At 44.0% G+C, this 72,089-nt stretch overlaps 2 protein-coding genes across 4 annotated transcripts in view; both read right to left on the reverse strand.

Annotated features, from left to right (window-relative positions):
* Positions 1–13,604: 13,604 nt before the first annotated feature.
* LOC141105630 (killer cell lectin-like receptor subfamily G member 1) lies at positions 13,605–52,178 on the reverse strand. 3 transcript variants are annotated; one of them, XM_073595589.1, is made up of 7 exons: positions 52,089–52,178; positions 49,286–49,387; positions 49,000–49,068; positions 38,821–38,886; positions 24,875–25,026; positions 16,067–16,188; positions 13,608–15,978 (listed from the first exon to the last, which is right to left on the reverse strand). In XM_073595589.1, exons 1-7 carry the CDS (start codon positions 52,099–52,101, stop codon positions 15,855–15,857), a joined length of 648 nt encoding a protein of 215 aa, XP_073451690.1. In that variant the 5' UTR covers positions 52,102–52,178; the 3' UTR covers positions 13,608–15,854. The 3 variants fall into 3 exon arrangements, with proteins under 3 accessions (XP_073451691.1, XP_073451690.1, XP_073451692.1); XM_073595590.1 differs by lacking the exon at positions 38,821–38,886 and having other exon boundaries at positions 13,605–15,978; XM_073595591.1 differs by lacking the exon at positions 49,000–49,068 and having other exon boundaries at positions 52,089–52,177.
* Positions 52,179–65,298: 13,120 nt separating this feature from the next.
* The window catches only part of LOC141105414 (killer cell lectin-like receptor subfamily G member 1), a 25,258-nt gene continuing 18,467 nt past the window's right edge, over positions 65,299–72,089 (reverse strand). Inside the window, exons 4-6 of the mRNA XM_073595277.1 lie at positions 71,580–71,636; positions 69,861–70,012; positions 65,299–65,508 (exon numbers count right to left, since the gene is read on the reverse strand). Of these exons, the coding sequence (XP_073451378.1) occupies positions 65,299–65,508; positions 69,861–70,012; positions 71,580–71,636 (419 nt within the window). The remainder of the gene's footprint in view (positions 65,509–69,860; positions 70,013–71,579; positions 71,637–72,089) is intronic.

The raw sequence follows: 72,089 nt of genomic DNA on the forward strand, positions 1-72,089 counted from the left end.
GCTGAACACTGTGAGCAGGACGCATCCCACTAGCTTGTAGGTTTAGCTGAACACTGTGAGCTGGACGCACCCCACTAACTTGTAGGTTTAGCTGAACACTGAGCAGGACACACCCCACTAACTTGTAGGTTTAGCAGAACACTGTGAGCAGTATGCACTGCACTAACTGTAAATAGTCTAGCTGCCTGACTGTGGTACTAATAGGATCAAAAGAACACCAGCAATTTTCTTCAGGTAGCTGTATATACTGTAACAAGACAAGCCTGCCTGTCAGTAAGAAGATAACAGGAACGGATCTAGCTGAACACTGTGAGCAGGACGCACCCCACTAGCTTGTAGGTTTAGCTGAACACTGTGAGCTGGACGCACCCCACTAACTTGTAGGTTTAGCTGAACACTGTGAGCAGGACACACCCCACTAACTTGTAGGTTTAGCAGAACACTGTGAGCAGGACGCACTGCACTAACTGTAAATAGTCTAGCTGCCTGACTGTGGTACTAATAGGATCAAAAGAACACCAGCAATTTTCTTCAGGTAGCTGTATTTACTGTAACAAGACAAGCCTGCCTGTCAGTAAGAAGATAACAGGAACGGATCTAGCTGAACACTGTGAGCAGGACGCACCGCACTAACTTGAAGGTTTAGCTGAACACTGAGCAGGACGCACCCCACTAACTTTTGTAGATTTAGCTGAACACTGTGAGCAGGACGCACTGCACTAACTGTAAATAGTCTAGCTGCCTGACTGTGGTACTAATAGGATCAAAAGAACACCAGTAATTTTCTTCAGGTAGCTGTATATACTGTAACAAGACAAGCCTGCCTGTCAGTAAGAAGATAACAGGAACGGATCTAGCTGAACACTGTGAGCAGGACGCACCGCACTAACTTGAAGGTTTAGCTGAACACTGAGCAGGACGCACCCCACTAACTTTTGTAGGTTTAGCTGAACACTGTGAGCAGGACGCACCCCACTAACTTGTAGGTTTAGCTGAACACTGTGAGCAGGACGCACTGCACTAACTTGTAGGTTTAGCTGAACACTGTGAGGTGGACGCACCACACTAACTTGTAGGTTTAGCTGAACACTGTGAGCAGGACGCACCCCACTAACTTGTAGGTTTAGCTGAACACTGTGAGCAGGACGCACTGTACTAACTGTAAATAGTCTAGCTGCCTGACTGTGGTACTAATAGGATCAAAAGAACACCAGTAATTTTCTTCAGGTAGCTGTATATACTGTAACAAGACAAGCCTGCCTGTCAGTAAGAAGATAACAGGAATGGATCTAGCTGAACACTGTGAGCAGGACGCACTGCACTAACTGTAAATAGTCTAGCTGCCTGACTGTGGTACTAATAGGATCAAAGTAACACCAGTAATTTTCTTCAGGTAGCTGTAAATACTGTAACAAGACAAGCCTGCCTGTCAGTAGGAATATAACAGGAACGGATCTAGCTGAACACTGTGAGCAGGACGCACTGCACTAAATGTAAATAGTCTAGAAGATAACAGGAACGGATCTAGCTAAACTGAATACAGTGTATATATATATATATGCAACACCTGGGATGCATATATATACACAATACACTGTAAGTGCAGCTAACTGACTGACTGTTCTCCCTAATCTATCTAACTCAAATCAAATGTTACTGTCTGTCTCTCTCTCTCTCTTAATGAACGCCGGAACACACACTACACAGGGCCGCCGTGCAGGCGGCCTTATATAGTGTGGGGCGTGTACTAAATCCCCTGAGCCATAATTGGCCAAAGCCTCCTTGGCTTTGGCCAATTACGGCTCTCTGTTAAGGCGGCGCTGTGATTGGCCAAGCATGCGGGTCATAGTGCATGCTTGGCCAATCATCAGCCAGCAATGCACTGCGATGCCGCAGTGAATTATGGGCCGTGACGCGCCACACGAATTTGGTGCGAACGGCCCATAAAGTTCGGAATTCGGCGAACGACCGAACAGCCAATGTTCGAGTCGAACATGGGTTCGACTCGAACACGAAGCTCATCCCTAGTCCCGACGTACGTGTTTTACGTCACTGCGTTTAGAACGATCAGATTTTCCGACAACTTTGTGTGACCGTGTGTATGCAAGACAAGTTTGAGCCAACATCCGTCGGAAAAAATCCTAGGATTTTGTTGTCGGAATGTCTGAACAAAGTCCGACCGTGTGTACGGGGCATTATAGTACAGTGTTGTGGCACCAGCACCACCACCACCACCAAAGGCCCAATTTTTCTGACCCTGTTCAACAGGGGCATGTAATTACAATTCTTGATCTAATATTTTACAGTAGGGCCCATTTCTGCGCCCACCAAGAGTAACTCTGAGGGCTTACAGTGTTGTGGCAACACCAACACCTAAGACCCCAATTTCTGCTGAGTATATAGGGCAGGCCCCTACTTTCAAACATCCAAATTACAAACGACTCCTACTTGCAAACGGAAGGAGACAAAAGGAAGTGAGATGAAATCTACCCCTAGGAAGGGAAATTCTCTCCTGTAAGAGTTAATATGGGTTAAAACATGTCTCCTCTCCACTGAAGCTTTATCACCAATCCTTGTTTTACTAAAAACCCCAAATTGTCAAAAAACCTTTGTCATTGGGACAGAAAGTGAGGTGAAATCTTCTGAAGATTTTCACAGACAGCAAAACAAATGTCACAGGGGTGATAACCCTTCCCTATGTTTTCCAAAAAGCTTAAAATAGATTTTTTGGCTGGAGCTACACTTTAAAAATGTACCAGTTCAAAATTACAAACAGATCCTACTTAACAACAAACCTACAGTCCCTGTCTTGTTTGCACCGCCTGTATACTGCTGTTCAGAGTATATAGGGCCTGGTGGCCCCACACCTTTCCTTATTTTAATTTGGGTGCGGGGTTCCCCTTAATATCCATACAAGACCCAAATGGCCTGGTAATGGACTGGGGGGGTACCCATGCCGTTTGTCTCACTGATTTTCATCCATATTGCCGGTACCAGACATTACGTTAAAGCCGCAAGCAGTTTTAAATTACTTTTATTCCTTTAAAAGTGTCATTTTGTGCAGGGACTGTTCTAAGCACGGGAAACAAGCGCCACTTTACAGGCATACTATAGACACCTCCCAGGTACGATGTTTAAAGGAATATTTCACTTGGGCACCCGGGGTCTGTCCCCTGGGGCAGACCCCGGGTGCCCAAACCCTTTTTAGGACAATACCATGCAAATTAGCTTTTAAAATTAGCACTTTTGATTTCGAATGTTCGAGTCCCAAAGAGTTCAATGGGGTTCTAAAGTTCGCGCAAATTTTCGGTCCGTTCGCAGGTTCTGGTGCGAACCGAACCGGGGGTTGTTCGGCTCATCCCTAGTACCTGTGTATTGTCTTGTTAAGAACCTGTGTATTGTATTGTTAAGTATCTGTGTATTGTATTGTTGAGTACCTGTGTATTGTATTGTTGAGTATTTGTGTATTGTATTGTTGAGTATTGGTGTCAGGAAGCTAGTTGTTAGTTAATTTGGACAGAGTATAACCCCAGTCCCTCCACACTAAAGGAGAGTTGGGATCATACCAGGCAGGTGCTTGCAGGGGCCAGCACAGAGGAGAGTGGAGACCAAAGCAGAGTAGATGGGTGACAGTCAGGAAGGGTAGAGGGGAAAGTGCCAGGGAGGCTGGTCCTGGGCTGGAACATCTCAATAAGTATGTCCCGTTGAGTGACATTGGTGAAACCAGTCAGGGACTAGCACTACTGGAGCTGAGTGACTCCCCTAGCTGCCATGGGAATGACTCCTCCAGTGAGGGTGGGAGTAAAGCCAAGGGAAAGGAAAGACAGATTTTGGTGGTAGGGGACTCAATTCTTAGAAGGACAGAGAGGCCAATCTGTCACAAAGACCTGAAGCGCCGAACTGTATGTTGTCTACCGGGCGCTCGGGTTCGGCACATCACGGATCTGGTGGACAGATTAGGGGGGGGGGGGCTGGGGAAGACCCAGCTGTCATGGTGCACATTGGCACCAATACAAAGATTGTAAACACATAGCAATAAAAAAAAATAAAAACTATTATAGCTTTCAATAGAAGCAAATAAACACAAACTGTTTAAGAATTTCTAAAATATACATCAAAATAATAGACAATAAAATGTATCTGTGTTCTTTACTGTGTGATCTTTTTACTCTATTGGTAAATCAAGTAGATAACAACAATAGGAAGGAGCTGGAAGAGTGCTGGCCATAAATTAGTAGATTTTTAGACATATAGTATGTTTGTATAAACATTCGTATGAAAAGTACGGTACATTTAATGACTTGATGAACGTCCTTCTAAACTACTTTAAAAATGTCTTTGCTTTTAACATTCGATTTTGGAATAAATGTAATTTCTCCCCCACTGACACGGTGCAACCCCAGGTTGGGGACATTTGCCCTAGTTTTGTTTGGAGGGTGGGGAAGCCAGATTAAAAGTGTCTGGTATGGAATTTTGGGGGGACCTCACACTTTAGTTTCTTATCTTTTACATAGGGATTCCCTTTAAAATCCAAGAAGCTCTTATATAGATTTTCAGGGGAACTTCATTCTTTTAATGTTGTTTTTTTTTTTTTTGCATGGGGTACCCCCTTAACCACTTGACGACCGCCTCACAACGATTTACGTCGGCAAGGTGGCACGGACCGGCAAAATCACATACATATACGTGATTTGCCTTCCGCGGGTGGGGGGTCCGATCGGTCCCCCCCCCGGTGCCCGAGGCGGTCGCCATTTCTTTCCGGGCGATGAGAGGTGAGGGGGAGGCCATCCATTGTTGGCCACCCCCTCCCGATCGCTCCCGGCGAATGAGAATGCTTCCTTTCCCTCTGTAATGTAAACAGAGAGAAAGGAAGTGATGTCATCCCTCCTCGAGTCGGTCTTTTTGATCCGGCGCCGAGGAGAGAAGACATCAAGTAAGTCTGCACAACACTACACTAACAGTAGAACACGCCAGGCACACTTGTCACCCCCCATCACCCCCCCGATCACCCCCCGATCACCCCCCTGTACCCCCTGTCACTCTGACACCAATAGCATTTTTTTTTTTTTGCATTGGTGTCAGTTTGTGTCAGTTACAAGTGTTAGGGCAGTTAGGTTAGCCCCCTTTAGGTCTAGGGTACCCCCCCTTAGGTCCAGGGTACCCCCCAAACCCCCCCTAATAAAAGTTAACCCCTTGATTACCCCCGTCACCAGTGTCGCTAAGCGATCGTTTTTCTGATCGCTGTATTAGTGACACAGTTGACGCTAGTTAGGGAGGTAAGTATATAGGTTTGCTGTCAGTGTTTTATAGCGACAGGGACCCCCATATACTACCTGCTAAAGGTTTTAACCCCCTGATTGCCCCCTAGTTAACCCTTTCACCAGCGATCACCGTATAAGTGTTACGGGTGACGCTGGTTAGCTAGTTTGTTTTTTGTAGTTTATTACAGTTTATTACAGTTTTAGGGCACCCGCCGTTTATTACCCTATAAAGGTTTAACCCCCTAATTGCCCGGCGGTGATATAAATTACATTTTTATGGTCAGATAAGGTCTGCGTCGCCCCAGGCAGTGTCAGGTTAGCGCCAGTACAGCTAAAACCCACGCACGCAGCATACACCTCCCTTAGTGCTATAGTATCTGAGCGGATCGATATCTGATCCGATCAGATCTATACTCCCCAGCAGTTTAGGGTTCCCTGAAACGCAGTGTTAGCGGTATCAGCCCAGATACCTGCTAGCACCTGCGTTTTGCTCCTCGGCCCAGCCCTGCCCAGCCCACCCAAGTGCAGTATCGATCGATAACTGTCACAAAACACTAAGCACACATAACTGCAGCGTTCGCAGAGTCAGGCCTGATCCCTGCGATCGCTAACAGTTTTTTGGTAGCGTTTTGATACAGTCGCTGACAGTCAGGAGCTTTTTTGCCTGTGAGTCTCACTAGGCGTTTCTGAGTATGACAGATAGTGAAGAGGAAGTCACTCATCTGTCAAGTTCAGGCTCAGAATACGAACCTGTAGAGGACAGCGGCTCCATGACAAATAGCTCTGACGACAGAGTTGTGGTCCCTGCTAAGGTCAGGCGTACCAGACCCCAATCTTCTTCTGTCCTTGAAGTGCAAGAACCGCAGGGCTCTCGTATGGAGCAGAGAAGTACTAGCGCCGCTATTCCTTCTGGTGAACTGGCAAGCACCAGCGGCCTAGTACACCCTGGTCGTACATCCAGCACTGCAGTATCACGTGGTGACGTGGCGAGTCCCATAAGTGCAGTTCAAGCTGGCGAGGTGGCAAGCACTAGTAGTGTCCCGCTGCCACCAAGAAGACAAAGACAGGCCCGTCGTGCCCATAGTGCCCTTCCTGCTGCATTGGCCAATCCGAATTGGGAACCCTCCACTTCTGCAGCACCCGTACTTCCCCCTTTCACTGGCCAACCCGGAATTCAGGTGGAAACAGTTGACTTTACGCCACTGGATTTTTATTCACTGTTTTTCACCGAAGATCTCTATAGATCTATTGTGGACCAAAGCAATTTATACGCTGGTCAACACATCGCCGCTAATCCCCAGTCCTCCCTTGCCAGAGATTGGAGACCAATTACGGTCTCTGAATTTAAGACCTTTCCGGGCCTTTCCCTCCTCATGGGGTTGAATAAAAAGAGTAAATTGCGGTCATATTGGTCCACTGACCAAATTTACCATTCACCCTTGTTCTCTGCTTCCATGGCCAGGGCACGATACGAGCAGATTTTGCGGTTCATGCACTTCAACGACAATGAACTCTGTCGTCCTCGTGGAGACCCTGCATACGATCGGCTCTACAAAATTCGGCCCCTCGTAAACCACTTCAACCAACGTTTTGCAGACTTGTTTACCCCCCATCAAGTTGTCTGCATTGATGAGTCCCTGATTAAATTTTCTGGCCGCTTGTCATTCAAACAGTACCTTCCCAGCAAGCATGCCAGATACGGGGTCAAGATGTATAAGCTCTGTGACAGGGCCACAGGCTATACATATAGTTTTATGGTTTACGAGGGCAAAGATAGTCACGTAGAGCCGACAAACTGCCCTGACTACATAGGAAGCGCTGGCAAGATAGTGTGGGACTTGGTGTCACCCTTATTCGGAAAGGGGTACCACTTGTACGTGGACAATTATTATACGAGCGTGCCACTTTTTAGTCACTTGTTTGATCAGCAGATTGGAGCATGTGGCACCGTGCGACCTAATCGCCGGGGCTTTCCCCAGCGGCTTGTAGATTCCCGTCTTAGGCTGGGGGAGAGAGCCTGCTTGAAGTATAATAATTTGCTCGCTATGAAGTGGAGGGATAAGAAGAATGTTTTCGTTCTCACCTCCCTTCATGCAGACACGACGACCCAAATTCCTACGGCGACTGGTGTTGTGGAGAAACCCCTCTGTGTCCACGAATACAACCTTAATATGGGAGGGGTGGACCTCAACGACCAGTTGTTGGCGCCGTACCTAGTTGCCCGTAAGGCCAGACGCTGGTACAAAAAAGTGTCTGTTTATTTATTTCAATTGGCTTTGCTGAACGCTCATGTGCTATACAGAGCTTCAGGACAGACTGGATCCTTCCTTAAATTCCAGGAAGAGATCGTCAGAGCCCTTCTGTTTCCAGACGGTGCTCTACCTCACCTTCCCCAACCAAATGCAGTAAGCCGGCTGCATGAGCGGCATTTTCTTTATGCCATCCCGAGTACCCCTACCCAACGAGCCCCCCAAAAAAGATGTCGTGTCTGTAGCAAGCACGGATTTAGGCGTGACACCCGGTCTTATTGTCCCTCCTGTCCTGGCAATCCTGGTCTTTGCATGGGTGAATGCTTTGAACGCTACCATACATTAGTTGAGTATTAGCGTAGGGTTCAGCACTGCACAGACTAGGCACACTAACACAGGGTCTCCCAAGATGCCATTGCATTTTGAGAGACCCAAACCTGGAACTAAAAAAAAAAATAAAAAAAAAAAATATAAAATAAAAAAACCAAAAATAGTTGTTGTTGTTTTATTGTTCTCTCTCTCTCTATTCTCTCTCTATTGTTCTGCTCTTTTTTACTCTATTCTATTCTGCAATGTTTTATTGTTATTATGTTTTACCATGTTTGCTTTTCAGATTTTTTATACTTTACCGTTTACTGTGTTTTGTTGGTAACCATTTTATTGTTTTCAGGTACGCCATTCAGTTGCAGCGCGGATTTATTTATCTTGACAGCAACAGCGTTTGCTCCCACGATATATAAAGCCGTGACTCCAGCGCTGTCGGAGGTGATTTCACCACCACAGTTACATACTTCAGCATATATGCCGAGGCGTGGGGGCAGCAGTGGGTGGAGGAGCAATTTGCTCCTGCCTTTTGCGGGAGGATGCCCCCATGCTTCGGCATATATATATTTTAGGCACAGGTTGCGTTAAATGTTTTATTTTTTACTATGTTTATTTTTTTTTTATTTGCTTTGCAGGTATGGTAAGTCTTACTGTTATACTGTAATGTTACTTTGTTTTATTGTTAACCATCATTTGCTTAGCAGGTACGCCATTCAGTTGCAGCGCGGATTTATTTATCTTGACAGCAACAGCGTTTGCTCCCACGATATATAAAGCCGTGACTCCAGCGCTGTCGCAGGTGATTTCACCACCACAGTTACATACTTCAGCATATATGCCGAAGCGTGGGGGCAGCAGTGGGTGGAGGAGCAATTTGCTCCTGCCTTTTGCGGGAGGATGCCCCCATGCTTCGGCATATATAAATGGTGCATGTATGCCCATCATTAGAAGTGGGTGGATGAAGGGAGGTATTCTAATGGTGGGCATATCCACCGATCAATATCTTTTTTTCGTTCAGCCCACAGGCTGCATGAAAAAAAAGTTTACAATATATGCCTAACAAGGACCAGCAACGTACTGGTATGTTGCTGGACTTTGAGTGGTTATACCAGAATGATGCCTGCAGGTTTAGGTATCATCTTGGTATCATTCTTTTCAGCCAGCGGTCGGCTTTCATGTAAAAGCAATCCTAGCGGCTAATTAGCCTCTAGACTGCTTTTGCAAGCAGTGGGAGGGAATGCCCCCCCCCCCACACCGTCTTCCATGTTTTTCTCTGGCTTTCCTGTCCCAACAGGGAACCTGAAAATGCAGCCGGTGATTCAGCCAGCTGACCATAGAGCTGATCAGAGACCAGAGTGGCTCCAAACATCTTTATGGCCTAAGAAACCGGAAGCTACGAGCATTTCATGACTTAGATTTCCCGAATGTAAACAGCGCCATTGGGAAATTGGGAAAGCATTTTATCACACCGATCTTGGTGTGGTCAGATGCTTTGAGGGCAGAGGAGAGATCTAGGGTCTAATAGAGCCCAATTTTTAAAAAAAAGAGTACCTGTCACTACCTATTGCTATCATAGGGGATATTTACATTCCCTGAGATAACAATAAAATTAATTAAAAAAAAATAAAAATGAGAGGAACAGTTTAAAAATAAGATAAAAAAGCAAAAAAAAAATAATAAAGAAAAAAAAAAAAAAAAAAAAAAAAAAGCACCCCTGTCCCCCCCTGCTCTCGCGCAAAGGCGAACGCAAGCGTTGGTCTGGCGTCAAATGTAAACAGCAATTGCACCATGCATGTGAGGTATCATCGCGAAGGACAGAACGAGGGCAGTAATTTTAGCAGTAGACCTCCTCTGTAAATCTAAAGTGGTAACCTGTAAAGGCTTTTAAAGGCTTTTAAAAATGTATTTATTTTGTCGCCGCTGCGCGTTTGTGCGCAATTTTAAAGCATGTCATGTTTGGTATCCATGTACTCGGCCTAAGATCATCTTTTTTATTTCATCAAACATTTGGGCAATATAGTGTGTTTTAGTGCATTAAAATTTAAAAAAGTGTGTTTTTTCCCCAAAAAATGCATTTGAAAAATCGCTGCGCAAATACTGTGTGAAAAAAAAATATGAAACACCCACCATTTCAATCTGTAGGGCATTTGCTTTAAAAAAATACATAATGTTTGGGGGTTCAAAGTAATTTTCTTGCAAAAAAAAATTATTTTTTCATGTAATCAAAAAGTGTCAGAAAGGGCTTTGTCTTCAATTGGTTAGAAGAGTGGGTGATGTGTGACATAAGCTTCTAAATGTTGTGTATAAAATGCCAGGACAGTTCAAACCCCCCCAAATGACCCCATTTTGGAAAGTAGACACCCCAAGCTATTTGCTGAGAGGCATGTCGAGTCCATGGAATATTTTATATTGTGACACAAGTTGCGGGAAAGAGACAAATCTTTTGTTTTTTTTGTTTTTTTGCACAAAGTTGTCACTAAATGATATATTGCTCAAACATGCCATGGGAATATGTGAAATTACACCCCAAAATACATTCTGTTGCTTCTCCTAAGTATGGGGATACCACATGTGTGGGACTTTTTGGGAGCCTAGCCGCACACGGGACCCCGAAAACCAAGCACCGCCTTCAGGCTTTCTAAGGGCGTAAATTTTTGATTTCACTCTTCACTGCCTAGCACAGTTTCGGATGACCCCGAAATGACCCCATTTTGGAAAGTAGACACCCCAAGCTATTTGCTGAGAGGTATAGTGAGTATTTTGCAGACCTCACTTTTTGTCACAAACTTTCGAAAATTGAAAAAAGAAAAAAAAAATACATTTTTCTTGTCTTTCTTCATTTTCAAAAACAAATGAGAGCTGCAAAATACTCACCATGCCTCTCAGCAAATAGCTTGGGGTGTCTACTTTCCAAAATGGGGTCATTTGGGGGGGGTTTGTGCCATCTTGGCATTTTATGGCCTTCAAAACTGTGATAGGTAGTGAGGAGTGGAATCACAACTTAACGCCCTTAGAAATCCTGAAGCCGGTGCTTGGTTTTCGGGGCCCCGTATGCGGCTAGGCTCCCAAAAAGTCCTAAACATGTGGTATCCCCGTACTCAGGAGAAGCAGCAGAATATATTTTGGGGTGTAATTCCACATATGCCCATGGCATGTTTGAGCAATATATCATTTAGTGACAACTTTGTGCAAAAAAAAAAAATTGTCACTTTCCCGCAACTTGTGTCAAAATATAAAATATTCCATGGACTCAACATGCCTCTCAGCAAATAGCTTGGGGTGTCTACTTTCCAAAATGGGGTCATTTGGGGGGGGGTTTGTGCCATCTGGGCTTTTTATGGCCTTCAAAACTGTGATAGGCAGTGAGGAGTGAAATCACAACCTTACGCCCTTAGAAATCCTGAAGGCGGTGTTTGGTTTTCGGGGCCCCGTATGCGGCTAGGCTCCCAAAAAGTCCCACACATGTGGTATCCCCATACTCAGGAGAAGCAGCTAAATGTATTTTGGGGTGCAATTCCACATATGCCCATGGCCTGTGTGAGAAATATATAATTTAGTGACAACTTTGTGCAAAAAAAAAAAAAAATTGTCACTTTCCTGCAACTTGTGTCAAAAAATAAAATATTCCATGGACTCAACATGCCTCTCAGCAAATAGCTTGGGGTGTCTACTTTCCAAAATGGGGTCATTTGGGGGGGTTTTGTGCCATCTTGGCATTTTATGGCCTTCAAAACTGTGATAGGAAGTGAGGAGTGAAATCAAAAATTTATGCCCTTAGAAATCCTGAAGGCGGTGCTTGGTTTTCGGGGCCCCGTACGCGGCTAGGCTCCCAAAAAGTCCTAAACATGTGGTATCCCCGTACTCAGGAGAAGCAGCAGAATGTATTTTGGGGTGTAATTCCACATATGCCCATGGCATGTTTGAGCAATATATCATTTAGTGACAACTTTGTGCAAAAAAAAAAAAAAAAAAAGTGTTACTTTCCCGCAACTTGTGTCAAAATATAAAATATTCCATGGACTCAACATGCCTCTCAGCAAATAGTTTGGGGTGTCTACTTTCCAAAATGGGGTCATTTGGGGGGGTTTTGTGCCATCTTGGCATTTTATGGCCTTCAAAACTGTGATAGGTAGTGAGGAGTGAAATCACAACATTACGCCCTTAGAAATCCTGAAGGCGGTGCTTGGTTTTCGGGGCCCCGTACGCGGCTAGGCTCCCAAAAATTCCCACACATGTGGTATCCCCATACTCAGGAGAAGCAGCTAAATGTATTTTGGGGTGCAATTCCACATATGCCCATGGCCTGTGTGAGAAATATATCATTTAGTGACAACTTTGTGCAAAAAAAAAAAAAATTGTCACTTTCCCGCAACTTGTGTCAAAAAAGAAAGTATTCCATGGACTCAACATGACTCTCAGCAAATAGCTTGGGGTGTCTACTTTCCAAAATGGGGTCATTTGGGGGGGGTTGTGCCATCTGGGCATTTTATGGGCTTCAAAACTGTGATAGGTAGTGAGGAGTGAAATCAAAAATTTATGCCCTTAGAAATCCTGAAGGCGGTGATTGGTTTTCGGGGCCCCGTACGCGGCTAGGCTCCCAAAAAGTCCCACACATGTGGTATCCCCATACTCAGGAGAAGCAGCTGAATGTATTTTGGGGTGCAATTCCACATAGGCCCATGGCCTGTGTGAGCAATATATCATTTAGTGACAACTTTTTGTAAATATTTTTTTTTTTTTTGTCATTATTCAATCACTTGGGACAAAAAAAATAAATATTCAATGGGTTCAACATGCCTCTCAGCAATTTCCTTTGGGTGTCTACTTTCCAAAATGAGGTCATTTGGGGGGGTTTTGTACTGCCCTGCCATTTTAGCACCTCAAGAAATGACATAGGCAGTCATAAACTAAAAGCTATGTAAATTCCAGAAAATGTACCCTAGTTTGTAGACGCTATAACTTTTGCGCAAACCAATAAATATACGCTTATTGACATTTTTTTTACCAAAGACATGTGGCCGAATAAATTTTGGCCTAAATGTATGACTAAAATTGAGTTTTTTTGGATTTTTTTTATAACAAAAAGTAGAAAATATCATTTTTTTTCCAAATTTTCGATCTTTTTCCGTTTATAGCGCAAAAAATAAAAACCGCAGAGGTGATCAAATGCCATCAAAAGAAAGCTCTATTTGTGGGAAGAAAAGGACGCAAATTTCGTTTGGGTACAGCATTGCATGACCGCGCAATTAAAAGTTAAAGCGACGCAGTGCCAAATTGGAAAAAGACCTCTGGTCCTTAGGCAGCATAATGGTCCGGGGCTCAAGTGGTTAAAGTGGTGTTCCGGACGAAATTATACTTTTTAAATAAAAATATCCCTATAATACACAAGCTTAATGTATTCTAGTAAAGTTAGTTTGTAAACTAAGGTCTGTTTTGTTAGTTTATAGCAGTAGTTTGTTATTTTATAAACTTACAGCAGGCCGTGGCCATCTTAAGTGTGGGCATCTGAAGCCAGACTGCATTTCTTCCTGGATCTCATCCTTGCAGATCTCGCACATGCTCAGTGCAGCACAAGCAGTGTAATAGGTTTTAGGTCAGGTCTCCATAGCAACGGCAGTTTCAGAGGAAGTTGCCGCCCCTTCCCAGAAGGCATTGCAAACAGGAAATGATGCGATGGGCCGCGGCCAGGGAGGAGGAAGTGAAAAATTAATACAGCAGATATACAGTAAGTGCAGAGAAAAAAAAATAAAAAAATATCCAATTTGTTTACAGTGCACAGTTTAGTGAGGGATGCTGAAGAGTTGTAAAAGTGGGTGGAACTCCACTTTAATATCCATACCACACTAAAAAAAAGCATCTGGTATGCATTTTCAAGGTGGGGGTGCAATTATTTTTTTCATTTCTTTCTGTAGGAAGTGCTACAGCAAAAGTGGCATTTACAAAGAAAAAAATGACACATTTTAAATTACAATGACATTCATTGCCAGTTAAAAAAAAAAAAAAACACCTTAGGGTCTGCTATGTATTTAGGGGAACCTTTGTGGTTTGTCATTTCATTTTCTGGCAATTTAAAACTTCTTTTACATCCTAAATGTCAGTGGTTTAAAACATCATTGCTTATGGCTAAATGGAATTTGTATTTTTTTATTACTACATATTCCCCCAGGCAGTGACCCTCCTGCATGTTATTTTTTGACATCCCCAGAAAATGTCATTTTTAATTTGACAGTTTCAAATCCCACTGACTTCAATGAGGTTCAGGTTCTGCATTTCAGACTCCTTTGAAGTTCCTCAACCCTACTTGAGCCAAACACAGGGTAGTTCGGATTATACCAAATCAAGAGGACAAATGAAGAGCGTGAATCTTCCTAACTGGGATACAGACAGCAATAAAAACCTGACAGGAGTGCCAATCACTCTCCATTCTATACAAAACTAAAAAAGTTTTGCTTGAGTTCTACTTTAATATTTATAAGTGCACCATTGTTAGTGCTCTCACATTTAAAGGGGTTGTAAATCTTCAAGGTTTTTAGAATAGAATGCATTGAGGTGAAAAACCTCCTGTAATGCTGCGGCCCCCCCGAGCCTCCATTTTACTTACCTGTACCCCCTGTATCTCGTCCTGAGGATGAGCACACCAGCAAAAGCCGGTGTCTCGGGTCATGATTGCATGGATTGATAGCAGCGCAGCCATTGGCTCCCGCTGCTGTCAATCAAATCCAATGACCCGGGTGCCGGGGGTGGGGCCAAGTCATACATTTGGCTTCTATGGACGCCGAATAAATGACTCGGGAGCGCGCCCGCAAGGTAACCCCCTGGCAGAGTGCTTCTCCCAGGGGGTTATCTAATGTGGGGAGGAGCCGCGAGAGCCACCGAGGGATCCCAGAAGAAGAGGTTTGGAGCCACTCTGTGCAAAACGAGCTGCACAGTGGAGGTAAGTATGACATGTTTGTTATTTTAAAAAAAACAAACGAAGCTTTAGTGTCACGTTAAGATCAGGATTGCAAACTCCTGGGGCACACTGACACATCTAGACAGCTTCCTAGAATATTTGCTAATATATTGTAGACGATGCTGGGGATGAGTCCTGGGAGGGTGCTATGTGTCTCCCATATTTGGGTTATGGTCCCTTTAAAAGAAATGATTGGGGTACTCAGGGATTCTTATCCATGCAGGGTAAGAAGGTTCCAGGACAGTTGCGCATAAAGGAGAGGACTAACTTGCAGTTCTCTCTGCATTAGTAATTGCCTATTTGGCACCTGAAACTTTGTAAGTTCAGAGAGATATTCGGGTGGGAAAGAACCTCCAACCCTGATTACGGGGACTCTGGCCCCAACAGGGTTAAACATCCTCCAGGAAGCAGATCTTAGGACAGGAAACTTCCAGTGTTGTAAGTGGAGCGGAAGGAGTTTAGGAGAGGAGACCTGTCTGAGAACCGCATGTGGGCTGGAAAACAACTGAAGTTGGACTTTCCTAACTTTGGGGTAAATCCCTTATATGAACTTTATATATATATTTATATGTCTCATATTTTGTTTGTGCTGAAGACAAGCAGACTTTTGTGTTATGTTTTCTGAAGTTAAGTCAGTTTCATTTTGATGCTGGAAGCTCTGTTTTTGTTTCCTTTTAAGCGATTGACGTAGCTGCCTACTTCCGGGTTTAGGGCGCAAGCAGGTCAGCATGTCCCGGGAAATGATTTACGGACGGGACCTGTTGATCGTCACAGCCCAGAGCTCTGTGTTGGTAAAATCTTCCGGAATGAAGTGGTTAAAGAAAAATAAAGACTTTTATGTTTAAGACAAACATCTTTGCACATGATCCTGAGGTGCTATTACTGTGGCTGTATCCCTGAAGATTACAGTATGCAAATAAAACATGGATTGAAAATTAAATTAAACATTCTCTCTTTGCTTGCTGACTGTGCCTGTTCTGGAGTTTTTTGGCCATTTGTAAATGTGGGTTTGTTTTATTACTTTGTATTATAAATCAAGCAGAGTGTCCGTATGTTGGGAGATATCTGTCAGATCTTCAGGGCTCTCTTCTGACAAATCCAGTTTTGTTTGGATTGACAGTCACCTTTATGATATCCAGAAGTTTCATGCATCCTTACACAGTTTCCCGAGGATTTTGTTGATATCTGAAATCTGGGTAATAAATAAAAATGAGCAGTTATGGATTTTGTTTCTGGAAGAACAACATTCATATTCTCAGTGTAGATGAAGAGTCACTTACAGGCTGATATTATAGAGCCGACCGTCCACCCATCTCCATCCATCTCCATCTCTGTACAGACCAATCCAGAACTGTGCCACTGCTTTTTCTGCTTGTCCTCCGACGGATCTGTTTATAAATTCCTGGTAACACAGAACAACATTTGTCACAATCGAGATTATTATCAATGGAGCAATGGTTTGTCAAATTGGATATGAGCAGATGTCAATTTGGGAGACCATTATAATAAGGAAGAGGTGGGTAAAGCATGCTACAGAGAAAGTGGGTGTGGCTAAAAAATTGAGGGGTGTGGGCTCCCCGTGATGTACTAAATGACATATGCCCACCTTCATCAAATATACATATTAGCCGGACATCATTTCTTTTAAAAATAGAATTACCATGTACATACCATACAATAAGACATTGCTAATTGCAACTGGGGATGAGCCCGATGTTCGAGTTGAATGTAAGTTCGACTCGAACATCGGGTGTTTGCCTGTTCACCAACAGAAAACATTATGCAGTGTTCGTGGCAAACTCGAAAGTCTATGGGACATTAACATGATAAACCAAAAGTGCTCGTTCTAAAGGCTTATATGCAATTTATTGTCATAAAAATTGTTTGGGGACCCGGGTCCTGCCCCAGGGGACATGGATCAATGCAAAAAAAAGTTTTAAAAACGGACGTTTTTTCGGGAGCAGTGATTTTAATAATGCTTAAAGTGAACAATAAAAATGAAATATTCCTTTAAATATCGTGCCTGAGTGGTGTCTATAGTATGCCTGTAAAGTGGCGCATTTTTCCCGTGTTTAGAACAGTACCACAGCAAAACTACATTACTGAAGGAAAAATTGTAAGTTAAAACTGATCACGGCTGTAATGAATTGTCAGGTCTCGGCAATATAGATAAAACTCATTGAAAAAAATGGCATGGGTTCCCCCCAGTCCATTACCAGGCCCTTTGTGTCTGGTGTGAATATTAAGGGGAACCCCAAACCAAAAATGAAAAAAAAATGCGTGGGGGTCCTCCTAAAATCCATGCCAGGCCTTTCAGGTCTGGTATGGATATTAAGGGGAACCCTGCGCCCAATTTAAAAAACAAATGGCGTAGGGGTCTCCCCCAAAATCCAGACCCTACCATTTCACAAAAAAGTGTCAAAAATAGTAAAAAAAGACAGGAGACACTTTGAGATAAGTCCTTTATTAAAAGATAAAAAAATAATAATGTCCCACGATGTAAATCCATCTCATGCCACCCGACGGACTGAAAACAGAAAAAAAAAAAAAAGCCGCAACAGGTCCGCCTCCATGGGAGGCTCCCGCTAAGTGACGCTTCTTCTCGGTGACAGCTGTTATATAGCTGAGGGCGGGGCCACCCAGTGACGTAAACAATTCATTACAGCTGCAAGCAGTTTTATATAACTTTTTTCCTTTAGAAATGTCATTTTGCTGTGGTACTGTTCTAAACACGGGAAAGATGCGCCACTTTACATGCATACTATAGACACCCCCCAGGCATGATATTTAACCACTTCAGTCCTGGAAGAATTTACCCCCTTCCTGACCAGAGCACTTTTTGCGATTTGGCACTGCGTCGCTTTAACTGACAATTGCGCGGTCGTGCGATGTTGCACCCAAACCAAATTGATGTCCTTATTTTCTCACAAATAGAGCTTTCCTTTGGTGATATTTGATCACCTCTGCAGTTTTTATTTTTTGCGCTATAAACAAAAAAAGAGCCACAATTTTGAAAAAGGGAGGGAAGTGATTCTAACTGTGGGGGGATGAGCTACTACTCACATGATGGCGATCACTGCTCCAGATGACAGGGAGCAGTGATCTCTGTCATGTCACTAGGCAGAATGGGGAAATGCCCTGTTTACATAGGCATCTCCCTGTTCTTCTGCTCCGTGCAACAATCGCGGGCACCCGGTGGACATCGAGTCCACGGGACCCGCGGTCACGGAGCATGCAGCGGGTGCGCACGCCCACAATGCTGCATCTTAAAGGGGACGTACCTGTACGCCCATTTGCCAAGCCGTGCCATTGTGCCGACATATATCGCTGTGCGCTGGTCGGCAAGGGGTTAAAGGAATATTTCATTTTTATTGTTTCACTTTAAGCATTATTAAAATCACTGCTCCCAAAAAAAGTCAGTTTTAAAACTTTTTTTGCATTTATACATGTCCCCTGGGGTAGGACCCGGGTCCCCAAACACTTTTTATGCATATAAGCCTTTAAGATGAGCACTTTTGATTTTTCATGTTCGTGTCCCATAGACTTTAACGGTGTTCGTGTGTTCGTCCAAATTTTTTGCCTTTTCGCATGTTCTGGTGCGATTCGAACACGGGGGGTGTTCGGCTCATCCTTAATTGCAACTAGTATTCAGAAAAAGAGATAGATATACAACAAATGGGGTACCAATGATTACATTCAGGATACAAGAGAAGTGGTGCTGTGCAGAGTCCATACATACAGAAGAACAGATACTGAGAATTACACCCAGCACACAGGACAAAATAAGTGGTACTGTGCAGAGTCCATACATATAAAATAGGAATACATACTGAGAAAGTGATGGGAATTCTCCTCCTATACAATTGTCACCAGAAGATGTGTTCTATATTATGTTTAATTCACACAAGAATTGTGGCCCCTATGGCTTTGTTTATGTGGCTGGAGCTGTGTGTGGGCTGCTTATGTCTCTCTAATGCCGCGTACACACGAGCGGACTGTCCGGCAGAAAAGGTACGACAGAACGATTCTGTCGGACATTCCAATCATGTGTGGGCTTCATCGGACCTTCATCGGACCTTTTCTGTCGAAAATTCCGACTGACCTAGAAATAGAACATGTTTCAAATCTTTCCGACGGACTCGAGTCCGATCGAAAAATCAGTTAGTCTGTATGCTAGTCTGATGGACAAAAAAGAACGCTAGGGCAGCTATTGGCTACTGGCTATGAACTTCCTTATTCTAGTCCGGTCGTACGTCATCACGTTCGAAACGATCAGACTTTGGTGTGATTGTGTGTAGGCAAGTCCGTTTCGTTGGAACTCCGTCACAACTCCATCGGAACTCCCCCGAAAAGTCCTTCGGAGTTCAGGCGGACGAGAAGTCCGCTCGTGTGTACACGGCATTAGGAGATGCAGCAGCTGTTACGGACACAGTCACAGGTCCTAATTTGATAGGACCCGCAGCTTTATCTGAACAGATGTGCTTTGGTGATTGTATGTGATTAAACATTGTAAAGTTAAATACAGTGGACAAATGCCTATAATCAGAACTTTAAGCCCTCGTTCACATTGAAATGTGTCTCTGAAATCGCACAAATGCGCTTTGACCAGGAACATGCAGTCAGGGGAGGCAGAGCCTCCCCTGCCATGAGCATAAAAAAAAAAAAAAATTAAGGGGCATAGCTCAGCAACCATTTGAGGGGTAGATAGCTGAAGTCCTATCCCACCACTGGCAAAAATTTGGGGCTCCTTCGACCTATGGTTTTTAGAGATACGGGGCTCCTTGCGCAGCCTGTCAGAAGCTAAATACAGAGCTGCCAGTTTAAATATAAGCTGGCACACTCTGTTTGTAGCAGACTGAGAGGTTGAGCTCACAGAACCTCTCCTCACTTCTTGGCACTGAGCTCAATGGACAGCTTGGAGTCTTGGACCAATATACCATTGGCCCAAGTTGTCCAATAAAAAATTCTGCAGTGGAGGCACGCCTCTCACTGCAGTGTCATAGTAGGGGGCATGTGTCAAGGAGACACCTGCTCTCTTCCAGCCCAGCCCCCTTAACTAGAAGGAAAATACATGAGTTTATGTGTATAAGATTTACCCACAATCCCATGTTTTTCTTACACAGTTATGAGGGAAAATGAGAATCTGCTGCTGCTGAAAGGGTACTAGCTAAATCATATAACATTATGCTATATATATTGTAATGGACTAGCATCAAATGCAGACATCTCAAGTCTCCCGCGAGATGCGGAGACTCCCGCATACCCGCAAGTGCCTCCCGATCTCCCGGGAATGATCGGTGTGGCGGGGAACAGCTCTGATCATTGATCTCCTTCTATCAATTTTTAGCTGACAGATACTTCTCCTTCTCTCCCTCCCGCGGCTGTCAGCTAAAAAGCTATACTGAGAGATCGATGATCACAGCTGTCCCTCCAGCCGTACCGATCATTCCCAGCTTCTCTGTGTGCTCCTCCCCTGGCCCTCTCCATGTCCTTCTCCCCCCCCTGTTATCCTCTGACCTCCTCCATGTCCTTCCCCCCCCCCGTTCTCCTCTGACCTCCTCCATGTCCTTCTCTGCCCCCACCCCCCTGTTCTCCGGCCCCCCTCGTCCCCCGCAGCCGGCTTATTAATGAACAGGAGCCTCTGTCTCCTGTTCATTCATCTTCAGTGCTGAGAAAGGGACTGGGGAATGTGTCCTCAGTCCCTTTGTCTGTCTCAAAGGGGAGATGTCAGGGGTCTGTTTTGTCTTGGGGGCGTTTGAAGGTTTCCCTCGCAGGGGTTTTCAGCATTCTTTTGTCCATCAACAAAATGACATTCAGCCTATTTGGCTCTCACTTGCAGCACTGCTGCTCTGGCCTTACACTCCAGGCCCTTGTCTGTCTGGTACAGACTGTTTCACCGACCACCTTGGTGCATAAAGCTAGCAGCCTCTTGCTGCACTGGCTCACACGTGGAGCCCTTCTGACTCCTGGTACTCAGACTTCCTATCTGCCACGATGGATATCACAGTAAATATCACTGTAAAAATATAAACCCACCCTACCCTATTAACTTCATTGAGAAACTTGTCACTATCGCTCCCAGTACAAGGTTCAGGAGTAACACAGAGCTTAGGTGTCAGTAGTAAATAATGCAGGATGCAGGGGTAAGTAGTAAGTAATGCAGAGCGCAGGGGTCAATAATAAGTAACACTGAGTTTAAGAGTCAGTAGTAGTTATGCAGATTGTAGGAATCAGCACTCTCAGTCTTTTAACTTATAATAAGGTTTACCTGTAGGTACTGTGAATATCTCCTAAACTTGCACTATGTAGGAGATATTCAGAGTGCATGCAGCCAGTGACGTCACCAGCACATGTGCTCTGAAGGTTCATAGGTGCCGTAGCCAAGGGCTCCCGCATGCATGTACCCGGAGGCCGCAAACCTGGAAGGAAGACAGAGGGAAGGTGGAAGCCAAGTCAGCAGTGACAGCGTACCACTGGAGGGCTTCGTTTTAAGGTAAGTTTCACATAATGTGCTAGTATGTGATGCATACTAGCATATTATGACATTGCCTGGCAGGAAATTTTCCCGACGCGTTGCTTCACTGATCACGTGACTTCATCAAGGGTATGGAGTCAGGTGTACAATGCCGGCATCTGGAATCTAGAGTCATGTTTATACAGAGGCTTGACCTGTAGGGGTCTCTGTCCAAGGTGTGGGGCTGGGGCAAACCACTAGCGCACTTCGGAAGGCGGAAGCATCTGGATGAATTGGGTTTTCTTGCACAAGCACTTTGTTTCTTATGAACTTTATTATTAGGCACGTTCATCATATTGATTCACAGTATTGTCACTTTGATATTGTTGCACTTTATTAAGCATGAAGGAGAGTTTATTATTATTTGCACTAGATTGTCATTATTTGTCATTCATTATTATTGCACTTTATGAAGAATTATCTATATTGTACTTTATATACCTATCATCACTTTTGAGTAAGCGCCACATTATTTATTATATCATTGGCACAGTGTGGGAACACCATTTATGTTGGCAGCTGCTTCGTTTTTTATATTGATTCACTTGGTTTGTGCATTAGTACTTACACTTCACTGACAGAAACAAAAAGTACAGTATGTGATCTGACACTTGTAGGTAGGGCTGGGACAAAAATTTGGCCCTGGACTTCATCCAGACCGGCCCACTTTAATTTTGCAAACATGCACAAAAACAAGTGAAGTGGGAGGGCTAACGTCATGCAGGAACATTGCTACAGCTTCTTTGCCTTTCAGCAATGCAGCGGCGCTGAGGCTGAGCCGGGTTGTGCACTATGAAGTGAGGTGATGGGCAGTGTGGATGACAGGTCAATCTTATACCGGTCGGCAACCCCGATGGCCACACAAGCCCACCCCCCCCCCCCTTCACTAGCCATTAGCTGTTCTACTTTATTTCTCTTATATCAAGGGTGCTAAATTTATGGAGGTCCGGTCAGAAAAATGTTCTTCCTGCGGAGGTCATATTGGTGCTATGACTCCACATGATATCCTTCACATCACAGCCTCCCGTGCACATCTCAGCACCTCACACACCCTGCACACACCTTGAGGGCCCACACACATCACACTTTGTACTTTTTTCCTTTTAACTTTATTGAAATGTCAAAATACCTTTCATTCATTTTCATGCACTGCAGCCCAGTTGCGGTGCATAGAAACAGAATGCATTTTGCACCACACTGCTCAGCACTCAGGGGCGCTGTTGTAGTGTGAACAGGACAGATAGAAAACAATTGTTTTCTATTGCCCTTGCAGAGACCTGTGTTTTGCTAGTGCAGAAATTACAGACCCCTTTTACATCAGTGTCCTCAGTCCCTCCTTTCACATCACTCCCCCCCCCCCCCGTTTTACATCAAAGGCTGCCTTAATCACAGACCCCTGATCACAGACCCCCTGATCATAGGCCCCCATCACAGACCCCCCATTATAGACTGACCCATCACAGACTGACCCCCCCATCACAGACCCCCCATCACAGACTGACCTGACCCATCACAGACCCCCACCATCACAAACATACCCCCCAAATCACAGACCCCCATTACAGACTGACCCCCCTATCACAGACCCCCCCATCACAGACTGACCTGACCCATCACAGACCTCCCCATCACAGACCCCCCATCACAGACTGACCCCCCCCCAAATCTCAGACTGACCCCCCCCATCACAGACAGACCCCCATCACAGACTGACCCCCCAAATCACAGACCCCCCATCACAGACTGATCCCCCCCATCACATACTGATCCCCCATCACAGACTGATCCCAATCACAGACTGACCCCCCAAATCACAGACCCCCCCCAATACAGAATGACCTCCTCCACCTTCCGTTTGAGGATCTCCCCACAGATGCTCAATAGGGTTTAGGTCTGGAGACATGCTTGGCCAGTCCATCACCTTTACCCTCAGCTTCTTTAGCAAGGCCGTGGTCCTCTTGGTGGTGTGTTCGGGGTTGTTACGGTGGAATATTGCCCTGCGGCCCAGTCTCCGAATGGAGGGGATCATGCTCTGCTTCAGTATGTCACAGTACATGTTGGCATTCATGGTTCCCTCAATGAACTATAGCTCCCCAGTGCCGGCAGCACTCATACAGCCCCAGACCATGACACTCCCACCACCATGCTTGACTGTAGGCAAGACACACTTGTCTTTATACTCCTCACCTGGTTGCCGCCACACACACTTGACACCATCTGAACCAAATAAGTTTATCTTGGTCTCATCAGACCACAGGACATGGTTCCAGTAAACCTTGTCCATAGTCTGCTTGTCTTCAGCAAACTGTTTGCAGGCTTTCTTGTGCATCATCTTTAGAAGAGGCTTCCTTCTGGGACAACAGCCATGCAGACCAATTTGATGCAGTGTGCGGCTTATGGTCTGAGCACTGACAGGCTGACCCCCCATCCCTTCAACCTCTGCAGCAATAATGGCAGCACTCTTACGTCTATTTCCCAAAGACAACCTCTGGATATGACGCTGAGCAGGTGCACTCAACTTCTCTGGTCGATTGTGGCGAGGCCTGTTCTGAGTGGAATCTGTTCTGTTAAACCACTATATGGTCTTGGCCACTGTGCTGTAGCCTCAGTTTCAGGGTCTTGGCAATCTTCCTATAGCCTAGGCCATCTTTATGTAGAGCAATTATTTTTTTTTCAGACCCTAAGAGTTCTTTGCTATGAGGTGCCATGTTGAACCTCCAGTGACCAGTATGAGAGAGTGAGAGCGATAACACCAAATTGAACACGCCTGCTCCCCATTCACACCTGAGACCTTGTAACACTATCGAGTCACATGACACCGGGGAGGGAAAATGGCTAATTGGGCCCAATTTGGAGATTTTCACTTAGGGGTGTACTCACTTTTGTTGCCAGCGGTTTAGACATTAATGGCTGTGTGTTGAGTTATTTTGAGGGGAGAGAAAATTTACACTGTTATACAAGCTGTACACTCACTACTTTACATTGTAGCAAAGTGTCATTTCTTCAGTGTTGTCACATGAAAAGATAGAAGAAAATATTTACAATAATGTGAGGGGTGTACTCACTTTTGTGAGATGCTGTATGTAGGGGTCAGTAGTAAGTAATGTAGTGTGCGGCAGTTAATAGTCAGTAACGCAGAGTGCAGAGGTCAGTATCAAGTAATGTAGGAAAATCTCAGAAGTATGTGGGAATCACCTAGATGCTACACAGATTGTATGCAAGATTTATATCTTCTGTGTCAAGCCAGCTGGATTTTGGGTGAACCTAGCTCTAGTGGTGGCTGACAATGTTGCAAGCTATTTCACAGCCTTGCTTTACCATCTCAAAGGAACCCTTTTTCTCATCATTCCTCCAAACGAGAGTCTCTCTTTAGGTAGTAAGTTGGTATGAGCGTGATCCTCATGACACACTACTATATGTGACTTATGTATTGTACCTTATACCAAGGAAAACGTTTTGCTCCATCTATGTAACAATCAATACATTACTAGCATTTTTAATCATATGAATTAGATAATAAATATCATCCTTGTGGCAAATTTATTCTCACATAGATTTCCATGTTATACCATACCTGCTGTCCCCGGTCCTCTATGACCAGTAGATGGGCTCCCATCCCTTCACACACTTCCCGGCTCTCGTTCCATGTTCTGTATTCTCCTCCAGATGAAATGTAATAACAGTTCTCATTGTGCCCCAACCAGCCACCGGGACACACCGTGCATTCTATAGGAAAATATTTAAGAAAATTGAGACAAATATGTGAATATCAGACCAGGGTGTAATAAACATGTTTTAATGCAAGGTGCAGTTTATAGGGAAGCATTACGATGTTTTTATTCCACGAAATACATTTTGTACACCTGTCTGCCCTGTCTCCTGCTAGCCAGCCTTCATCCCAAAGTTTCCTATCTAAACCAGTCCCATCTGTTTCTGTTCAGGCCTTACTTTAGATCACGTTGGTATCTGTCTTGTGGGTGTTGTCTGAACCATCCTGGCATCGTAGTGCCTGGTCTACAAGCCTTACTGGCACAGTATAGTGCTTTTAGTTGGGAGATGCATATGCTCCTTATCCATAATAATAATAATTTAATGATTAAGTCCCACTTTAATTTTTCCATTTCGAGGATCTGTCCCCAGTAGAGATTTTCTGCACCTACACACATGTGCTGTGCAAAAAAATCCACTCCTTGCTGCACACCTCCCAACATTTTGAGATGGGAATGAGGGACAACTACTAGCAAATGTATGTAGGCATAGGACATGCCCCCTGTCACATCCCCTTAAAGGAGAAATAACCCCCCAAAAAAGGTTGATTAAATCCACAAGTGCTTTTTTTACCACTACTATTCCTTTATATTGGCTTTTAAAATGTACAAATTGCATTACATTGTACAAATGTACAAATGCAGCAATTTAGAAATTGGATGAAAGGTTTAGCACTGAAAAACACTTTTTGAAAGATAAAAAGTGCATTTTATATACATCTATATAGATCAGACCAAAATGAGGGACAAATGAGGAGGAATGAGGGACAGAGGGACATTGCTCTAACTCAGGGACTGTTGGGCGCTATGCTTCCTGTGACGATTACACTTTCAGATCCCACCAGTGTGCCAGAATGTGACATATTACACCAGGCCTCCCAACTTTCTGAAATGGGAATGAGGGACACCTATTAGCAAATGTACTGTATGTAGGCACAGGACACACCCCCTGCAACGCCCCCTTAACCACTTCAATACCGGGCACTTTTGCCCCTTCCTGCCCAAGCCAATTTTCAGCTCTCAGCGCTGTCACTTTTTAAATGACAATTGCGCAGTCATACTACACTGTACCCAAACAACATTTTTATAATTTTGTTCCCACAAATAGAGCTTTCTTTTGGTGGTATTGGATCACCTCTGTGGTTCTTATTTTTTGCTAAACGAATAAAAAAAGACCGAAAATTTTGAAAAAAAAAGTTTTTCTTTGTTTCCATCGTAAGATTTTGTAAATAAGTAAGTTTTCTCCTTCACTGATGGGCACTGATAAGCTGCACTGATGGTCACTGATAAGGCGGCACAATGAGGTGGCACCAATGAGATGGCACTGATGAGCACTGACGATGGGCACTGATAGGCGGCACTGATGGGCACTGATAGGCGGCACTGATAGGTGGCACTGATATGCAGCACTGATGGGCATTGATAGGCGGCACTGATTGGCACTCATAGGTGGCACTGTTGGGCACTGATGAGCACTGATAGGCGACACTGATGGGCACTGAAAGGCTGCACTGATGGGTACTTATGAGTGTCACTGAAAGGCGGCACTGCTGGGCACTGATAGGCACTGAAAGGTGGTGTGAAAACAGTGGTAACACTGCGCTAACCCAATGTAAAAAACACAAAGCTGCTACACACAAATGTGACAAATATTCAGAATAAGCTGGTGTGAAAATGTAGCGCTAAAACCAAACCAAACCAAAATGTGTATATGAATAAAATTCAGTGACCAGTGGATGCTGTCCACTGTAACATGAAAGGAAAAAGCCAAAATGTACACAAGTAAAGTTCAATAACTCGTGAATAGTATCTTTGTCTAAACTATGTGTCATGTTCACCAATGCCAGGAGCATGGCGGACAAGATGGGTGAACTAGAGATACTGTTGTACAAGGAGGATTTGGATTTTGTGGGAATTTCAGAGACCTGGTTCAACAGCTCAAAGGATTGGCTGGCAAACATTCAAGGGTATACCCTATACCGCAAGGATAGAGAGGGTAAAAAAGGGGGAGGGGTATGCCTATATATCAAGAATAATGTACAAGTGAATGTGAGAGATGACATCACTGAGGGGGCTAGGGAGGAGGTGGAATCTTTATGGGTAGAGCTCCAAAGGGATGAAGCTAAGGGGAAAATAATACTGGGAGTATGCTATAGGCCCCCTAACCTGAGGGAGGAAGTAGAGACGGATCTCCTATCACAAATTGGATTAGCAGCAAGGATGGGAAGTGTTATCATAATGGGGGATTTTAATTATCCAGACATAGACTGGGCGGAGGGAACTGCGCATTCATTTAAGGCTCGCCAGTTCCTTAGTGTCTTGCAGGACAATTTTATGGGTCAGATGGTAGACGCACCAACTAGAAATAAAACATTACTAGATCTACTGATTACCAACAATACAGACCTGATAACAGATGTGGAAATACGGGGCAATTTAGGTAACAGCGATCACAGGTCAATTAGTTTCAGTATAAATCACACAAATAGGAAACATGAAGGGAACACAAAGACACTGAATTTCAAAAGAGCCAACTTCCCTAAACTACAAACCTTGCTAAAAGGCATAAATTGGGATAAAATATTAGGAACAAAGAATACGGAGGAGAGATGGGTTTGCTTTAAGAGCATATTAAATAAGGGCATTAGCCAATGTATCCCATTGGGTAATAAATTTAAAAGAGCGAACAAACATCCTGGATGGCTTAACTCCAATGTAAAAATGCATATAAAAGCAAAGGAGAAGGCCTTCAAAAAATACTAGGTTGAGGGATCATCCTCAGCATTCAGAATTTATAAAGAATGCAATAAGAAATGTAAGGGTGCAATTAGGATGGCTAAGATAGAACATGAAAGACACATAGCGGAGGAGAGCAAAAAAATCCCAAGAAATTCTTTAAGTATGTAAACAGTAAAAAAGGGAGGACAGACCATATTGGCCCCATAAAGAATGAGGAAAGACATCTGGTTACAAAGGATGGGGAGATGGCAAAGGTATTGAATTTATTCTTCTCCTCAGTCTTCACGAGTGAATCGGGGGGCTTCAGTAACCAAAACTGCAGTGTTTATCCTCATGACACAACACAGGAAGCACCTACATGGTTAACAGAGGACGGAATTAAAATTAGACTTGAGAAACTTGACATTAATAAATCACCGGGACCAGATGGCTTGCATCCGAGGGTACTTAGGGAACTCAGTCAGGTGATTGCCAGACCGTTGTTCCTAATTTTTACAGACAGTCTATTGACTGGAATGGTACCAGCTGATTGGAGAAAAGCCAATGTAGCACCAATATTTAAAAAGGGCCCAAAAAACATCCCTGGGAATTACAGACCAGTTAGCCTAACATCAATAGTATGTAAACTCTTGGAGGGGATGATAAGGGACTATATACAAGATTTTAGTAATAAGAATGATATCATTAGCAGTAATCAGCATGGATTCATGAAGAATCGTTCTTGCCAAACCAATCTATTAACCTTCTATGAGGAGGTGAGTTGCCATCTAGATAAAGGAAGACCCGTAGACGTGGTGTATCTGGATTTTGCAAAAGCATTTGACACAGTTCCCCATAAACGTTTACTGTACAAAATAAGGTGCGTTGGCATGGACCATAGGGTGAGTACATAGATTGAAAACTGGCTACAAGGGCGTGTTCAGAGGGTGGTGATAAATGGGGAGTACTCAGAATGGTCAGGGGTGGGTAGTGGGGTTCCCCAGGGTTCTGTGCTGGGACCAATCCTATTTAATTTGTTCATAAACGACCTGGAGGATGGGATAAACAGTTCAATCTCTGTATTTGCAGACGATACTAAGCTAAGCAGGGCAATAACTTCTCCGCAGGATGTGGAAATCTTGCAAAAAGACCTGAACAAATTAATGGGGTGGGCGACTACATGGCAAATGAGGTTCAATGTAGAAAAATGTAAAATAATGCATTTGGGTGGCAAAAATATGAATGCAATCTATACACTGGGGGGAGAACCTCTGGGGAATCTAGGATGGAAAAGGACCTGGGGGTCCTAGTAGATGATAGGCTCAGCAATGGCATGCAATGCCAAGCTGCTGCTAATAAAGCAAACAGAATATTGGCATGCATTAAAAGGGGGATCAACTCCAGAGATAAAACAATAATTCTCCCGCTCTACAAGACTCTGGTCCGGCCGCACCTGGAGTATGCTGTCCAGTTCTGGGCACCAGTCCTCAGGAGGGACGTACTGGAAATGGAGCGAGTACAAAGAAGGGCAACAAAGCTAATAAAGGGTCTGGAGGATCTTAGTTATGAGGAAAGGTTGCGAGCACTGAACTTATTCTCTCTGGAGAAGAGACGCTTGAGAGGGGATATGATTTCAATTTACAAATACTGTACTGGTGACCCCACAATAGGGATAAAACTTTTTTGCAGAAGAGAGTTTAATAAGACTCGTGGCCACTCATTACAATTAGAAGAAAAGAGGTTTAACCTTAAACTACATAGAGGGTTCTTTACTGTAAGAGCGGCAAGGATGTGGAATTCCCTTCCACGGGCGGTGGTCTCAGCGGGGAGCATTGATAGCTTCAAGAAACTATTAGATAATCACCTGAATGACCGCAATATACAGGGATATGTAATGTAATACTGACACATAATCACACACATAGGTTGGACTTGATGGACTTGTGTCTTTTTTCAACCTCACCTACTATGTAACTATGTAACTATGTAACTATGTAAAAGTATGAGCAACTTGAGTGATAAAGTTCCACAGTGCAATAAGGTAGACAATCCAGTATGAGTGGAGAATCTTCTAGTGTGTGGTTTATCAACATGGAAATCTGGAGGTAAAAAGAGGTGAAATACTCTTACCAGAACAGCGACATCGAATCAAACAGGCTTAGAGATCCAGATAGATGGCTGTCCTGGAGGGAGATGGAAGTCCCGGATCTAAAAGGACATCTCCTTTAGACTGGACCAGCTGCAGTGATGCTCTTCAACCGAAAGGAACCGTGTGGAAAAGGAAAAACATCATAAAATCAAGTGTAGGAAATAGTGTGCCTTGTCAAGGCACACACCTTGGGAAAGGCACACTATTTCCTACACTTGATTTTATTCTATGTGATCACGCTTTTATTATTTGTATATTGGTTTGACCCAATAAACCTACCTCATTGATCTGCACTATTGGAGTACTCCAATTTTTTCTCTCTCCATACTCTTGGGACTGGATATGAGATCTGGATGTTTTTCCTTTTCCACACGGTTCCTTTCGGTTGAAGAGCATCACTGCAGCTGGTCCAGTCTAAAGGAGATGTCCTTTGAGATCCGGGACTTCCATCTCCCTCCAGAACAGCCATCTATCTGGATCTCTAAGCCTGTTTGATTCAATGTCGCTGGCATTCAAATCCACCTGTTCTGGTAATTGTATTTCACCTCTTTCTACCTCAAGATTTCCATGTTGATGAACTACACACTAGAAGATTCTCCACTCATACTGGATTGTCTACCTTATTGCACTGTGGGACTTTATCACTCACGTTGCTCATACTTTTGTCACAGTGGATACTATTAACGAGTTATTGAACTTTACTTGTATACATTTTGGCTTTTTCCTTACATGTTACAGTGGACAGCATCCACTGGTCACTGAATTTTATTCATATACACATTTTGGTTTTGTTTGGTTTTAGCACTGAAAGGCGGCACTGATGGCTGACACTGATAGATTGCACTGATAGACATGGCTGATGGCACTGGCAGGCATTGTTAATGGGCACTGATTGACATCTGCCCTGGCACTGATTGGCATATCCCTGGGCACTGATTGGCATATCCCTGGTGGTCTAGGGTGGCATACCTGGTGTGCGTCCTTTATTGCCATCCCTGGTGGTCCTGGCGGCATCCCTGGTGGTCCAGTGATAAACAATCAGCGCAGACCCCCCGTCAGGAGAGCCGCCGATCGGCTCTTCTCTACTCACGTCTGTCAGAACTGAGTGAGGAAAAGCCAATAAACGGCTCTTCCTGTTTACATCGTGATCAGCCGTGATTGGACACAGCTGATCACGTGGTAAAGAGCCCCTGTCAGAGGCTGTTTACCAAGATCAGTGTATCGGTGAGTCAGACTGACACGCCACACCACCGATTGCCGCACTGCGCATACCCCCAAGGGCGCGCGCCGGCAGTTATCCTGCTGGATGTCATATGACACCCAGTCAGGATAAGAGAACCACCGCCCAGCCGTCATTCTGCTATAGGCCGGGCGGGAAGTGGTTAATGGAGAATTGTACAAAAAAAAGGATTGGTTAAAGCCACAAGTGCTTTTTTTACCACTACTATTCCTTTATATTGTCTTTTGCAATTTAGAAATGCAGCAATTTAGAAATTGGATGAATCGGTTAGATCAGACCAAAATGAGGGACTAATGAGGAGGAAAGAGGGACAGGGGGACTTTGTTCCAAATAAGGGACAGGTTCTCGAAATCAGAGACAGTTGGAGGTATGTTTCACACGCAATGTCACCTCATGCAGAATTTCCAGCTTGCAAGACAACAATCTAAGCACCAGAAGATTGAAAGTGATTGTCACTGGAGTAGGTTAACTAAGTAGTTAACCCTTCACATACAGTAGCTACCGCCACATATTTTAACAGAAACTGGAGTTTCTGTTGTATGAAACTGGAGCTTGAGATGTATGAAAGTTCAGTTGTAGTTCAAAAACCAGACTCATGGATGTGTATTGCTTATTAGACTGTTTGTGAGAGGTGGGTTTTGACCGAACAACCTAAAAGATTCATTGCAGACCCTACAATTGAAGGTTTATGACACCTCTGCATGCTATCTAATTTACCACTCATATCTAATTTCTCTGCTCTTTGTTAAATGTGGCTTAAGCAGGACTGTTTTCTTTTGTCAAATGCATACAGTGCCTTGAAAAAGTATTCATACTCCTTGAAATTTTGCACATTTTGTCATGTTACAACCAAAAACGTGAATGTATTATATTGGGATTTTATGTGATAGACCAACACAAAGTGGTATTTAGCACCCTCTACCTTAGGTAGGTGCTAAGTGTAAGGTTTTTTTTGTGTAAGCTGCCAATGCAGGTAAATTTAAGCAGGCCTATGCTGCGAGCTAGGCCTGTTTGTTTTGATCTGGGGGCAGGGGAGTGGTTTAGTGTAGCAGTTGGTGACTGACATGTACTTCAGCTCTTGGGCGCCTCTTCTGTTTCCAGGGAGAATGTTCTGGAAATGGGGCAGGGCTGAGTGCTGGAGTGACATGGGGTGCATGTGAGGAGCTCTGACCAATCCCCAACTAGGATTGGCAGGGGGGGAGGCCTCCATGCTCAGCCTGCTGGGGGAGGAGTTATCGGCTGGGTGAACTGGAGCATGGAGGGTTAGACTGTCGTGCAGGAGGGACACCCCCATCTGGGGGGGGTGTACCTCAGGCGGGGAGCTCGGGAGCTGGGAGGGAGCCTCTCCTTACACCGTCATGGAGAGATGTCCTGTAACAGGAGCTGGAAGAGACAGTTGGTCCGCACATCCGGAGTAAGTCCATCAGGAAGGATCCAAGGCAGGTGTCGGTGAGTGGAGAGCACAGTGGAGAGATCTGGAAGAGACATGCCAGGGGAGCTGGATGTAGAGCCAGAGGGAGAGACTGTGGAGTTTGTGTCAAATCGATGCAGCCATGAAGGCGGGCATGACTTGCAAGTCTTGCTGGGACTTGCTGGGATCAGTAGTCCATCACCAATTAATGTTCTCAAGTAAACGGTTGCTGCCATAAATGGATATTGCAGGCCCCGGCCTACAAAAGGTCATCAAGTAAATTCACTGGGACTTTTTCAGAGTGAGACTAGTCATGTTCTGATGGCGTGACAGGATTACTAAGACTGTGACAGAAAGTCATGGCTGGAGGAAGAAGTGTTCTTAGGTAAAAGTCTGTCAAGTTTAGGATCAACCATCTTGTCCTTCTGAGAAGTGTGACGTAGTTACTATATTCTTCAAAGTACTAATTTATCCTATGGGCATCCCATGTCCCTTTTTCCCAACCAAGTTCAATCCCCTAATAAAATAACAAAAAATAGCAAGAGACTGTTCATTGACTAAAGGAGTGTGTCTAATGGATGTCTGGCGGCAGGGTGAAATGTGTGGATGTTGTAACACGTAGCAACCAATCGCTACATTTGGAGGTCCCACCGAGATCCACCTTCACGGTTAACCTGCTGGCCATCGCCCCTAGCAACACAGAAAAAAGGGGAGACTTTGCTTGTTTCATCATCTAAAGGATTCAACTGTGGGAAAAGACTGTGTGCTTCCCTAAAATCAACTTTTTACAAGTGCCATTGCCCATAGCATTATCATTGCCTCCTGCTACCCAGTTACTTCAACCAGTCCTGGGGCGGACACTTGTACTTAGCCCTGCAACCCAGTGACTGTAAAACATGTGCCGTTACCTGTGGCAACCACAGCGCGCGATCGCACTCATGGATTACATATAGGTCCAGCGCTCTGCATGGCACAGACATTACACACTGCATTGCAGATTATCTGAACTTTTCTTTTAAAATTCCTGCTTGACAACAGTAAAGGGGGAGAGAGAATGTTGACTGTTACTCCTGGTAATGGAACGCAACCAGGGGGTGTCTGCGGACGGGACTTTTATATGCTGGTCCGATACAAGGAGACATTGGAGACATTTACTTTATTGTTGCCAAGGGCAACCACTGTACAGTTTGCCTGCCATCAGTGTTCAACTTCTGTGGGGCAGTTTGTGTGGAGACACATGTCTGGACAGAACCAGTTAGCACCAGCGTGCCTGCTAATTCCAGCTTCTACCACAAGGAGTCAGCACAGCACACGCAGCACGGAGCCTGCTTATCAGTTCCTCAGGCACTGAACAGATGGAGAACTGAGGGGCGGAGTCAAGCCCTGGAGGAACTGATGCCTTCCAGCCTGCCACGCACACTACGAGACAGATAACAATGGCGGTGGGTGGTCAGATGATGCCCACTTTACAGTGGATTCCTGACATGCAGAAGCAGACGCTGATTGGAGATTTGCGGAGGACTCACCTTGGGGGTGATCAGAGGAGTGGAGCGGCTGTGCCTACTCTCTCCCAAGTGCCACACCCTAACGTCGGGAGTAACAGCTTGGGCCCGGTGCGATCATTGTGGGGAGCCACTAACCCGGATGGGACCTGTTCAGCAGGAGTCAAGGTACTACACTGTTAACCTGCTTTCAGGACTTTGTATGCCACAGCTGCAGGAGAATCGGAGGGCCGGAAAGGGCCAGGGATCATCAACCAGAGGCGGAGAGGTATTGCGGCCTGGCGACTCCTCCGTGAAGATCCTGGACATACCGGAGGAAGAGAATGCTGCCATGACCCATGGCCTGGCCAGGGGCCTGGTGACTGCAGGTGCTAGTGTGCCGGAACCAGATGACATCCCTAAAGAGACAGCTTGTTCTAAGTCCCTTGCTGTACCCATCCGGAAGGAGCCCATGTGAGGAGTGTCTCCAGGTGAGCTGGATGAGGTAAGCGAGGGCTGGGTCATTGATTGGGGTACCCCCAGAAGCAAAAGAAGGACTGTTACAGATTTCACAGGTTTGGTTATTGTTCTGTTTGGGGTTAAATAGTTCCCTTCTGACAGAATAATGATATGCGGGTAAATATATGTGGGAATGTGGATCTGATATTTCTCTGCTGGGAGGATTATAATCCCCTTCCAGTAGTGATGTAAAGAGTACAGTTCGTATGTAAAGATAGGTTGTTGTGCATTTTGTCTTCTCTTAGGTACTTCAGAGATGGGACGGCTGTCCATCTCCACCGCTCCGGAGGACAAGAAATGTGGTGAGTCAGAGTATTCCTCCTGTGGGAGTAATGCTCAGGCTCCAAAGTGTATGTGTCTAGCTGCAGGGAGCTGTAGTTAGGATTGTAGGTTGAAGTCTATAGTGTACAGTGTATATACGTGACAGAAATGTAAATATCTATTTTTGTACGTAATTTATTTGTACTATAGCCCTGTCCAAGTTATTTCCTTTCCCCATCCAACTTGTAACATGGGATGCCCTTGCTCCTGGGCCCAGGAGTAATTTTTCAATTTCATTTCTCACAGCTGGGGACCAGCTATAATTTGGTGGGGGGTGAGTGTAGCACCCTCTACCTTAGGTAGGTGCTAAGTGTAAGGGTTTTTTTGTGCAAGCTGCCAGTGCAGGTAAATTTAAGCAAGCCTATACTGCGAGCTAGGCCTGTTTGTTTTTGATGGAAGAGACACAGTTGGTCCGCATGCCCGGAGTAAGTCCTTCAGGAAGGATCCAGGGCAGGTGTCGGTGAGTGGAGAGCACAGTGGAGAGGTCTGGAAGAGACTTGCCATGGGGAGCTGGATGTAGAGCCAGAGGGAGAGACTGTGGAGTTTGTGTAAAATCGATGCAGCCATGAAGGCGAGCAGGATTTGCAAGTTGGACTTGCTGGGATCAGTAGTCCATCACCAATTAATGTTCTCAAGTAAATGGTTGCTGCCATAAAGGGATGCTGCAGGCCCCGGCCTACAAAGGATCATCAAGTAAATTCACTGGGACTTATTCAGAGTGAGGCCTGGTCATGTTCTGATGGCATGACAGGATTACTAAGACTGTGACAGAAAGTCATGGCTGAAGGAAGAAGTGTTCTGAGGTAAAAGTCTGTCAAGTTTAGGGTCAGCCATCTTGCCCTTCTGAGAAGTCCCTTCCCCATCAACCCCATCAACATGGGGACAAGGTGCTTTGGGGGGACCCCAAAGCACCCACCCCATGTTGAGGGCATGTGGCCTAGTACGATTCAGGAGAGGGGGCTCTCTCTTGCCCCCCCCCCTTTTCCTGTGGCCTGCCAGGTTGCATGCTCCAATAATGGTCTGGCATGGATTTTGGGGGGACCCCCACACCATTTTTTTAAATTTGGCGCAGGGTTCCAGTTAAAATCCATACCAGACCTAAAGGACCTGGTATGAATTTTGGGGGGGACCCCCACACCGTTTTTTTTTTATTTTGGCATGGAGTTCCCCTTAATATCCATACTAAACCTGAAGGGCCTGGTATGGATCTTGGGGGAGACCCCGACACCATTTTTTTCAATGATTTTTTATGTATATTGCTGGGATCTGGCAACACACTACAGCTGCAAGCAATTTTGAATGAAACATTTTCCTTTAGAAATGCTATTTTATTGTGGTGCTGTTATAAACATGGAAAAGAGACAGACTAAGGACACCCCCCAGGCACGATATTTAAAGGAATATTTCATTTTTATTGTTTAACTTTAAAGTGGAGTTCCACACAAAAATGGAACTTCCGCTTTTCGGAACCCTCCCCCCCTCCGGTGTCACATTTGGCACCTTTCAGGGGGGAGGGGGGTGCAGATACCTGTCTAAGACAGGTATTTGCACCCACTTCCGGCATAGACTCCCATGGGAGTCTATGCCTCTTCCCGTCCCCACCGCGCTGTCTGCAGGGAACACACAGCTCCCAGGAGAGAGCGGGGACCACTAGGGACGTGCTCCGCGACTCGCGCATGCGCAGTAGGGAACCGGGAAGTGAAGCCGCAACGCTTCACTTCCTGATTCCCTCACCTAGGATGGCGGGTTCTCGGCGTCCCCTGCTGACATCGCTGGACCCTGGGACAGGTAAGTGGCCATGTATTAAAAGTCAGAAGCTGCAGTATTTGTAGCTGCTGGCTTTTAATATTTTTTTTTTTTGGCGGTGTGGGTGAACCCCCGCTTTAAGCATTATTAAAATCACTGCACCCGAAAAAACATTCGTTTTTAAAACTTTTTTTTTTTTTTGCATTGATATATGTCCCCTGGGGCAGGACCCAGGTCCCCAAACACTTTTTATGGCAATATATTGCATATAAGCCTTTAAAATGACCACTTTTGTTTTTTCATGTTCGTGTCCCATAAACTTTAACGGTGTTCGCATGTTTGCACCAATTTTTTGCATGTTCGCATGTTCTGGTGTGAACCGAACTGGGGGTTGTTTGGCTCATCTCTACTGGCCAGGCATCCTAATCCAGCAATTAGCTTCCCTGCACAGATTCAAACAGGAAAGCCTTACTTTGAGTCCACTCAAGGTTCTCATTTGACCCAAAACACGTTGGCTGTCTTTTAATACAATATCAATTAATGAATTTGGACATTTTTATCTTTTGGTTTGGCACTCCTTCCATATATGCACATCTTTTTCTGGTAACCTGCTGGAGTACCCACAGTAGGGTAGCCTGTGAGCAGCCCAACCTGAGCCAGTGGGCTCAATTGTTTTTTCACCTCTAACTGGATGCCCTTTTTTTTCAATGGAGTCTAATTGCCAGCAAAGGCGATGTTAGCTAGGATTCATCTGTTATGCCCTGTACACACGGTCGGATTTTCAGACGGAAAAAGTGCGATCAGATTGTGTTGTCGGAAATTCCGATCGTGTGTGGGCTCCATCTGACTTTTTCCGTCGGAATTTCCGACACACAAAGTTTCAGAGCAGGCTATAAAATTTTCCGACAACAAAATCCGATCGGTTAAATTCCGATCGTGTGTACACAATCCGACGCACAAAGTGCCACGCATGCTCAGAATAAATTAAGAGACGAAAGCTATTGGCTACTGCCCCGTTTATAGTCCCGACGTACGTGTTTTACGTCACCGCGTTCAGAACATTTGGACTTTCCGACAACTTTGTGCGACCGTGTGTATGAAAGACAAGTTTGAGCCAACATCCGTCTGAAAAAATCCATGGACTTTGTTGTCGGAATGTCCGAATAAAGTCCGATCGTGTGTACAGGGCATTATTATTATTATCATTATTATTATTATTAACAACAACAATAATCTGGGTCTACGTGCGTTTCTTGTCTGTTCTTCAAATGTATCTGTTCCTTGAGTGGACAGGAAGCAGGGCAATCCTTCTATAAGGCCAATGGGTTATGGATTCAAACTTTACAACCATGTTTCACATGCCCTTCTCTTTTTTCTATGACCCAATGGATGTACTTAATTTTAATGTGGATAGATGCATGCACTGCCCTTCTGTATCATTATTAGACATGTGCATTCGTTTTCGTCCGAATGCATTTTCGTCCGAATTTCAGGTATTTTCGTTATCGTTTTGACAAACGATAACGAAAGTGCAGAATCCGAAAAACGAAAGATCCGACATAAACAAATGCTTTAATTTTGTTCTCGTTGCTACAACAGTTCGATATAGATAGGAGATTCGACATGATGATGACAATAACAATCTGTGTCTATCAAACCTGTGGTCGAATGTGCCTAACCTTAACTCTATTAGTCCAAGATTATTCTACATAGAGAGAAAAGATTCGACATGGAGAGAAAAGATTCGACGTAGGGGAGAAAAGATAAATAAAAATAATGATGATGATGAATGTTATTGGCTGATTGTAACCAAAGAGGAGGAGCAGTAAAATAGCTAGAACTAAGTTTTGAAAGTTCTAAGAAGATCCGACGGAGCAGGTAAACTATACAACGTCGTACAGTTTAGCTGCTCCGTCGAACCTTCTTTAAACATTCGACAGACACCATAAGCCTTCAATGACAGATTCGACCTTAATTTGGATTTTCGGACGAATGCAATTTTTAACGAAAAACAAAATAAATAAAAACGAATTTCAGGAGTAACTAAATAAATGTATTTTTCGGACGAAAGCGAAATTCCGAAACGAAATATTTCAGTGTGCACATGTCTATAGTTATTCACTACCTGGCAACAATCATATGGCCACCCGTTAGTGAAAAGGACATACCACTGTTGTTTCCACAGATCTTTTCTCTTAGGTCCATCATCTTTTTCTCTCGATCATGTTGATAAGCTTTAAAGAATGAAAGAAACATAAGACATATTTTCCATAGGTGTACATGGACATGCACATAGGAATACTGAGTTTAACAATGCAAAACACGAGATCTTTCTGGCAGCTAGAGTCAGTGCATTATCACAGCCTATTGTCAGGCAGGGGAAATGTACTGATCTATGACAAAATGTGTGCATGGAGCAAACTATACTCCTGCATTCAGATCTGTAGCAAAAAAAAAAAAAGAAAGGCTGTTGTATTTTGTGGTCGTGTGCATGAGCCCTAAGACTAGCACACAACAGCATGAAGTGGTCTTCGTCTCCCTGGAGTTCAGCGCTTTAAATTCAAAACATTCTACTTTAACCCTTTCATGACTAAGCCTATTTTTGAAATTTGGTGTTTACAAGTTAAAATCCGTATTTTTTGCTAGAAAATGACTTAGAACCCCCAAACATTATATATATTTTTTTAGCAGAGAATCTAGAGAATAAAATGGCGATTGTTGCAATATTTTTTATCACACGGTATTTGTGCAGCGGTGTTTTAAACGCAAATTTTTGGAAAAGTGACACTTTCATGAATTTTAAAAAATCCAAACAGTAAAGTTACCCCAATTTTTTTGTATAATGTGAAAGATGATGTTACGCCGAGTAAATAGATACCAAATATGTCACCCTTTATAATTGCACGCACTTGTGGAATGGCGACGAACTACGGTACCTTTGAATTTCCATAGGCGACGATTTAAAAAATTTTTACGGTTACCAGGTTTGAGCTACAGAGGAGGTCTAGGGCTAGAATTATTGCTCTCGCTCTGACGATCGCGGCGATACCTCACATGTGTGGTTTGAACACCGTTTACATATGCGGGCGCGACTTCCGTATGCGTTTTCTTCGCTGCGCGAGCTCGCGGGGACAGGGGCACTTTAAAAAATTTTTTTTTATTTTTTTATTTAATTTATTTATTTTTGTACTTTATAAATTGTGTTTAAAATTTTTTTTTTTTTTTTTTACTTTTATTGCTGTCACAAGCAATGTAAACATCCCTTGTGACAGTAATATGTGGTGACAGGTACTCTTTATGGAGGGATGGGGGGTCTAAAAGACCCCCCATCCCTCCTTTACACTTCAAAGTATTCAGATCGCCGAAAACGGCGATTCTGAATACTGTGTACTTTTTTAAATTCGGCGCCATTGGCAGCCGAGTAAACGGGAAGTGACGTCATGACGTCGCTTCCGCATTTACAAGAAGAAGGCTGGAACGAAGCCGCTCACAGCTTCGTTCCAGTCCGCCCCCAGCCGCCGAAGGCAGCCGAACGGACACCGGGCCTCCCGATCGCACGGGAGGCCCGGTAACAGCGGCGGGAGGCGGCGGGAGGCGGCGGGAGGGGGGGGATGTCCCCTCCCGCTCCTCCGGTATAACAGCCGAGCGGCTTTTAGCCGCATCGGTTGTTATACTCGGGTAGCCGATCGCCCGCTAAAAACAACGTTACCGGGATGATGCCTGCAGCTGCGGGCATCATCCCGGTATAACCCCGGAAAGCCGAGTACGCATATATGCGTTCGGTCGGCGGGAAGGGGTTTTAAACATTTGCATTCGCAATGCCTATTTTGATTTTAAAAATAATACTTTTATTTGATCAAAATGTAATCTGTCACAACCTTATATTTGAAACCCTCTAATTCTTACACTTGTCCTTGAGCTTTGCATTCCTTTTTGTAGGGCAAATTGTTAAAGTAGAACTAAAGACATTTTTTTTTTTTTTTTTTTGGTTTTTGGCCATCTGTATCCTATTGCAGAGTTTCCCCTTCACTTCCTGTCCCATATCCAATACACATAGCTCCCTACTGCCCCTGATTTCGAGGGACTGTCCCTGATTTGGAGCAATGTCCCTCTGTCTCTCTTTCCTCCTCATTTTGGTCTGATCTATATAGTTGTATATAAAAATCACTTTTTATCTTTCAAAAAGTGTTTCCCAGTGCTAAACCTTTCATCCAATTTCTAAATTGCTGCATTTGTAAATTTTAAAAGCCAATATAAAGGAATAGTAGTGGTAAAAAACAACCTTGTGGATTTAATTAACCTTTTTTTTTTGGTTAATTCTCCTTTAAGGGGGTGTGACAGGGGGGCGTGTCCTATGCCTACATACATTTGCTAGTAGGTGTCCCTCATTCCCATCTCAAAATGTTGGGAGGTATGCAACGCAGGACATGAGCAGAAATCCCTGCAAAGTGAGGGGATCCTGGGGTGTCACCAGAACGAGTGTTCCCTCTACTTCTCTTCTATTACTATTCTGAAGTCAACCCAAAATTTGGGATTTTCTTTTACTTTTGCTTTCCATGATAACAGTAAAGAGGACAAATAGAGAGGGGGAATCTCCCAAATGGGGACACAGACAGCAATAAAACCTGACAAGGGATATTACCCCTCTCCACTCCATCCAAAAATAAAAATGTTGCCTTTAGTGATACTTGAAGGAGCAACCAATAATGGTTCTCTATTGAATTTAGAGTTGTGAAGATGATGTGCCTAAATGGCACCTGGTGTAAAGATGGCTTTCAAGTGTGTTCTGAGTTTAACAGAGTATAAGAAGACTCATAGCAAAACTTTTTACTGGGCCTCAGGGGCGTCGGGAGGGGGTGGCTAGACGTGGCTGAAGCCCCGAATGTGCCCCCGAAAAGCCCAGAGCCTCAGGCATGCAGCTCACAATTGAAAGCCCAGAGCGGCGAGCGCCGGAACCGATCCCGAACGCCGCCGAGTTTGGCCGAGTGCCATAGTAGGTCCTGCCTTCTGGAGCCTGCAATGCTTATGATGGACATCCCCCTGGTCCAATGATGGGACCACGGGACGTGTGACGTCCATCATAGGCGCTGCAGGCTCCAGAAAGCGGGAATTACAATGCGGCCGCCGTGCCACATCCCCGCTCTGCGCTCAGGCGGCCGCTCTCCTCTCCTCTTTGGGTCCTCCTCCTCCTCTGACTGACTGCCTGGCTGCTGTGACACCGCACACCACAGTTGAGGTAGGTCAGGCAGTGTATGTAAATATCAGTGTATGTGGGTCAGTGTAGGTAGGTCAGTGTATGTAGGTCAGTGTAGGTAGGTCACTACCATCAGTGTAGGTAGGTCAGTGTATGTAGGTCAGTGTAGGTAGGTCACTACCATCAGTGTAGGTAGGTCAGTGTAGGTAGGTCAGTGTAGGTAGGTCACTACCATTAGTGTATGTAGGTCAGTGTATGTAGGTCAGTGTAGGTAGGTCACTACCATCAGTGTAGGTAGGTCAGTGTGTGTAGGTCAGTGTAGGTAGGTCAGTGTAGGTAGGTCACTACCATTAGTGTATGTAGGTCAGTGTAGGTAGGTCACTACCATCAGTGTAGGTAGGTCAGTGTATGTAGGTCAGTGTAGGTAGGTCAGTGTAGGTAGGTCACTACCATTAGTGCATGTAGGTCAGTGTATGTAGGTCAGTGTAGGTAGGTCACTACCATCAGTGTAGGTAGGTCAGTGTATGTAGGTCAGTGTAGGAAGGTCACTACCATCAGTGTATGTAGGTCAGTGTAGGAAGGTCACTACCATCAGTGTATGTAGGTCATTGTAGGTAGGTCACTACCTTCAGTGTATGTAGGTCAGTGTAGGTAGGTCACTACCATCAGTGTAGGTAGGTCAGTGTAGGTAGGTCAGTGTAGGTAGGTTAGTGTATGTAGGTCAGTGTAGGTAGGTCACTACCATCAGTGTATGTAGGTCAGTGTATGTAGGTCAGTGTAGGTAGGTCACTACCATCAGTGTATGTAGGTCAGTGTATGTAGGTCAGTGTAGGTAGGTCACTACCATCAGTGTTGGTAGGTCAGTGTATGTAGGTCAGTGTATGTAGGTCACTACCGTCAGTATATGAATGTCAGTGTATGTAGGTCAGTGTAGGTAGGTCACTACTGTCAGTGTAGGTAGGTCACTACCATCAGTGTAGGTAGGTCAGTGTAGGTAGGTCACTACTGTCAGTGTAGGTAGGGCAGTGTATGTAGGTCAGGTAGGTCACGGCCCAGCCAAAAAAAAAAAGGCCTGCGTCACGTGTACCCCCCCCCCCCCCCATTTCCGGCCTTGGACTTCGGGCTGAAGCCCCTGGTCTTTTTGCCACCTAGCAACGCCCCTGCTGGGCCTCATCATTATACACACTCCAAATCCAGGTACACATTTCTGAAGAAAGACACTTGGCTGGACACAATATGCATGTTATCTATGGTCCCTTGTTAAGTTTTTTTTTTAACAGTAACGTTTTTATTTATTTTCATAGGAGAAAATTTTCAGTACAAATCATAAAAGAAGTACAGTTGCAGATATGTAAATATAAAAAATCACAAGGGAGGATTAGACAAAAAAGAAGGATGTTAACAATCTAGAAAAGATAATATCAGATCTTACATTAAAAGGCAAGACATCTCAGATCATACCGTGATAGCAAGTATTCGTTTGTCATTGCATCATTATATTGGTAATAATGTATTCCCCACAGAAATAAAGGCACATTTTCTTAATATTTTTTGTGGGTATTCACATTATTTCTTAACCATGTTGGCTATGTGTGAGCCCAGAGGGTTCCTCCAGGGGAGCTCTTTCAGCAATACACATCTATCTAGAGGCCCATGCACCCCAAATTTTTTCAAATTTTTTGGGACATTTCCGGCTCATATACGTGAGCTTGTAAAGTGAAAGGGTCTTATCAATGAGTGCTTTCCACTGAAAGCGGAAAAACATTTTGGTGGGGAGTTGAAAGGTCTGTCGCATTTCATCAAATGAAAGAAGTTTGCCCTCTGGCATGATATGCTGTAGGATCTTAATTTCAAAGTTTGCCCACACTGCTGGGTCTGGAATCATTAACAAATGTGGCAATTTAAGGTTACCCCATAGTGGCGTATAGGGTGAAAAGGTTTGTGGCGGATTAATCTTAGCTGTCAACTGTTCCCATACCCTGACAGTTGTGCGCATGGGGACCGTCATTGTATCTTGTGCCTTTGGGCCTCTGAATACCAGGTTACTCAAGGCTGAGTACGACCCCAATATGGCTGCCTTTAGGTTAACCGCCGGATTATTCTGTGACTGAACAAACCACCACCGTACCGTCACCAGTACTGCTGCCCAATAATATTGTTTGAAGCATGGCAGTGCCAACCCACCTGCAGATAGGGGAAGCTGCAGACTTGTTCTAGCCACCCTAGGGGTCTGACCCGCCCAAATGAAAGAATTGATCACTCGATCTAATTACTATGTAGCTGGGCGGTCCTCAATATGATACAGCACCTCATCCCAAAATTTAATGATTAAATCAGAGAAAAGGGAATATAGGGATTATGGCGGTGCCTTGGTGACTTGCAGGTACCTCATTCCCATCTGTAGAATGTCTGGCTGGGTGGTTGTTCTGGGGTGGAGGCTTCTAGGCCACCCGATGGTGCATATGTGAGGATGTCCCCTTGGTGCTCTTTGATTGGTGGTGGAGGTCAATCTACACTGACAGCTCGCAAACATATATATATATATTTGAATATTTGAATTTTTGATATTTTTCTTATATTCATTGTATTACTTGCCCGATTATATTTACTGATTGTTATATTTCTTTCATAGAATTACTGTAGCACTCTAGGTATTAATAACTTATCCCTGAAGAAGCCAATACTGGCGAAACATGTCGGATACCTAAAATACCTACCTACTGCATTGGCCGTTACATCTATGAGGCCAAGTGACGTGAAGCTCGCTACAGATATGTTTTTAGCATTTTTGCACACCATGCTTTTGTAATTCTATTAATTGTTATGTATTAATAAAAATTGTTTATTTTAATATTGGAACATATTGTGTTCTTCCTGGCACCGCCATAATCCCTATATTCCCTTTTCTCTGATTTAATCACTCGATCTAATTGCTTAAAGAATGATTCAGGTATAGGAACTGGGGTGTTCCTAAACACATATAAAAAATTTACACATATAAAACCACTTGTAGGGATATGTGGGGGGGAGGGATTAAGGGTGGCTGAGAGATTGGAAAAAGTATAGATTTGTTCCAATTAATGCGTATTCCAGAGAAGGAGCCAAATAGATCTATGGTTCTCAAGGTCTCCTCAAGGGAGTTAGAAGCGTCTGGGAGATAAAGGAGGGCGTCGTCCGCATAAAGGGAAATTTGTTCCTTCAGAGGGCCCACCTCCATTCCCCCTGTAACCACGGAGGACCTAATAAGTATAGCGAGAGGTTCAATAGCCAGGGCAAACAATCCCGGGGATAATGGACATCCCTGTCTCGTGCCCCTGTGTAATTTAAAGGGGGGGGGGAGGGATCCATTGGTTCTGACTCTGGCAGTGGGATTGGCATACATCAACTTGATCCATGAGATAAATTTAGGTCCGATGTTAAATTTTGCTAATACGTGCCAGAGATACGCCTTTTCGGCGTCTAGAGAGGCCACCACTCCAGGGGAATCTGTGGCCACCGCGTGGGATATATTCGTATACAACCGTCGCAGGTTAATGTCTGTTCCCTTCCCTGGCATGAAACCGGTCTGGTCCCCATGAACCAGGGAAAGGATGACTGAGTTGAGCCGGTTCGCTAGAATTTTTGTGATTATCTTAGCGTCAACATTTAGTAGCGAGATAGGCCGGTATGACTTACAGAGCTCGGGGTCCTTACGGGGTTTAGGTATTACGACAATCACAGCCTCTGACATCGATGGGGGGAGGCATTGACCCTCCAGCATAGGTATCAGAAGCTCATGAAACTGGGGTGCCAGAGACTCGCTATTTGATTTATAAAATTCGGTCGGTAAACCGTCTGGGCCTGGGGATTTTGCAGATTGCAGTGATGAGATTGCCGTCTGCACTTCTTTAAGGGTAATAGGCGCGTCTTGTTTGCTTTTTTTTTCCTCTGATAAAACTGGAAATTCTACTTGTCCTAGAAAGTGTTGCAGGGCATCTATGGTGTAGTCTGCCCTAGACGTATACAGGAGTTCATAAAATTGGGCAAATTTTGCATTAATCATTGCAGGATCGGCCAGAGGATGTCCCATATCGTCCTTTATGTTGGCAATGTGTGTTATGGTGGAGCGCTCCCTAGCCAGCCATGCCAGCAGTTTCCCTGACCTCTCCCCCTGTTCAAATATCCTCTGCGACTGTGAGAGCAGGAGCTTGCGAGTCGCAGTTGCTCGCAACAACGCTATCTCACGGTGTAGGGCCTGAAGTGTGGCATAGGTCCCAGCATCTTTGGTATTGACATAGCTAGACTCCAGGCTCTGAGCCCGTCCCTCCGCCTCCTACAGTGCAAGCTTATTAGTTTTCCTGACTTTGTTAATGATCATGCGATACTGTCCTCGTGTATACGCCTTGAAGGCATCCCAAACCATTGGAGGGGGAGCTGTTGCTCTGTTCTGTAGCCAGTATGTATTCATCTCCCCCGCCACCTCAGGGGCGACACGCTCATCTGTTATCCAAAAACCCGAAACTCGCCAAAGGCCTGTGCCCACTGGCGAGTCCGTGTTAAGTTGCAAAAGCAGGGGGGCGTGGTCAGAAATGCCCCGCGGTAGGATCTTAACTTCCTGGACACGGGAGAGGATGGGACCACTGGCATAGAACAGATCAATTCTCGAGAATGAAGCGTCAGAGTGGCATGTATATTGCCTCTCCCTGGGGTACCGCCATCTCCATATATCAACAAGACCATATCCCTCCGCCCAGCGCATCAGTGGGGAATCAACAGCCCTATCGTCACCGAGTCTATCCATACTGGGGTCTGGGGGCATGTTAAAGTCTCCAGCCAAAAGTATGGCTGCTGCCGGATATTGAGCCAGTATAGGGGTCAGTTTGTGTAAAATTTTCACAGAGGCTGGGGGTGGAACATATAGGCCCACTACTACCATTTCAATCCTGTCGCACATAGCATGCATGACAACATACCTCCCCTCGGGATCTAGATGGAGATCCAACAATGTGAAGAGCAATGATTTGTGGATCAGGACACTGACTCCCCTGGAGTACGTAGAGTACATAGAGTGATAATAAGAACCCACCCAGGGCTTTTTTAGAGCCAGTATCCTGCTCCCTGTTAAGTGTGTCTCCTGCAAAATGAATATGTGTGGGTTATATTTTTTGATGTAAGTAAAGACCAAGGAGCGTTTTATCCTGGAATTCAGGCCTCGTACATTCCAAGACATAACATTAAAGGGACTCATTCTATTTCCCTGGGATATGTGCCACAGGATTGATACAACATGGACTCCATACAGAGCCTACACAGTAACATAATATACTTAGGGAAACATATATATATATGATTACGCAGTAATCTGAATATCTTGCACTCTCTAATAATAGCAAACTAGGATTGCAGATCTTGTTTTGAATAGAATACTGATTGTACACTCTGACACAGGTGAAAACCTTATGTATGGAAAATAAAAAGAAAAAGAAAAAAAACACAGCTACAAAATTGAAGCCTAACCTGGGGAAAAAACCCCTACTCCAAACTTTCCACCTGGATGCTTCTTCAGGAGAAGTAAAAAACCGCGCTGATTCTCCATCTTGAACTCTTAGACGGGCGGGAAATAACATGCTGTATTTGATCCTGCGGTTGCGTAGATCCATTTTGACTTGATCGAACGATCGTCTTAACTTTTGTGTGTCGATTGAAAAATCAGGAAAAATCATGAGTTTCGCTCCCTCATGGCGAAGCGCCTCGATCTTTCTCGCCTCCCGCAGAACTTGATCTCGATCTCGGAAATTCAGGAGCTTTAGTAAAAATGTGCGTGGAGGAGCTCCCGGGGGCCCCCGGGTAGCAGGCATTCTATGTGCCCTCTCCACCACAAAGACATCAGAGAACTTGGCATCTGGTAGAAGGGTACGCAGCAAGTGCTCAGTAAATGCTGTGGGGTCTTTACCTTCTGCGCCCTCTGGTAATCCCACTATCCGGAGGTTGTTCCTGCGATTTCTGTTCTCAGCATCCTCCGCACGTGCTTCCAAGACTTTCATTTTTGTTTGCAGCGTGCGGAGTGAGACTCCCTGATCTTGCAGTGTGTCCTCCACATCCCCCACTCTCCTTTCAGCTTCAGTGAGCCTAGAGCGGAAACAGTCCATGTCTCTGCGTATGAGGCTTATGTCCAGCTGCATGCTCTCTATTTTCCCTGTCAGGGTGGTTTGGCAGGTTGTAATAGCCTGCATGAGGGCCTCAAAGTTGTTCTGCTCCCGCAGCGCCGTGTCTGTGCCCTCAGCCTGAGACGCCATGCTGGTCGCCGTGGCAGGAGATAGGCGCGTGGTGGAGGCCGTTTTTTTCGGGGTATTTTTGGACTTACGAGACGACTGGGTGTATCTTCCTCCTGGCATACCGATCCCGAGTCACTCCGGTACCGTTCAAGCCCGGTTCTGGGTCGGATACTGCAGGGATTCGGATGTTATGCTGGCAGAGTCTCAGAGCTCCCTCAGGATACGTCTGGTCCGGTGGCCATCTTGGACACGCCCCCCCCCCCTTGTTAAGTTTAAGGCCTCATGCATACAGGGAGTTTTGTATAGCTGCTTTTAGAGTCTTTAATTCTTTAAATTGTGTAAAACCCCAAAAACAAAAATGTATTATATTGCAGCTTACCAATCATTAGATATGGTGGTTGCATTCATTTTCTTTTTTTAAGCTTTTTTCACTCTGTTTTTACCTGGTGACCTGGCCAGTAACACACCTCCTGTACTACAGCTCCCCTACACTGGATGAGGGGGCACAGGAGGCACAGCAGAGAGCACCATTATCAGTGTGGGGTGAGGGAAATGTTAAATGTATTGGCAGATTTAAACGCACTAACAAACTGAAGCTTAACTCCAGCTCATACTTTATAATCAGTTACAGCAAACATTTTTTCCCCCTTTTGGGATAAAGTTTTTACATGAATAAATAAAAGCGGATCGTTTTAACCACTTCAATACCAGGCACTTTCCTGCCCAGCTCAATTTTCAGCTTTCAGCGCTGTCACACTTTGAATGGCAATTCATGCAACACTGTAACCATGTGACATTTTTTTTTTTTTTTTCACACAAATAGTGCTTTCTTTTAGTGGTAATCACCACTGGGTTTTTTTTTTTTTTTTTTTTTTTGATAAACAAATAAAAAAAAATACCTGTAGATGACTGGGTGAGGTTCATCCCTAACTGGCTGATCTCATTTTCCAAAGACTGACCTTTATAAACTGGAAGACACAAAGTCAGGAGACATAATAGGTAGAATGAAGCTCTTACTTGTTAGAAGGGTCATCGTTTATCACAGTGCAAATCAGAGAGAATTATTTCCGAGGGTCTTTGTGTCCCTTCAACAACCAGATTCTACATTTCATTAGACAGTTTGATAAATCAGGCCCAGAGACTCTCCCTTCTTATGGATTGTGCCCACCATACTGTATAACTTACCAAGTGCTTCAATGATGCGGATGAGGATGATATTGGATCCCACAAGGAGGGTTACAATGACCCCTTTCCAGGAAGACCGCCAGAGTTTCTTCCCACTTTTATCTGTAGAGATTATCAATAAATCATTTGATAATAATAATATATATAGATAAAATCCTCCCTACTTTATATTTCTAGGACTCAGTAGAGTACAGGAATAAAGTGCAGTGGTGGGCTTCTCAACAGGTGAAGGGACAGGAGCCAATCCTATCTTACTGTATAGAGGAGGAAGTGATGTCACTGTGATGCAACTTCCTCCTCTACAGAACTACACTTTCCGGAAGTAGACTGGAGCTGTGGAACTTCCCAGCTTCAAGCCAATCACATGTTCATAGTAACAAGCCCCACTTCTCCATTAAAGTGTATCTAAATATAAAAACAAACATGTAATATATTGCAGCTTACCAGTCCTTAGATGTGGTGGCTGCATTAGCTTTCAATTTTTAAGCTAAGAACATTTTTAGCAAGTACAGAAAATACCTCTTGACCTTGCCAGAAATACAGTGTCCTTTCCACTTCCTGTGAACTGAAGAGAAAGCACAAACAATGGTATTCCTCTTTTGTAAACCAATAGTCCCATCAATCCACCATGTCCCTGAGATGAACCAGGTCAGACATGTTTGAAGTCCAGCCTGTGTGACAACCAAGGTCATACCTGGGAACATGTTGAAAGAATTCCTGAGAATGGGGGCAGAGTAGAGGCACGTATTGGTGGGTGGGACTAATAGCCAGGCTAATAAGGGCATGAATGTTTAGGAGATGAATGGGGTTCCCCAAGTCCCAGGGTGGTGGACATCTTTCCATGGATAGTGGTAATCAAAGATCTTTTGTACCATTTAGCCAAAATAAATGGGGAAATATTTAAACCATTTATGGTCCCCCACCATTTTATATGGGTGGGGCATGGAAAAGTCCTGCCCATCATCACCTATTTGAGAGGATAGCAATGAATTTGGTCGGACCATTGGTGAATTCCACTAGGGGCCACCAGTATATTCTTGTTTTAGATTATGCGACCCGCTATCTAGAAATGATTTCTTGAGAATGCCTTGAGAAAGACCAAGATCAACAAAGAAATATTACACATGTTCACCCACACTGGAATAGCAAAAAGAGATCCTTATGGATCAGGGGACTTCCTTTATATCAAAAGTGATGAAGGTTTTATTATACTGTCCATTGCTGAAGATCAACTAGTTAAGAACCTCTGAGAATCACCCACAAACTGATGGGTTGATGGAGGGGTTTAACATAACACAAAAAAGTATGTTGTACAAGGTAACTGACAAAGATTGGTGGGACTGGGATTGTCTTCTTTCCTGTGTCATGTTCGCACTCTACAAAGTCCCACAGTCTACAGAGGGATTTTTCTCATATTGAGATGTATGGTAGATGTTCCAACAGCCTACTAGATATTACAAAAGAGATTTGAAGGTCACACCCCATGGTAGTTTGGTTTACCATGTCTCTCAGATGCACAACCAAATTGTATAATAAGTGTTAGAAAACACTGTGCTATGTCTGTATGTACTACAGTAGACTGTTCAGTGTAGACATTGAGGTTAAGAATGGAAAGGATAAAATATGGGGTTGCTGTGTGTGACATATGAAGAATAAATGAATACATGGAGAACTATTGCCTTTGGAAGCAGAATGAGGAAGAAACATTTTTGCTTGAACTGGGCTGGGCAGAAGCACAGGGGTTGATTTACTAAAACCGGAGATTGCAAAATCTGGTGCAGCTCTGCATGGTAGCCAATCACCTTCTGACTTCAACATGTTCAATCAAGCTTTGACAAAAAAATCCTGGAACATTTATGTATAGATGTAAAAAACATTACAAATACCTTTTTTCCCCTGTTTTATACGTGATCACATTTCCTCTAAGCTCCACACAGCAGCACACTGATCTTCCCTGTGAATGGCTATGTGGTGGTGGTGGTGGTGGTGGGGGGGGGGGGGGGTGCATGCAAGCTGAAGTCTGATCATTGGAGGAGAGCACACTGAGTTCCCAGTATAGTCCCAGCTGCTTTTAATAGGAAAGCAGAGGGACTGGCAGGAACACCAGAGATTTCACACAAAGGAAGCAATACAAAGAGAACAGGAGACTTTTTCATACAAGTACATGGTACAGCAGGCATCAGGAATATGAAATGTTGGGTTTACATATTCTTTATGCAGCAGTGTTGGCAAGATCATAAGAAAAGGTACCAGAGGATATCGGAGAGAAAGTTAGGAGGGTGAAGGTTGAGTTTGGAGTGTGACTATGTGTAATACGGCAGGATAATAGAGTTTGACCTGATAAAGGACATGGCTGTCTGAAATCATTGCCAATGTTATTGCTGAATCTTTAAAAAACTCTTGATTTGTGATGAAACTTGTGGTTTGGACATTTCTATATCAGGAGGTTAATGTGGGAATCCCTCCAGTTGATATTCCTATAGTCCTATGTACTGTCCTATTTGGTGCTTGAATATGTGTTTGAAGCTCATTTACAGTTATGACATCATAACACATTTTCAATGTCTAATTTATGAGGTCAGGACCAAAAGGACAGACAAGGAGGTTGCCCATAATAACCGCATTTCATTGTCTTTTTCTTATCCTAAATCAGGAAAATGAAGCATGGAGTCTGAAATCCCCGAATCATGTGACACCGGTGATTCTTAGTGATGACTATTAATACTGGTGATCACTGATCTGCAATGATGCCTAAATCCCATCAATCGTTTTGACAATATTATAAGACAGAAGAGCTTCTTACCTGTTCTCTCCATGTCTGATAATACAAGAAAAGTCCTGAACTGCTGTACAGTAATGTCAGATCTAAAAGACTATATGTATGACATATCATGTAATATACTATGCATGGTGTGACTGCACTGCCACCCCCCTGTTCCTGTGTGGTCACCCGGGCTGAGATCTGCCCAGTCCAGTCTAACCATGAAGAATAGTGTGAAGACCATAACATCCTGTATTTCAGAGTATTGGAAAAAAAAAAATTGTCTGCAACAAAGTGCATATAGGGGACGCCCCTTTGGATTTTATAGGCAGAAAAAAGTAGAAAAAGTATTAACCATAAAAGGCACCAGCAGTGCCAACTTTATTGATATACAAAAGTGGAATAAAAAAATGTCTAAAGGACAAGACCAACATATACAATCAATATAAGGTGGATTGAAAAATAATATTGGCAAAAACATATAAAGCATACATGAATATCGTCACCCAATGCCAGCAACCCCGAACCATCACCTAAATGGGGTGACTATGGTGGGGGTAGGTGGCTGATGCATATCTCCCAACATGTTTCGGAAAGGACCGTAGTCACATTGGTGTATTCCTTCTTCAGGGGATTTGATTGACATACAGATGGGTGGAGGATAAATATTTCTTGTCTCTAGAACATAGATGTGAACATCAATGAATAACATAGCACGAAAAACAGAATCATAACAATGATCCATTTTGTAGCCATTTTTAGTATCACAAAAAATCAACAAACAAGTAGTAATGATAATCATAGTACTTACAAAATAAAACTCATGTCATGGGGAAAGAAGAAGCAGAAAAGTGTCAGCGTGCTGGTTGTAGAGGTCCACGGGTGACAGAGGGGGCGCCACGAGATAACACGCAAAATTCGACACAGCTGTGTATGTAGTCAGCTGAGGAAATCTGAGTAGAGGGTGTGTGAGGACTGGCCAATCACAGGCAACCCCGGGTCGTCCCGGCCGCCGCGTGATCACGCCTGACAGGCGGGGACATTTCCCAGGGGGCATACCTCAGGCACAGGGGCGCGCGGCGCAACCGCGCCCGCACCTGGCGCAATGACCTCACGCGTCGACGTGCCTCCGGCGGGAAGGCTTCGCCGTCGTCATAGAGACGGCGGCGGAGGCATGTGAGCGCTCCACCCCCCAAGCCAATCCAGGGCGGGAAGGAAAAACCATCACCGTCCTCGGCTGTGGCGGGGGGAGCCCACCCGCCGGGTGTCAGCGCGCAAGCAGCGCCGCAGGAACCACAGGCGTCCATGCTCGCCACCCAGTGGACAGATGTAAAAACAAACAAACCAGCTGATTGAATGTGGAGTGAAGGGGGAGGGAAGGAAGAGAGAGAAGGAAAACAGAACACAACAAAATTAAATAACATTGCACACCATAGGAACAGAAAGAGGACAGTAGTGATGCAACATCAAACTTAAATCAACAGTCAGAAAAATGACATCAGCACTTATTATCAAAAGATGAAATCATGTATAATTGGGAAAAGAGATGAAATAAAAATAAATATAAAAATGAAAGTCAATATAATATACAAATAAGATCTAAACTGTGAGGGTGGCCTACATGTTGAGTTCGCATACCCCTGACGAGAAACCTGGGAGAAAGGGCCTAAAGTTAAAGGCCTCATTCAATCCTGGTGGAAACATGGCTCGTAAGCTGTGAATCCACTTGAGTTCACATTGGAGGAGGCTTTTATTGAAATCACCACCTCGTGAACTGAAGTGGATGCAATCTAATCCCAGGAAATGAACTTTGGGGGTCGAAGTGGGGTGTACTTGGGCCATATGTCGGCCAATCGTGACATCAGGGTCACGTTTGGAAATGGTTGAAATGTGCTGGTATATCCTCTTCCAGAAAGGATTGATAGTCTTTCCAATGTAGTACCCTCCACATTCGCATGTAAGCAGGTACACCACCCCAGGGGTTTTGCAATTAATGAAATGTTTTGGGTGAAATATCTGTCCGTTGGGTAGGTGGATGTCCCTACGCCTGTCCATATACTGGCAATAGGGACATCCACCACACGAGAAGGTGCCCAAGGTTTTGCAGATATCACCCCTGTATGACCGAAATTCACTTTGAACTAGTCGGTCCCCAATGGAAGGGGCCCTCCTGTAAGTTACAACTGGTGTTTCTGGAACAAAGGGTGATAGAAGTGGGTCCATTTTCAATAGGTACCAGTATCTATTGAGAATTTGTTTTAATTTTCGATGTTGCGTGGTGTAAGTGGTAATAATTCTGGTAGTGTTGTCCATAGGGGATTGTGTCGGTGTATCCAAAAGGTCATTTCGTGACAGGGCTAATGTTCTTTTATAGGCCTTTTTGAGGGAGGATCGAGAGTAGCCTCGTTCAAGTAGTCGCGTTCTTAGTGTGTCAGCCTCTACTTTAAAAGTGGAGTCATCGGAGCAATTTCTGCGTGTTCTGAGGTATTGTGAGTAAGGGATGGAAGACAGCAGGGGTTTAGGATGGAAACTGGTTGCGTGTAGCAAAGAGTTTCCCGCTGTAGGCTTCCGATACAATTGACTTGAAAGACTGCCGTCAAGTTGTTTTTTGACTGACACATCCAGAAAAGTGATCTCGGTTTCACTGTAAACCATAGTGAAGGCTAAATTGAATTCGTTGCAGTTGATTGCAGCCAAAAATTCATGCAAGAGTTTGTCTGGGCCCTCCCATATGAGGAAGACATCGTCTATATACCTGCGCCACGTGGAGATGTGGCGCATGTAGGTAGACAACGAATCGTTGGTGATCAATGAGTGTTCCCACTCCCCCAGGTACAGATTGGCGTACGATGGGGCACAGCAAGTCCCCATCGCAACACCCTGTACCTGGAGGTAGTGGGAACCATTGAAACAAAAGACATTGTGAGACAGAATGAATTCGAGAGAGTTCAAAATGAACTCGTCGTATTCTGGTTTGGAGTCACTGTATTGGGAGAGTGCACGGCGCACCATGGCAAGGCCTAGGTTGTGTGGTATGCTACAGTATAAAGACTCCACGTCAATGCTGACTAAAAGGGTACCTACAGGGATATATATATCTCGTAGAGCTTGTAAAAAGTGTATAGTGTCACGTATGTATGATGTTTGACATTCAACAAGAGGTTTCAAATGACTGTCAACCACCCTACTGAGATTTTCCGTGAGGTTCCCACGTCCAGAAATGATTGGTCTGCCTGGTGGTTTGTCTAGTTTCTTATGCAGTTTAGGCAATGCATAGAAGGTGGCTTCTTTTGGGTGGTCAGTTCTAACAAATGCCCACGTGTCTTTGGTTATAGCATTGTGGTAATAGGCTGTATCAACGAGATTGTAAAACTCGTGTGTAAATTTGTCTAGGGAGGATCGTCCAATCGGGCGGTACCACTCCCTATTGTTAAGTAGGTCCTGACACATTTCTATATATTGAGTGTTGTCCATGACCACGACATTGCCACCCCTTCACTCCACATTCAATCAGCTGGTTTGTTTGTTTTTACATCTGTCCACTGGGTGGCGAGCATGGACGCCTGTGGTTCCCGCGGCGCTGCTTGTGCGCTGACACCCGGCGGGTGGGCTCCCCCCGCCACAGCCGAGGACGGTGATGGTTTTTCCTTCCCGTCCTGGATTGGCTGTGGGGGGTGGAGCGCTCACATGCCTCCGCCGCCGTCTCTATGACGACGGCGAAGCCTTCCCGCCGGAGGCACGTCGACGCGTGACGTCATCGCGCCAGGTGCGGGCGCTGTTGCGCCGCGCGCCCCTGTGCCTGAGGTATGCCCCCTGGGAAATGTCCCCGCCTGTCAGGCGTGATCACGCGGCGGCCGGGATGACCCGGGGTTGCCTGTGATTGGCCAGTCCTCACACACCCTCTACTCAGATTTCCTCAGCTGACTACATACACAGCTGTGTCGAATTTTGTATTGTCTTTCAGCGCTACATCCCCCCATATATAGCTGCTGTCTTGGCTCATTTCTGGATGTCTTATGCCAGCACACTGGCAGACACCGGATTGTCAACAGCAGACACTTTTGATCCAACATCTCTGTCAGCAGCTGATGCTCTTGGCTCAGCCCTCTTACCTGTGAGACACTATACTGTCAGCAGCAATGGTCTTTGAGCACCATCCTAATTCAGGTATGAATTCTGTGTGTCCCTCATTCAACTGACACCTCAATAGGATCAGCCTAGATATACCTATGGAACTTTTTTAATTACATGCCTTCCTTGGCCTCCCACTATGTGCAGTTTTTTCCCCCTAACGCTGACATTGTTCGCTACAGGGTGGATCAGGCGTACCTTGTGAAGGTGCCCTCGCGGCTATGCGTGTTATCTCGTGGCGCCCCCTCTGTCACCTGTGGACCTCTACAACCAGCACGCTGACACTTTTCTGCTTCTTCTTTCCCCATGACATGAGTTTTATTTTGTAAGTACTATGATTATCATTACTACTTGTTTGTTGATTTTTTGTGATACTAAAAATGGCTACAAAATGGATCATTGTTATGATTCTGTTTTTCGTGCTATGTTATTCATTGATGTTCACATCTATGTTCTAGAGACAAGAAATATTTATCCTCCACCCATCTGTATGTCAATCAAATCCCCTGAAGAAGGAATACACCAATGTGACTACGGTCCTTTCCGAAACATGTTGGGAGATATGCATCAGCCACCTACCCCCACCATATTCACCCCATTTAGGTGATGGTTCGGGGTTGCTGGCATTGGGTGACGATATTCATGTATGCTTTATATGTTTTTGCCAATATTATTTTTCAATCCACCTTATATTGATTGTATATGTTGGTCTTGTCCTTTAGACATTTTTTTATTCCACTTTTGTATATCAATAAAGTTGGCACTGCTGGTGCCTTTTATGGTTAATACTTTTTCTACTTTTTTCTGCCTATAAAATCCAAAGGGGCGTCCCCTATATGCACTTTGTTGCAGACAATTTTTTTTTCCAATATTTTCCAGGATGTTGGCAGTATTATTGCACGCCATTACGGTTTCTCAAATTTAATCTAAATAATGTATTTCAGAGTATGTATGTGTGTTTGTGACCGTGCATGTACAGTATATTATATCGTTAGTTCCTATGGGGTGCAGGAACTGATATGAACCAGCCTGTGTGTCAACCTAAAATCCAGAGAACTCCCCTGTATTTTACCACAAACTGGATATAATTTTGTATCTAATCTCTGTATGTCATTGTGAATGAGTACTGCTTTATGTCATCAGTATGTTGGGTGTAATTCTCAATATCTGTTCTTATTCTCTATATATGGACTCTGCACAATACTACTTATACTGGGTGTATTATGTTTACATGGACACTGCATACTGATTTATACCTGTTCTTGTTTGCACTGCACAACTTTCTATGTCTGTTCAGCTTCTTTTGTACTGTACACATTAGTAAGTTCTTGTTTTACTGTGTCCTAAGCTACGCCCTCTAACATTTTCCACACCCAGTTTTTGCTGCAGCATCTTCCTTATCACCCTATAAACTCTAATGCCGCGTACACACAATCTGAATTTCCGACCACAAATGTTCAATGTGAGCTTGTTGTCAGAAATTCTAACCGTGTGTAGGCTCCATCGGACATTTGCTGTCGGAATTTCCGACAACAGATGTTTGAGAGCTGGTTTTCAAATTTTCCGACAACAAAATCCGTTGTAGTAAATTCCGAGCATGTGTAGACAATTCCGACGCACAAAAGGTCCAAGCATGCTCGGAATCAAGCAGAAGAGCCGCACTGGCTATTGAACTTAATTTTTCTCGGCTCGTCGTACGTGTTGTTCTTCACGTTCGGAATTTCCGACAACATTTGTGTGACTGACTGTGTGTATGCAAGACAAGTTTGAGCCAACATCCGTCGGAAAAAAATCCACGGTTTGGTTGTCGGCAATTCTGATCGTCTGTACGCGGCATAAGTGATGGTTTTCTTTTTGAAAATCCTAAAAAATCCAGACTTGTCCATGGAGAGTGTGCAATGAGTTTGAGTAACACACCTGGGACAACCAAATCGCCCCGAGTTCAAGGATGTTGATGGGAAGTTGAGTTCCCTCCTATGAGCAAGTCTCGTGAGGGCATCCATCGTCAGGACTTTCCATGTCTTTAGGGGAAAGCATTTCCTATGCCTGGTTGGAAATCCACCACACCAGCACAGATGTAATAGCAGCTCCTGCGACAGACTTGCGCAAGAATGGGCCTCAAAAACATGCCAATGTCATTAGTTCCACCACTTTTAAATTGTCACAGCCTGCAATCCGCAATAGTCACCAGCTATGGGGGCGCCAGCACAATAGGACCAGAGATGGGCACAAGGCCCAGGACTTACCATGGCAGATGTCTTGCTCCGGCAACAGAGCAGCTTTGAACGGCATGAGTGGCAAGAGAGGTAAGTATTCATTCTCTTCAGATTTTTATTATGTGACAGAACCTTTTTATGTCTAAAAAAAATGTAACCTATTTTTAGGTTTGTATATATAGATGATGGCTGATGAAGAACTTCTGTCAATATTTTATTGCTCGAGGTGTTTCAAAAAAGAGAGTGCCAAAGTATGGTGGCCAGTCCAGATAAAGTTTATTTATCACAGTCACCATGAAATAACCAACTCATTTTAGGTGATTGATTATCAGTGTAGATGTCCCTTTTAAAGAAGCTGGCTATTGTCTCTCTTCTCCTCTCCTTATTCTGTTGACATCCATGATCAGCAGTGATTGGACACAGCTGATCAAATGGTAAAGAGCCGCTGATTGGCTCTTTACCTCAATATGTGATTAGCAGTGTCCTCCAGACACTGTGATCACAGAGCATGCTGCCCCGCCGGGGGTGTGATCACAGGACGCCCTCATATAACGGCATCCCAGAACTAGACAACCATGCTGTAGCCCTCATTTGGCTATAGTGCGGTCGGCAAGTTGTTAAAAAATATTTGGTGTAGACTTTCCTGTCCAGTTCCACATTGTCAGCACCATTGTGCAGCTGCTATTGCAATAATAAAATACACCTGGGTCCAGTGCTCCACTTATTCATGATTTCCCCAGTGGGAAGATTTTCTCATGCTGTTTAACCTGTGACCATTTTTCCAAGACAAAAATAGATGAAAAATCAACTTAAACTGCAGTTGAGCAGAAATCTTGCTTTGGGGACCCCTGTTCCAGTGAACAAAATGTCTTAAAGCATATTTTTTCTCAATTTTAAGAGAGTTAATTTTCTGTTGTGTCTCTGAAACAGGAAGTGAGAGGAAATCTCTGTCAGAAGGTCACACCAGTAAAGATGATGGTGCTTCTGTACTCTGCTATTCTTGGTGCCAAGTGGAGTAGATAAACTGGATAGCTGCACATGGCCAGTGCTTACTTGTCTTCAGCACTATCTGTAACCTGTGTCCAGTATTTCCCGATGGACTTCCTGATCTCGACCTGGCTTGTTCTGACCTGCTCTTGTTATCCAATTGTATGGACCTCAACCTCCATAACCATGCTTCTGCCTGCTCCTATTGCTCTAGATCTGCCTTGTCTGATACCATTTGAATCCTGACCTGATACCTGCTACTGATTCTGTACCTAATCTGCCTGCCTGTTGCTGGCCTGACCTCGAACCAGACCTGAGCTCCTGCGTCTTCTCTACTTATCCTGCCTGCAGCTCTATTTGTCTCCTACTCCAGTGATCAATTCTCTGGGCTCACAATCAGGGACACTGGGCTGGAGGTGAGAGACAGTTGCAGCTGGTGTTTTTTTGTTTGAGGGGCAAACAACCACCCCCCCCCGCGTGGCACCTCAACCCCACCCCCCTCACGCTGTCTGCCGGTCCACTGGCACTTACCCGATCGGCACGCACATCGAGCAGGGGTACAGGCTGCGGTGGGTATCTGGGGGAAGCAGGGGTACAGGCTGCGGTGGGTATCTGAGGGAAGCAGGGGTACAGGCTGCGGTGGGTATCTGAGGGAAGCAGGGGTACAGGCTGTGGCAGCTCTGTGTCCACTTCCATTCTGAGATCACGGCGGCTGACCCTCACGGGTAACAGACCCGTGCTTCCTGATTGATGGAGAGGCGGTTCAGTGTTAGAAAAGCAAATATTCATTTGCTTTTCTAACACAGCTCGGTGGACTGCGAGCGCAAAGCTTTGCACTCCGAGTCCATCTTTTTGGAAGCTTATTAGAGCCTTTGGCTCTAATCAGGTGCTTCAAAAAAACACCCCCGCCACTGTAATTCAGGCGCCTGGCGTCCAAAAAGGGTCCAGACTCCTGAATAGTTGGTGGCAGCGGCAGCCATGGATAGATTCATGCATGAATTTATCCATTATGCATTTAGGGGGTGGCTGGAGAGAGGGGGCAGCGCCCGTGCGCCCTTAATGGATGGGCCACCCCTGGTGTAAGAGAGGCCATCCTTGTCACATAAGGCTCCCATGCCAAGTACATGACACTCCCGATTGGGGAAATAGACAGCAATTAATGCCTGGTAGAGGTTCTAAGCATCCCCTAAGCTACCTGGAAGGAGAAAAAAAGTTTTGTCTGGAGTTTTACTTTAATGACTAACAAAACTTTCAATATAAATGATCTAACTACATTTTTAGTGCATCAAAGCAAACGATGTGGAAAGTCTAACAACCACAGCCTAAGTAGAAAAGCCTGTCCCCTGCCAACATGCTGTAGAGACGGACACTTGCTCTCTCTAGAAGTCAGCGCTAGAGCACTAGAGCTCTCCAATTAGCAGGTGAGCTTTGCTGATTGCAGAGCTATACGTCCGGACAGAGACCACTGCTTCCAGCAGAGAATGGGTCCTTTTTTTGCAGCATGATGGCAAGGAAAATGCTTTTCTACTCAGGCTGTGGATGTTTCTTTAAAGAAAACAGACTATATAAAACAGGAAGGGTGGGACTTTAAATGAGGTGAGCAAATGAGGCTAGGGGATCTGGCACCATATAACAAACCATTTTATTGATAAACAATAGCATAGTGACACAATATAAGTCCAAGTATGGATTGACTGTCACGTCATATACATATACATCCTAATATATACATGTGAATATAATATATATACATGGTGAACATAATGACAAGCCCCCAAATGATGCAGGGCAGAAATCCTTAAAAGGTAAAACACCCATTAAAATGCACAAAAAGTCACATTGCTGGTAAGTAAAAGCCTGTTGGTGTGTGGACCTAGTGAAGAAATGATAATATGGTGCATGTCATAAGACTGACGCGTTTCGTGTATCAAACACTCTTCAGGGGCAAATTGGCACCAGAGTCTAAAACAGAAAAAAGGAGGATCCAAATGAGTAAAAATCCAATATGCATTGAGGAAAGGGAAGTATGCATATAGGGGAGGCGAAAGGCCACTAATCCCAAATGTATACTCACATGCCAATGGAGTGCAAACTCCATGAGGTCCGGGGTCACATGACCAGTCAGGTCCAGGAGCTGAGGGAGGAGCTCAAGGGCGGGGGAAAAAAGCCAGGCGCACACAAATGTCCCCATTAGGTGGTATGTCCACACTGGTATTGGAGGAGGGTAGCATTTTAAAGAAAACAGACTATAGGACGGCTTCTATTTTGAGGAACTTGGAATGTTTTAGCAGAATATTTTTTTTCTACCTGGAGTTCAGCTTTAAGCTATTCACCTAAGTGACATTGAACAGTAATTGCCTGTCATGCCACACATTCATTAAGAGATGAATATCCACTAATTTGGCCTCTTATGCAGCTTACACACAGTCGGACTTTTCAACCGGACTGGTCCGACGGACCAAATCCGGCAGACAATTTCATCGTGTGTGGGCTTCAGCGGACTTTTCCAGTCGCAAATCTGACGGACTTTATATTTGGAGCATGCTTCAAATCTTTACGTGGTAAATCGACCGGACCCAGAAATCCGCTCGTCTGTATGCTAGTCCGACGGACAAAAACCGACGCTAGGGCAGCTATTGGCTATCAATTTCCTTATTTTAGTCCGGTGTACGTCATCATACAAATCCATCGGACTTTGGTGTGATCGTGTGTAGGCAAGTCAGTTCGTTAGAAAGTCCATCGGAAGTCCGTCGAAAGTCCGTCGAAAGTCTGTCGGACAGGCCATCGTACTTTTGTTGCTGAAAAGTCCGCATTACACATTGTGGATGTTGACCAAAGACTTCTGGGTGAATACTGGACAAAGTTCCCATCATCTCTTTGATAAATAGACCCCTAAATAGTTATTATAACACAACAAACATCGATCCATGTCAACAAGGCGCACATTAACTTTTCTTGTATATGACTGCAGGTGTGTCAATAATTAAAGCATTCAGCAGAATAATCCCATAAAAAGAGAAAGCGCTCTTAAAGTAATACTAAACACATACTGTTTAATTTACATTGTCCTTTCTATTTTTGTATGTGAATGAGGGTACTCGAAGTACCTTTTTCCTAATCTATATACAGCTGTCCCAGGACCCAGATCTCTTCCAGCCTGTCTGCAGGGAAACATAAATAGGAGGAGCTTCTAGTCCTCGGGCTGCTGGTCACATGTTCAAAATAAAACAACAGCCTTTGGAATACAGAGTAAAAATAAATAATTAATATTAATAAACCGGTATAAATTGTCATATAAATATATATTAGAATTCAAATCTTTATTATTTTTGGCAATCACATGGTGTGGGTGGATTTTTGCCAGTCACAGGCTGTGTCACCCCCCTCCTGTCTGTCTGGATGTATAAAATTGCTGGCATCCATCAAAGAGGACAAATACAGATGTATGGAATTGAAGATTTTTGTCTGTTTCTTTATTTACACCGTGACCAATGACTGGCAGCAAATACAAACTTAAAGTGGAGTTGAAATAAAAAATAATAAAAAGATTTGTACTGATCATCATGCCTATGACAGCTCAGTCACTGTGTTGGGAATGGGCACTGAGCATGCTCTCAGCACAGGAAACTCTGCTACCTGTGGTCACTAAGTATGAGCCGAACACCCCCCCCCCAGTTTGGTTCACACCAGAACATGCGAACAGGCAAAAAATGTGGACGAACACGCAAACACCGTTAAAGTCTATGGGACACGACCATGACAAATCAAAAGTACTCATTTTATAAGATTATATGCAAGTTATTGTCATAAAAAGTGTTTGGGGACTCGGGTCCTGCCCCAGGGGACATGTGTCAATGCAAAATAAAGTTTTAAAAACGTCAGTTTTTTCGGGAGCAGTGATTTTAATAATGCCTAAAGTGAAACAATAAAAATGAAATATTCCTTTAAATATCATGCCTGGGGGGTGTCTATAGTATGCCTGTAAAGTGGCACATTTTTCCCATGTTTACATCAATACCACAGCAAAATGACATTTCTAAAGGAAAAAAGTAATTTAAAACTGATCGCGGCTGTAATGTCTTGTCGGGTCTCAGCAATATGCATAAAACCCATTGATAAAAACGGCATGGATTCCCCCCCAGTCCATTACCAGGCCCTTTGGGTCTGGTATGAATATTAAGGGGAGCCCCGAACCAAAAATGTTTTAAAAAATTGCGCGGGGGTCCCCCCAAAATCCACACCGGCCCTTTGGGTCTGGTATGGAAATTAAGGGGAACTCTGAGCCAAATTTAAAAAAAAATGGCGAAGGGGTCCCCCTTAAAATCCATACCAGACCTGAAGGGTCTGGTATGAATTTTAAGGAGAACCCTGCACCAAAATCTTTAAAAAAATGGCATAGGGGTCCCCCCAAAATCCATACCAGGCCCTTATCCAAGCATGCAACCTGGCAGGCCGCAGGAAAAGAGGGGGGACGAGAGAGCGCCCCCCCTCCTGAACCGTACCAGGACACATGCCCTCAACATGAGGAGGGTGCTTTGGAGTAGCCCCCCCAAAGCACCTTGTCCCCATGTTAATGAGGACAAGGGCCCATCCCCACAACCCTTGCCCGGTGGTTGTGGGGGTATGCGGGCGGGGGGCTTATCAGAATCTGGAGGCCCCCTTTATCGATGTGAATTAGTAACATTGTACATTGTACCCCTACCATTTCACAAAAAAAGTGTCAGAAATAGTAAAAAAGAGAGGAAACACTTTGGAACAAGTCCTTTATTAAAAGTTAAAAAAAAAAATGTCCCACAATGTAAGTCCATCTCACACCGCAAAAAGAAAAAAAAAATGCCACAACAGATCCGCTTCTTCTCGGTGACAGCTGTTGTATAGCTAAGGGCGGGCCACTCGGTGATGTAAACGGATGAACCCACCCCCCTGATGTCACAGGGTCACTGAGGAGGCAATACGGCACTGCGTTGCTTTAACTGACAATTGCACAACAGTGCGACGCTGTACCCAAACAAACATTTTTCCTCAGTTTAGGCCGATATGTATTCTTCTACATATTTTTGGTAAAAAAAAACGCAATGAGCGTATATTCATTGGTTTGCGCAAAAGTTATAGCGTCTACAAAATAGGGGATAGATTTATGGCATTTTTATTATAATTATTTTTTTACTAGTAATGGCGGCGATCTGCGATTTTTATCGGGACTGCGATATTGCGGCAGACAAATTGGACACTTTTGACACATTTTTGGGACCGTTGACATTTATACAGCGATCAGTGCTATAAAAATGCACTTACTGTATAAATGACATTGGCAGGGAAGGGGTTAACACTAGGGGGCGATCAAGGGGATAACTGTGTTCCCTGACTGTGTGTTCTAACTGTGGGGGGATGGGACTGAGTAGGGGGGAGACCGATAGGTGTTAATACTTAGTATGAACACACAATCTGTCTCCTCTTCCCTGAGAGAACTGGGAATTATGTGTTTACATACACAGATCCTGGTTCTCGCTCTGCCCAGCGGTCATCATGCCCGCCAGGCACTCGCATTGGCTCTGGGGATATGCTTGCAGAAATGGATTAATAACATCTAGAACAGTGACATTGATGGCCAACAGTGATTACATTGGATGTCATCTTCCTGTATTACTCTGTATTGGGGGTGATCTGTGGTCTGTACAGAGTGTCTGTATGTTGGGAGGAATCTGTCAGATCTTCAGGACTCTCTTCTGACAAATCCAGCTGTGTTTGGATTGACAGCGATCTTTATTATATCCAGAATCTGCTTCCATCCATACACAGTCTCCTGAGTATTCTATTGATATCGGAAATCTGGGTAATAAATAACAATGAGAAGTTATGAGGATCTATTATTTTCTGGATGAACAACATTCATATTCTCAGTGTAGATGAAGAGTCACTTACAGGCTGGTATTATAGAGCCGACCGTCCACCCATCTCCATCCATCTCCATCTCTGTACAGACCAATCCAGAACTTTCCATCTGTTTGTTGGTTGATGGATCCGTTTATAAACTTCTGGGAGAAGAGAACATCATCTGTCACCATCCAACCACAGACATCGGACACACACATTGGATAGAAGTCTGAAGATCTGTCTATTCCAAAGCTCTATTGTGCACAAATGTCACCAGAAAAACTGATCCGTGAATTGGAATTATTTGTCATTTTCTTGATGTTCCATTACAGTCCGATCATTTTCTATTCTTCTATATTAAATAATCAAAGATCGCACACAATATACATACTGATTTCCTATCCCCAGGAATTGTCATCCAATAATACCCGGCACCCTCTCATGTAGAGTGAATGATCTTTTTTAGTACAAGATAAAATTATCACTATCTATAGAAAAATCTTTTGTATGATCTGGTGACTGCTGTCTATGTGTAACCTGAATGTAGCAGAGAATCCTGTTACATAAAAGAGAAAAACCCACAGTATATTAGCAAAAGTATTGGGACGCCTGCCTTTACACGCACATGAACTTTAATTGCATCCCAGTCTTAGTCCGCAGGGCTCAGTGTTGAGTTGGCCCACCCTTTGCAGCTATAAAGAGCAAAGAGTCGTGCTAAAAAGTAAAAACAGTGAAGCAAATTGATATATGCTCCCAAAAAAGACCACACTGAGTATACATAAAATTGAACAGACCCAAAGCGGAAATGCAAAAAGTGAGTGCATCCAGCTACATGATATACAAACTAAATAGTGCATAAACAGATGAATGTAATTACATTTGTGGCAAAAAAATATAAAAGGAGAAAGTGTTTGGAAATTGTCCAGTGACTAGATAAAAATCAATATAGTAAAAATCAATCCATATTGAAGAGATAAGTGAAAAAAAACAAAACATAAAAATGAGTCCATAAGAAGTGATGATAATCAAAAAGTGATGTGCCGCAAAGATCCACACTGGAGTGACAAGTGAAAAGTTTCCTCCACCACAGAAAGGACTGCCACTTACCAGAAATCAGTGGTCCCTTATTACAGGGGACCACACTGGGCGAGTGGCTATAACCCCAGCCCGGGATCTCAGTGGCATAGACTGGACTCCTCAGCATCAGTGGGAGCGGTCAGCAAATGAAATCGGTGCAGTGGGCAGTGTGTTCACCATAAAAACAAAAAGCCTCACATAGCATAAATTCCTTTACATTTATTGGAATTTAGAAAGACGATTGAACACTTACAGAACGATGGACAATAATAAGCAAGATGTGCATAAAACGATGAAACGGCTGGCTTCCAAACAGCCCGTAACTTCTGGGACTGAACGTGCAGCGGTGACGTCAGAACGTAGCTCCTCCTACGTCTTTTTTGGGAGTATATATCAATTTGCTTCACTGTTTTTACTTTTTAGCGCGACTCTTTGCTCTTTATTTCTGTTTAGTGTTGTATAACACTTTTAGTTGCAGCTTATTACATCGTACTCTCCATAGCGCAGTATCTCTTCTTTTATCCTTTGCAGCTATAACAGCTTCAACTCTTCTGGGAAGGCCATCCACAAGGTTTAGGAGTGTGTCTATGGAATGTCTGACCATTCTTTCAGAAGTCCATTTGTGAGGCAAGGCACTGATGTTGGACGAGAAGGCCTGGCTCGCAGTTTTCTCTCTAATTCATCCCAAATGTGTTCTATCGGGTTGAAGTCAGGACTCTATGCAGGCTAGTCAAGTTCCTCCACCCCAAACTCGCTCATCCATGTCTTTATGGACCTTGCTTTGTGTACTGGTTTGCAGTCATGTTGGAACAGGAAGGGGTCATCCCCAAACTGTTCCCACAAAGTTGGGAGCATAAAATTGTCTTGGTATGCTGACGCCTTAAAAGTTCCCTTCACTGGAACTAAGGGGCCAAGCTCAAGCCTTAAAAAAACAACCCCACACTATAATCCCCCCTCCACCAAATGATTTGGACCAGTGCACAAAGCAAATCAAACATTCCCATAAACACACTCCTAAACCTTGTGGACGGCCTTCCAAGAAGAGTTGAAGCTGTTATAGCTGCAAAGGGTGGGCCAACTCAATATTGAACCCTACAGACTAATGCCCCGTACACACGGTCGGATTTTCCAACGGAAAATGTGTGATAGGACCTTGTTGTCGGAAATTCCAACCGTGTGTAGGCTCCATCACACATTTTCCATAGGAATTTCTGACACACAAAGTTTGAGAGCAGGCTATAAAATTTTCCGACATCAAAATCCGTTGTCGGAAATTCCGATCGTGTGTACACAAATCCGATGGACAAAGTGCCACGCATGCTCAAAATAAATTAAGAGACGAAAGCTATTGGCTACTGCCCCGTTTATAGTCCCGACGTACGTGTTTTACGTCACCGCGTTCAGAACAATCGGATTTTCCGACAACTTTGTGTGACCGTGTGTATGCAAGACAAGTTTGCAAAAAAGACAAGACAAGGATTCCCCAGGGGGGTTTTTTAGGCAGCAATACGTTGAATGTAGTTATAACAATGAAATAGATCAAGTTCATAAAGTATTTGAACGTGCAACAAATTTATTAAAAAAATACAGACTCTGGTTCACATGTAACAAACATCGACATAAAACATCACCCATGGCTAAAAGGGGCCCCCAGATAAATGGCGTATCATCAATTAATATCCACATGAATACCCCAATGCATTTCGACCCATTGGTCTTCTTCAGGGGGATTTATATTCTAGGGAAATATATCACAGTTAGAGTTTGAACTTGAACATCCGTGGATTTTGTTGTCGGAATGTCCGATCAATGTCCGATCGTGTGTACAGGGCATAAGACTGGGATGCCATCAAAGGTTATGTGCGTGTGAAGTTAGGTGTCCCAACACTTTTGGTAATATAGTGTATTTACTAAATGAAATTTGATGATACATAGACAGGAGGAGACTTAGACCCCTCCATAGACACAACAAGAAAAATGACTGATGAATGGCATAATTCTGGATGACAATTATGTGAGGTATGTCTATTAAATAACGAGACTGTGATTCCACCTAGTAAACAAAGCAGTCAGAATGGGTTATGCTCAGTGACCTTGAATGTTTGAACCTGCATGACAAGCTATGATGTTAAGTTGATTGATATCACATGCAAATCAAAAGGTCAGACATTTGATCAACATATGACTGAATTAGTAAATACAACCAAACACCACATTGATACATTGTATTTACTCCATGACACTTACAGACTACAGTAATACCTTGGATTATGAGCATAATACGTTCCATAAGAATGCTTGTGATCCAAAGCACTCGTATATCAAAGTGAGTTTCCCCATAGGACATAATGGAAACTCAGATAATCCGTTCCACAGCCACTGCTTGTCTATGCAGTACCGCATGTGGCCAGAGGTGCGGGGGCGTCGGAGACACTCAGAAACACTCGGAGACGCTCGGAAACCGAGTGTCTCCGAGCGTCCCCGGCGCCCCCCTTCACCTTTGGCCAAATGTGGTACTGCACACCCCAGTGGCTTGAATCCTGCTCGTCTTGTGAGACAACGCTCGCAAAGTGAGTCAGGAATTTTTTTTTCAAAATAGCTTGTATTGCGAAATGCTCTTAAACCGCGTTACTCGCAATCCGAGGTTCCACTGTATCTGCAAGTGTCATTTTATCCAGGAGTGTCTATATTTTGATAACTGCTCCTGATGTGTAACACAAAGCAGTTCCTGGCTGTCATTTTTACATTACATATAAAACAATATAAAACAATTGTAAAATCATCAATACATCAGTCAGAAATCTATCTACAATCTATGGAAAACAATCATTTAATCAATTTGTATTGAAGCGATCAACATAATTCCATCTTAACTGAGTCCAAATCATTCAAGAGCTTGCTAAATCAAATAAATAGTCTTTAATGTATTCAATTTAATGCAATTGCATTAAATAAACAATTGTAAATCAAATGAATACATATAATACATACAGTACAATATGTGGCCCCATTAAGGTGACATGTCATAGTGTTATCTCATCTTATCTGGTCATTCCTGTTGCTACCTTCAGGCGATCCCTGAAAACTCATCTCTTCAGGGAAGCCTATCATATCTCCAACTAATCTCCGACCACTTTCATCAGCTCATTCCCCACAGTTACTACCTTTTGTACCACCTGCCCCACCCTATTAGAGTGTAAGCTCTTCTGAGCAGGGCCCTCTTAATCCTCTTGTATTTAAAAAAAAATTCCTGACTCACTTTGCGAGCGTTGTCTCACAAGACGAGCAGGATTCAAGCCACTGGGGTGTGCAGTACTGCATTTGGCCAAAGGTATTTTATTGTATTGTAACTGTATTGTCTCCTTTTATATTGTAAAGTACTGCGTAAACTGTTGGCGCTATATAAATCCTGTATTATAATAATAATAATAATAATAATAATAATAATAATGCAGATGATGGAGCAATGGAGTATAAATCCTCTGTATCTTTCCATCCATCTAACATCTATGTCCATGTTATATCATACCTGCTGTTCCGGGTCTTCTATGACCAGTAGATGGGCTCCCTTCCCTTCACACACTTCCCGGCTCTCATTCCATGTTCTGTATTCTCCTCCAGATGAAATGTTAAAACAGTTCTCTCCGTGCCGCAACCAACCATCGGGACACACCACACAACCTATAAGAAAAAATTTTAATTGCTTTTAAAATCAAAATAAATGAATGTCCATAAACCTTGGCATCCAAATCCATCTGTCTTGGACAAACAATATCAGCTTAAATAGTTCTCTCTTTTCAACTATATTTTAACCACTTCACTTCTCATACTACTACGCCCCCTATGGATCAGAGGAGTTTTTACCTTTTTTGCTATGGGCCTATTGGTTGGGCAAATCACAAATCCACAACTGGTTTATCACAGAAGGGAGCCAACAATCCCAAACCAGTATTTTATGGACACACCTGTCCAATGTTAAGTGTCAGTTATGCCGCGTACACACGAGTGGACTTTTCGACCGGACTTCGACTTTCGACTGGTCCGACGGACTATCCGACGGACTTTCGGCCGACTTCCAACGAACTTTCCCAACGAACGGACTTGCCTACACACGATCACACCAAAGTCTGACGGATTCGTACGTGATGACATACGACCGGACTAAAATGAGGAAGTTGATAGCCAGTAGCCAATAGCTGCCCTAGCGTCGGTTTTTGTCCGTCGGACTAACACACAGACGAGCGGACTTTACAATAGGAACTGGGTCAGGCGGAGTTCCGACGTACAGATTTATAACATGTTCCAAATCTAAAGTCCATCAAATTTTCGACCAAAAAAGTCCACTGCAGGTCTGATGAAGCCCACACACGGTCAAATTGTCCGTCGGACCAGTCCGGACGGAGAGTCCGCTCGTGTGTACGTGGCATTAGGTCTCCAATTTGACTGCCGCAATGTAGCAGTCCTGCTAAAAGTCGCTGATCGCTACCATTACTTGTAAAAATATAAATAAATAAATGAAAATTCCATAAAAATATTTATTTGTTTGTAGATGCTATTTTGCGCAAACCAATCCATTTATAATCAAACATGTAGCAAAATACATATTGTCCTAAACTGATGAAGAAATTAGATTTTTTATTAGATATGTTTTATAGTAGAAAGTAAAAAAATATTGTTTTTTTTTTTCAAAATTGTCGCTCTTTTTTTGTTTATAGCGCCAAAAAATAAAAACCGCAGAGGTGATCAAATACCACCAAAAGAAAGCTCTATGTGTGGGGAAAAAATCAATTCTATTTGGTTACAATGTCGCACGATCGCGCAATTGTCAGTTAAAATAACGCAGTGCCATATTGCAAAAAATGGCCAGATCATTATGCTTGTAAAGCAGAATGTTTGCTTAGAGAAAAGTTTCTATTAAAAGACAGAAAAGAGTCAACACTGGGCGATGTATGAGATGTATGAGGTATTGGAAAGCACACAAGTGTCAGCCAGACTTAACATTTCTAATTGTTTCTTTAAATGTACCCATTTCCAGATGCAAGGGGAACACTACAAGGCTTCGAAAATACCTTCCAGGTCATGGCCTCTAACTCTATGAAGTACAATCCATCATGAGGTCCCCCCACCCCTTCACTTTGCCTTTAAAGGCCCATTTCGTCTTTGTGTGGATCCAAGGTTTGCAATTGTGCATCATCCCAGTTACTCTCTACTTGATAAGATCACATGGACTATAGCTAATTGTACGCACCAAGCTTCCCTCTGGTGTTCACACAGAGCTGCTTCTTTATTTCTACCCGGAGCTGATCTATAAAAAAGAAAAGCAATGGAAAAATAACACAAGTCTTTTTTGTAGAAATTATATAATAATTTTATTTATTCCATTATTTGAAATACATTTATTTTATAAACTAATCATAAAAAACATAATTTACCTGCCAATGAAGCTAATTGTCAAGATAAAAAGGAAACTATAATGGTTTGGGGTAGATGGGCTGAACACCCTCCCCCGTTTCGGATCGCACCAGAACTCTCGAACATCGCAAATGTTTGGACCCGACCCGTGAACCCCATTGAAGTCTATGGGACCTGAATTTTAAAAGATCAAAAGTCCCCATTTTGAAGGCTTATATGCAAGTTATTGGCCATAAAAATGGTATGGGGGGGGGGAGGGTACTGCCCTGGGGGACATGTACCAATACAAAAAAACTTTAAAAAAGATTGTTTTTAAAGGAAGAGTGATTTTAATGATTCTTAAAGT

This window comes from Aquarana catesbeiana, linkage group LG08 (assembly GCF_042186555.1).
Source record: "Aquarana catesbeiana isolate 2022-GZ linkage group LG08, ASM4218655v1, whole genome shotgun sequence".
Classification (NCBI taxonomy): domain Eukaryota; kingdom Metazoa; phylum Chordata; class Amphibia; order Anura; family Ranidae; genus Aquarana; species Aquarana catesbeiana.

What these genes read in the sequence shown, in the direction of transcription:
- LOC141105630 (XM_073595589.1), bottom strand. An exon ending in CCGCATCATTGAAGCACTTG is followed by an intron (nt 49,069 to 49,285) that starts GTAAGTTATACA and finishes TGTGTCTTCCAG; the next exon opens with TTTATAAAGGTCAGTCTTTG. An exon ending in CCTCACCCAGTCATCTACAG is followed by an intron (nt 38,887 to 48,999) that starts GTATTTTTTTTT and finishes CATTCTTTAAAG; the next exon opens with CTTATCAACATGATCGAGAG.